Consider the following 72,089-nt stretch of genomic DNA (forward strand, 5'->3'; position numbering starts at 1 on the left):
ACTTTGCAGCGCTGCCCATCATTTATCAGCTGGGCTCAACCAAGCCAGTTCACCGCGCTGAAGCTCTGCATACCTAAGGGAGAAAAAAAGAGACATTTTAAACAAAGAAAGGCATGCAGGATAGCAACAAAACTAAAGAACAGCAATAAGACCTACCTGAACAATATCAAACGGGCCGGCTTCAGTGAAGTAACTTGACTGCACTCGCCCATGAAAGACAACGCGCCCCTGCAAAGAAGGCAGGACGGAAAGCTCACCTAATTCTACCACAAGGCAGAACCTTCCCCGCAGACCACATCAGGGCAAAGCTGAGAAGCATACCAGCGAGTAACCCGGCTGCGTGGCGTCCCTGTAGATACCAGGTGAGTGTAACAATATATGCCTCAATGTTTATATTTTGCAGTTTACATCTGAAAACTCACATCAAAGTCAGGGCTGATTTTGATGTTAGTTTTCAGGGGATGTAATAAATGTACATTTTTTATATGAACTGTACCAAGGGGCGTACCATTTTTACATTTCGCAGATTACTCAATGTACATCTTTTGAAACCTGGCAGGAATGTCAGGGCTTACTTTGATGTAAGTTTTCAGGAGCTATATATTACATAGACGTTTGAAATGGAGAAATCATATTGGCACCTACAAAATGAACACCTATGACAGGTGCATATATCACATCTGCACCTACAACACATGCACCTACAACATATGGACGTGCAACACATGCTGCTACGGCACATGCTCCAATCACACACACTCTTATGACACACTCTTACAGTACACACTCAGCACACACGTTGATGACACACACTCATATCACACACTCTCCAACAACATGCGCTCCTACGACCTCTGCAGCTACTACACATGCTCCTACTGTAGACACCTGCTCCTACAACACATGTTCCTATGATATGCACTCATACCACATATGCTCCTACAACACACACTTTTACAACACATACACCTACCACACTGGTGCCTACAACAAGTGCTTCTATGACTTACACTCTTATGACACACACTTTTATGAGACATGCCCTTATGACACGTGCACCTACGACACATGCTCCTAGGACACATATCTGTGACACATGCACCTATAACACATGTACCTACAGCACATGTGCCCACGACACATGCTATTACCACACACACTCTTACGACACAAACGTACGACACACTATAATCACACACATCCCTATGACAGGTGCTCCTACAACACATGCTATGACACACGCCCCAACAACACACACTCCTATGAAAATATAATAACGTTATAAATGTGTTGATAAGGTTTATTGTGTTTTTACTGTAATGCTATTATTATTTTAGATGTTTGTAGACTTTTTTTCGTTTTGTTGGTTTAACCTTAACTCTTTAAAAGTTTTAAAATAATGTACTTTATAATAGCTTTAGTAAACGGCTCTAATCCATACTAATATTTTCCCCAAATGATCCACAAAGAAGTGTCCAGCACGACAAATCTTTTGTGGATTGGTACAGAAGTTCAAAAGACAAATTGGGTTGTATGAGCGGAAACACATTGTGATATGTTTACTCCCATTAAGGGCGCTGCTCATTATTTCCCGTGATATCTGAAAAAAAAACAATTACAACCATTTTCACCGAATTACGGTGTTTTTTCTGTCAGTTGGAGTCAGTTTGTTTTTGCGAGAATCAGACAATATTAATGCTCCAGTAGAGTACAATGTACACGTGCTTTCGATACATTTATCATTATCGTGACTCAACATTATCATGTATTGGTCATTACTGATGGCTTTCAGTGCATGGTCAGGAGGGCATGGAGCAGGAAATCCCTATTTTCAAGGCGTTTGCCAAGCTTGTATACATTTACCTTTGGGTTCTGTCTGAATGTGTGCTGGTATCCCTCCAAAAGATTTTTTACTAGCAGAATATTACTATCCCAATTCTTAAATTAGTTCTGAATATTCTCCTGGTCCAGTCAGTGATGGAATTCTCTGTTACCAGCTTTGGGACCTGAAAAGAATACCCCTCCCAGGAGCTGAAACTGATAACCCTGAATAAATAGGACTGAGCTCTACACTAATATTTATTTGACTTCTACATTGGGCATAGAGCAAAAGGACACATCTTCTCGAAATTTCTTACACACCTTATGAAGATCAAGGCCGTTCACTAGGAGATTGGGTAACATGATGAAAAGAAGCAGCAGTTTCTGTCTGGAGCACGGCCAATTCCTGTTGCTTTCTAATTCTAGTCAGGAGGGCCCGCGATTTTTACTTGGATGGAACAACAGCTGTGGTTCACAGTTGGTGCAGTCACTTTAGTCAGTTCTCATACCAACAGGCAGAGCAGAGCGGGTGGGGGCTGATTGGGGAAACAGCAAACACACTGCGACATGCTAATATTGCTAATATTGTCTATGTCTGATGCGTGGAGATGGATGGTCTTAGAATTTGAAAGGAATTTCAGATAGGAAACAAGAAGGCACAGATATGTTTTCTGTCTTCTTATAATATGTTAGAGTTGTGCAAGCCCAGAGGGCCTTGAGCCAGCCCGGGTCACAACCTGGGCTCTGTCCTGACATTTTTCTCGGGTCAGTGCCACACAAAGCAGGGGCCGGACACGTGCCCCTTCGCCTGCACACAAGTGTGTTTGCCTGACTTCCTGCCCCTCCCGGCTGCCTGACATCCTGTCCTGCCCCAGCCATTCATTGATTGACTGGGACGGGACAACAGGAAGTCATGCGAACATGCTCTTGTTATGGGGTGGCACAGTGATGAATTCAAGGGTAAGGGATTTCTGGTGGCCCCCAGCACCCTCAAACCCCTTCTCTCAGCCCCTGCCCCCTTGCATTCCGTTTCTCAACTTCAACCCCCTCGTACCACTTTGCTTGGCCACAGACCCGTTGCACCTACTTTCCAGGCCCCCGTGCTCTTGCGCCTATTTTATGGGCCCCAGCCCCTCACAGCCTTTTCTTGGGCACTAGCCCCTTGCACCCCTTTTCTTGGCCCCCTTGATCCCCTTTTCTCAGTCCCCAGTCCTCTTGCACCTATTTTCTCGAACCACAGTCCCCTTGCACCCCTTTGCTGGGCCACAAGACCACTTTGACCACTCGTCTTGCCCCCAGAACTCTTGACCCCTCTTTTTGGCCCCAGCCCTCTTACACTGCTTTTCTCCACCCCCAACCCCCTCATACCACTTTTCTCAGCCCTCAGTCCCCTTACATACCTCTCTGTGCCCCTAATCCTCCTGCAACCCTTTTCTATGGCACTTGTCCCCTCACACCCCTTTTCTGTGCCCCTAGTCCCTTGCACCTCTTTTTTATGATCCCAGCCCCCTCGCACCTCTTTTCTTAGCCTGAAGCTCCCTGGCACTGGTTTTCTTGGCCTCCAGCTCCCTTGCACCACTTGTTTTGGCCCCAGGCCCTCTCGCAACCCTTTTCTGGGCCACCAGTCCCCCTGCAACCCTTTCCTTGACCCCAATCCACCTGCACTTTTTCTTAACCCCCGCCACCTCATACTACGTTTCTCAGCCCCCAATCTCCTCTCACCTCTTTTTTCAGGCTCCAGCACCTTGTACCCCTATTCTCAGCCCCCGGCCTCCTCGCACTTCTTTTCACAGGCCACAGCCTGCGTGCACCCCTCCCTTGTCTGGTTCCCTATCACCCTCACACCTGTTTTCTAGGCCCCAAGTAACTTGAACCTCTTTTTTTGTCCCCCCGCCCCTCGCAACTTTTTTCTCAGATCCCAACCCCCTCACACCTCTTTTCTCAGGCCTCAGCCTCCTCACACCTCTTTTCTCAGCCTGAAGCCCCCTCATCGCCCTTTTCTCACCCCACCCCCCTCCACACAGCCCTCCTCTTGGTCCCCAGGCCCCTTGCACTCATTTTCTCTGCCCCAAGCCCCACTCATACCACTTTTATCAACCCCCAGCCCCCTCACACCTCTTCTCTCAGGCCCCAGGCCCCATCACACACCTCTTCTTGGCCCACAGCCCTTTCACACCTCTTATCTTAGGCCCCAGCCCACTCAGTACCCTTTTTTTCAGGCCCCAGCCTCTTTGTACCCCTCTTGTCGGCCCCAGCCCCCTGGTGCCCCTTTTGTGGGCCCCCTTTCCCCCCTGGCACTCCTTTTCTCATTCCTTAGTCCCCTAGCACCCATTTTCTGCAACCTCAGCTTCTTTTCTACCCCACCCCAACCCCTCAACCCCTGACACAGAGCTATCCTGTTTTGTGCATTTTTCCCTGGCTCAGCACACATTTGGCCCTAGGAGCCAGGCCTTAGCCCCTGGCTCGGCCCTGGCCAAGAAATCGCTGGCTCTCCCAGCTCTACAGTATGTGTCATTTCATATTCCAGTGCTTTGTATGGCAATGCCCAGCCTGCCCTCCGATTATTGATTACAGCACCAGCTGATGTAAGATCTGGTGATGTACTCGGTCTGATAACCTGCGAGATGTCCTGTGATGGCACAGAACCACTCATTTTGTGGTTGCAAATGGGACCCCCATGTGTTGGCGTCTTCCGAATACTGTGATGAACAAACTCATGAGTGCATGATATTTCTCCTCCACTAGTCCAGAAGACTCATGCCATCTGCTCTTTAGTCATCTGGGTGTGGTGCACATTCGGCCTTGCCACTGTCTACATAAAAATACTCCATCAATACTTTGCATTCCTATCATCTTCACTCACTTTCAATATATCTGCCTACGGCATGCCTGGCAATTGCACAATAATATCAACACCTTGCAGCCATCTTACTATCTCTAGGCATCACAGTTCCACTCATCTGGCTTTACTGAGGCTACTGGTGAAGACAAACTCTTGCATAGTGGCCATCTTGTATATCACTTCCCAATATAGCTGTCCCATGAGGACACATGACAAAGTCTGTGCATGCTTTACGGCCATTTAAATTAATTAATTGAAGACCACACTTTAACTAGTATGTTCTTTGAATACAAATTAAATATTTAGTTCAACTCAGAACATGGTCATTGGCTGTACCACTGGGCTGAGAGCAACACAGTTTGTCACAACGCACTAGAGGCACTCATTCCATCTATCTGCCTGAGGCTGCTTGCAGAGGTCAGGGAACCTACACGAAGCCCCCAGGATAGACCTACAGACTGCTAACTTTACCTCTGACCCTGAAACTGTCATCTGTGAATCACCTTTCCACTACCGAAAATGCATTCAACTGAGCCGAGTACCGAAGAGCTCATCCCAAAAATGCCAGAGGCCATCTTTCCATCTGCCTGAGGCTGCCTGGAAAGGTCAGGAAACCTACAAGAAGTATCCAGAATTAATCTATGGACTGTTCACGTGACCTCTGACCCCACACTTCCATCCGTGAAAGGTCTTTCCACCTCCAAAAGGGATTTTAATTAGGCTGAGAGCAACACAGAGCTCATCCCAACAGCACCATAGGCACTATTTCCATCAGCCTTAAAATACCTGCAGAGGTCAGGAGAACTACAAGAAACGTCCAGAATTAATTTATGGACTGTTCACATGACCTCTGACTACCAAACCGCCATCTTTGAAAGGTTTTTCTACCTCCAAAAGGGACTTCAAGTGGGCTCAGAGCCACACATAGCTCATCCCAACAGCACCAGAGGCACTCAATCCATCTGCCTGAAACTGCCTGCAGATGTTGCTGCAGAGGCGGCCTGTGTCCCCTACCAGCTCCTGATGATAACCTGAGCATGGCATTCTCCATCCAGCCAGCTCTTTTCGGCCACCTACACAACCATCAAGCAAAGAACAGTGTGAGTAGTCCAGGGCCCCTTCTCCCTGCATGCCCTGCTCTGTAGACACAGGCTGATGGTCCCACCGCCACTCCCACCAATGAATTCGCCTCACCTCTTCCAGTACTTGACTACTTGCATTGGGACAACTCATCCTCAATGACCCAGTAAAGAGCAAACAGCTAAGAGCCAAACTGTCATGGCCATAGGGCAAGGACCACTAACTCCATCATCTAAAGGGTCAAGGTGGCCTTTGGCGCCAGGCGGTGTCTAGTCAAATGGTCGACAGACAAATGGTCGACCCAATTTGGTCGACAGGACAAATGATCGAATTTTTTTTTTTATTTATATATATAATTTATAGGTTTTCGTTTAGGAAAAAAAAGGGGGTTTTAGCAAAAAAAAGGGGGTTTGGAGGGGGACCCCCCCAAAAAAAAAAAATGTGAAAAAACAAAGAAAAAAAAATTTGATAATTTGACCTGTCAACCTTTTGGTGCCGACCATTTGTCCTGTCGACCATTTAGATTTGACCAAATGACCTACAACCGGGCCAGGCCCATGAGGGCACGTGTTATTTCCTCGCCAGCAGGTTGCCCACGTGCATCCGTGCCGGGCGTGGCCATAGGGAAACATTGGGGTGCAGGTGAAGCATTCTCTGGGAGTGGCAAGGTGGGGCCACAAGGCAGAGCCTAGGGGGCGTGGCTGGGACAAGGCTATTTAAGCCTGCTCTGCCCACATCCAAGTGCTTCGGGTTAGTCTGCTTCTTGCAGCGTAACGCTCACCGCCGCCTGAAGCGCTCTTACTTGATTCCAGCAATACCTTTGCTTGAAGCGCAGTTTACCAGATTCCAGCAATCCCATCGCCTGCAGCGCATCTTACCTGATTCCAACAGTCATCGCAGTCGAGGCTCATCCTTACCTGTTCCGGGCGTCTAGCTACACGCAAGCTCTCTCGCCCAGCATCCTTGCAGATCCATGCATCCAGTAACTGCTGGCAGGTCTTCGGATAGCTGCCTCTCGTCAGATGTCACCAGGCCATCCCTGCAGGACAAAAGGACAAACAAGGTTAGAAACTACATAAAGACTTTACGCTAGGTCGCGCGCTGCACCGTCTTTCTGCTTCACCTCGAAACCCAATTTACCTCATACTGGGGACCTCATGAACTCCTCTGGCACCTATTTGGACTCGCTCCCAACACCGCGATTCCACTGGGCCTTCCTCACACCTATTGGGGAGAAGGAAAGACATTACAAGGGTTACGGACAATAATCACGGAAAAAAGACATTGCAAAAGGATACGGGCAATAATCATTGTTAAGAAACACTCACCTTTGAAGTGGATCAGCCACAGCTTGTCTGGGCTGCCACGCACACAGACCAGTGAAGTAACTAGGTCCATTAAAGGTGCCCCTGCAGTTGAGAAGCAGGACGGTGAGCTCATCCTCATAAATAACCAGGTGAGACTATATCGGGAGACGCATGCTCACCTCATTCTGGGGAGAATGGTTTGAGGGAACTCACAGTCCAATCACAGCATTCTCACTGCCTCTTGTATTCTCTCAGGGGCAGTGTCAGCAACCAGCGCAGTCCACACTACAGAATCTGGGGAAGAAGTCTGATGAAGGGGAGCCAAGTCCAGGGAGGGCTACAACCGTGCCCCAACGCCCCCGCAGAGACCAGGTGAGCGTAACAGAACGCAAAGCCTCTCTGAATATCTGCCTGGGTGTTATGGACACCTCGGAAAACTGACCAGTTGTCCCAATTGCTGGGGGAACTGCGAGCCGAAGTACATGCCTCCAGATAAGAGGCCAATGCCTTAAGAAGAGACCTTATTGTAGCCCGAGAACGAACGGATGACCTGGCAAGGCAGATGCTTCAGACACACGCTGGGCAGGTTAGACTACCCGGAATTGCACAGACTCTTATGCCGCAGCCATTACCACCAGATCAAGTTGTGCTCCCAGGGGCAGTGCCACTGGCCCCGCCCGAACGTTTTACCGGTGATCCTAACAAGTATGCCATATTCATGAAGCAATGTCACCTTCACTTTTTGTGCCGTCTTGGGGCCTTCCCTAACGATAGCGTAAGTGTTTCTTTGTACCTTCATACTTGGGAGGCAGCACAGTGGATTGGTTGATACCATTAGTAAATCAGGATGATCCTCTACTCCGAAACTTTGGAGAATTCCAACGGGAATTGGAAAAATTGTTTGCTAGACACACCCAAGGACAAGCCCTGGATAACAAACTATTGTCCCTCAGACAGGGAAACCATGATCTGCTGACTTATATTGCCACCTTTAATCGTCTCGTAGCACAGACGAATTGGCCAGAAGAGAAGAGGACCACACTATTTTATCAGGGATTGCGTGGTGAACTAAAGGATGTTCTAGCCCAAGTGGTCAATCCTCCTGAATGTTGTGCGGAGTACATCAATCTGACGGTACAACTGGACCACAGGTTGCAGGACAGAAAAATGGATCGCACAAGAACTGAAGTGAGGTCAGTCTATATGCGACCCCGAGACAATCAAGTCAAAGCCCACGAGCCAACCAAGCCTATGCAGATCGGGGGATTACGGGTCCCTATCTCCAAGCCGGACAGAGAAAAGAGGAGACAGCAACACCTCTGTTTATACTGCGAAAGAGCAGGACATTTCCTCCGGGAATGCCCGATAAAACCCCCCCAAGAAAATAGTAGGTGCAACGGATAACAGCCACAAAGAGAAAGAACAACCCCCAGAAATCTCCAATGCCCGGCAAGCGTAGGGGTCCACTTTTCGAACGAAAAGAAGGAATCTGTATAGACCTCACATCTGGTCAGCCCAGTACTCTTGGTCAACCACCAACAACCATCAAAGGTACATGCCTTGGAAGCATATATTGATAGTGGAGCGGTGGGAAATTATATCGATCAAGATCTGGCTGCAAGAATAGGCCTTCCCTTCCAGCAAAAGCTACAATCAGAAAACATAACAGCAGTGGATGGTTCTCAGTTGTCATCCGGCCCAGTGACGCAAAATACCGACAGAGTCATGCTGATGTGTCAGGATGGTCATCAGAAAGAGATCTCTTTCAATCTTATTGGGGCTCCTCAGTTCCAGATGATCTTAGGAATGCCTTTGCTGGAAACCCATAATTACAGGATCGACTGGCGAACAGGAGTGCTGACCTTTCCTCAAGAATGCGCCAATAGTTGCTACCACAAAGACGTGAAGAGCCAGAAACTCAAGACAAAACCTTTCCTGGGGCTCTCTGGTTCCCTACCCCCTGAATATCTGGATTATCTGGATGTGTTCCAAAAGGAGCAAGCAAATACCCTACCTCAACATAGACCTTACGACTGCCAGATCAATCTGGTCTCTGGAGCACAAATCCCCTGCAGTCGAATTTACGCTCTAACTGAGCAAGAAAATCAGCATCTGAAGACTTACCTGTTTCAGTACCTAGCTAACGAATTCATCCGCCTGTCTAAGTCTCCTGTCTCCTCGGCTCCCTTTTTCATACCCAAGAAGGAGGGTGACCTAAGAACGTGTATAGATTATAGGGCACTGAACCAAATCACAGTAAATAACAGATATCCTCAGCCACTCATCCCGGAGCTGCTAGATCAGGTGAACAATACTCAAATCTACACAAAATTGGACCTACGAGGAGCCTATCACATTGTGAAAGTTAAAAAGGGAGATGAGTGGAAAATGGCATTCCGAACCAAATATGCACTTTTCGAGTATCAGGTCATGCCCTTTAGGTTATGTAATGCACCAGCGGTGTTTCAATTCTTCATGAATGATATGCTTCACGAATTGTTGGACGTTTGCATCCTCGTTTACATTGATGACATTCTTATCTACTCAATTTCCATGGAAGATCATGTTGGCCATGTAAGGGCAGTTTTGGAGAAGCTTCATCAGCACCGGCTGTTTGGCAAATTGGAGAAATGCTTCCTCCATGTCACAGAAGTAGAATTTTTGGGCTTCATGCTTACCCCACAAGGAGTTCACATGGACACACGCAAGGTGGATGCTATCCTTCAGTGGCCATCCCCAACAACTACAAAAGGAGTGCAACGCGTGCTCGGATTTGCCAATTTTTATTGACGGTTTATTGCAAGGTTTTCGCAAATAGTTCATCCAATCACCTCCCTACTGAGAAAAAATAAAAAATTCTTCTGGTCCCCCGAATCAGAAAACTCCTTCCAGGAATTGACACTGGCCTTCACCACAGCACCTGTTCTTCGGCATCCCCGACCCGACCTGCCTTATGTGGTCGAAACAGATGCCTCCAGCGTATCCATGGGAGCAGTATTGTCACAAAAGGACCCAGACACGGGGCAATTACATCCCATAGCATTTTGGTCTCGTAGGTTTTCCGCGCCAGAATTAAACTATGCAATCACTGACAAGGAACTACTAGCAATCAAAGGAGCCTTCAAAACCTGGAGACACTACCTTCTAGGGGCAAGACACACGGTCACCGTTATCACAGATCACCGTAATCTGCAATATTTGAAAACTGCCAAGGCCCAATATTCGCACCAGCTTAGCTGGGCGCTCTATTTTGCTGAATACGATTTTGTCATTACTTACAGACCAGGAGTACGTAATGGGAAAGCAGACGCCCTGTCACGCATGGGTGAGGACAAAGAAGCTTTCACACAATCTGAGCCAGTGGCCATTATTCCCAAAGAACGGATTTAAAACCAGATTGCCGCAACCGCTTGTTGGGAGAATGTGAAGACCGATCCCCAATCTCAGATGAACCAAACAGCTCAACAGGAGTGGTTGGTTAGGCGGGACCAATACTCCTTCAAAGATGGCTTACCCTATTTTCAAGGAAGATTATATATTCAGGACAAGGAAGTGCAAAACCAAATAATAGCAAACTACCACGAATCATTAGTGGAAGGCCATCCTGGGATTGCTAAAACTCTGCCCAAAATTCAGAAGAGCTATTGGTGGCCAACCTGGAGAAAAGACGTTGGCCAATTTATTGCAACTTGCAGTGTCTGCGTGCAACACAAATCCCAGAAGTTAAATCATGCAGGGTTGCTGCGTCCGTTAACTGCACCGCCAGCACATGGCATATGCTGTCTATGGACTTTATTACCGATCTTCCACCCTGCGATGCGTTTAACACAATCCTTGTTATAGTAGACTTATTCTCGAATATGGCGCATTTTATTCCATTTAAGGGCCTTCCCACTGCTTCCGCTCTTGCCACTGTATTTTGGGAGCAAATTGTCAAGTTACATGGTTTCGTATCTGTATTGATTTCAGATCGCGGATCTCAATTCGTCTCAGCTCTCTCGAGGAGGTGCTGTAAAATAGCCCAAATTGACCTTCGATTATCCACGAGTCACCATCCCCAAACCGATGGTCAAACTGAAAGGACCAATCAGACTCTGGAGCAATACCTGAGGTGTATGTTGCAACAAACTAAAGGGTCCTGGAAAAGCATCCTCTGGTTAACCGAATTTGCTTACAATAACTCTATCCACACTAGCGCCGGACAAACCCCATTCAACACAATGCACGGTCAGCATCCTCGAACGTCCCCCTTTGATCCACTTGACGAACTAGAAATGGCAGTAATTACCACATTACATAAAACCATTACTCAAACCCTTAAAGAAGCAACAGAAAACCTGATCAGAGCCAAGGAACAACAGAAAAAGTTTGCAGACCGACATAGAAGAGAGGCCCCGCATTACCAAGTCAGAGATAAGGTATGGTTGGCATCCAAGAATATTCCATTGAAAGGACCTCAAGCCTTCCATCACCTTATCCCATCAAAGCTATCATTAACCCTGCTGCCATGAAATTGGATTTACCAGCCAATATGCAGGTCCATCCGGTATTCCTTGGGCCTCATTACACGGATGGCGGAGAACCATGGCACTATTAGCGCCATGGTTCATGCCGGTACAATACCGAAACCGCCTTGGCGGAAAGGGGAATTACCGCCCCATTCCAAGGTTGGCGGGGCGGTAATTCCCCCTTCCATCATTGCCCTTCCCCATTCCCATTTTTTCCCCATAGGGCATAATGGGAATGGGGAAGGCGCTAATTATGGTACCGCAAATTGCGGTACCGTAATTAGCTCCCTGGGTCCCTTTGCGGGTTAGTTTTTAACGCCTGCAAAAAGCAGGCGTTAAATTCCCCAACCCGCAAAGGGACCTCGTAGTAAGGCGGCAAGGATTTACCGGTACCGGTATTTTACCGGTACCGGTAAATCCTTACCGCCATCCGTGTAATGAGGCCCCATGTTTCTCTCCTGAAACCAATGAAACCAGATACTCGGATTAAAGCACCACCCGAGCCTGATATCATAGAAGGAGAACCGGAATATGAAGTCAAAGCTATTCTGGATTCCAAGATAGTGCGATCTAAACTATACTACTTGATCGAGTGGAAGGGTTTTGGACCTCAAGAACGCACATGGGAACCTGTGGAATTCGTCCATTCCCCACGAATAATCAGACAATTCCATCGTAACAATCCTGCCAAAGCAGGACCGGGGAGAAGAGCGCATGTTAGACGGGCTTTGAGAGGGAGTGCTGTCATGGCCACAGGGCAAGGACCACTAGCTCCATTATCTAAAGGGTTCAGGTGGACCCAGTCCTGGTCCTTTGAAGCCAGGTCCATGAGAAAGTGTGCTCTGCATACTTTATTTCTGGGGCACGTGTTATTTCCTCCCCAGCAGGTTCCCCACGTGCATCCGGGGAACCTGGCCATAGGGAAACATTGGGGTGCAGGTGCAGCATTCTCTGGGAGTGGCAAGGTGGGGCCACAATGCGGAGCCAAGGGGGCATGGCTGGGACCAGGCTATTTAAGCCTACCCTGCCCACATCCGAGTGCTTCGCGTTAGTCTGGTTCTTGCAGCATAACGCTCACCGCCGCCTGAAGCGCTCTTACCTGATTCCAGCAATACCATTGCTTGAAGCACAGCTTACCTGACTCCAGCACATCATCTTCAGCGAGCACCTTACCTGATGCCAGCAATACCATAGCTTGAAGCGCAGCTTACCTGACTCCAGCAACACCATCGCCGGGAGCACATCTTACCTGATTCCAGCAATCCCATCGCCTGCAGTGCATCTTACCTGATTTCAACAATTATCGCAGTCGAGGCGTCTAGCTACACTGGAGCTCATCTCGCCCAGCATCCTCGCGGATCCATCCATCCAGTAACCGCTGGCAGGTCTTCGCATAGCTGCCTCTCGTCAGACATTGCCACGCCATCCCTGCTGGAGAAAAGGACAAACAAGGTTAGAAACTACATAAAGACTTTATGCTAGGTTGTGCGCTACACAATCTTTGCGCTTGAACTCAAAACCCAACTTACCTTATACTGGGGACCTCGTAAACTCTGCTGGCACCTATCTGGACTCGCTCCCAACACTGCGACTCCGCTAGGTCTTCATCACACCTATTGGGGAGAAGGAAAGACATTACAAGGGATATGGACAGTAATCACGGAAAAAAGACATTGCAAAAATATACAGACAATAATCACTGTTAAGAAACACTTACCTTTGAAGTGGATCAGCCACAGCTGGTCTGGGATTCCACACACACGGACCAGTGAAGTAACTCGGTCCATTAAAGGTGCCCCTACAGTTGAGAAGGGCGCTCATCCTCATAAATAGCCAGGTGACAATATATGGAGAGACGCATGCTCACCTCATTCTGGGAAGAAGGGTTTGAGGGAAATCACAGTCCAACCACAGCATTCTCACTGCCTCTCGTATTCTCTCAGGGGCAGTGTCAGCAACCAGCGCCCTCCACACTACAGAAGCTGGGGAAGAGGTCTGATCCAGGGGATCCAAGTCCAGGGAAGGCTACAACCGTGCCCCAACGCCCCCGCAGAGACCAGGGGAGCGTAACACAAACATCAACCTTTGTTCCAGCCTCTTTGCCTTTGAACCATTGCTTTAGGTGTCCTGCTACTTGCTTGTGAGTACCAATTATGTCTTCTCTCTGCCTCGCCCTCACTATGCACTGCTCTTAGTATCTCTTCTTTTCTCTTCTATTTCTTTCTTCATTCTCCTCTCCTCAAAACCATTTCAACACTCTTTCTATCCCTATCACCTCTTTATCTCAATGACAACCCTCTTTTGGCACACCTACTCTCTCTATTCACAAAATCTCCAACCCTAACCTTCATCACACTTCCTTTTCTCGCATCTACCTCCAGCACCTCTTAACTTCGTAGACTCAACATTGGTATGCATCTACATATCACTCTCTTTGTATTGCTCTTTGGAATGCACAATCACTCTCTGACAAGACTTCCTTTACCTGCAAATTTCATTTTTTCCCATCCTCCCTCTCTTGACCTTATTACTTTTACAGAAACCTGGATTTCACCCTCAGATTCTGCAACCCATACTGCCCTTCACAACCTTCCTAGACCTTCATCCACTCTACCCGCCCAATTGGTAGCAATGGTGGTGTTGGACTGCTTGAATCCACCAAAGATCCTGTCTCTCCTACTCCCCTATCTTAGGCAATTTTGAATACAGTATCTGCACAATCAATGCTCCCTGTGGCATTCATATTATATCTCTATGTCGGCCATCTTGTCTTGCTGGTCCATTTATTGACCACCTCCCCCAACTGATTGACTCCCTTCCTCCCCATCATCACCTCATTCTCACTGTAGACTTTAGCCTCCCTTCACTCTGCACTCCTTTGTCCACTGACTTTAGCTCTCTTATCCAAAACCGCTCACTCTCTTCTGTCCAAGCTCTGCCCACCCATTCAAAAGGTACATTTTCATTATTCTCATCTCCTCTCAACTCTCCACCTCCAATATATCCACCCCCCTTCTCCCTCTGATCATAGCAACACTCTTGCCTCAGGCTCCACTCCTACTTCCACCTCTCTCTCTTCTTCCATCACCTCTTTTATCAAGTGCAAGTTTCTCTCTTCCAAATTCCCTATCGACCTCTCTGACTTACACCACTCTCTCTCTCCTCCAATGCAAAATTCACTGTTCCATCCAGTGACAAAGCCTTCACAAACGTTAATGCTGCTCTTAACGCTCCCTTCTCCTCCTACTTCCCTCTAACTGCATTCACCCCTATACTCTCACCTCCATGGTTTTGGATTACACCTACCATCTGCACCCTGAAAACAACAATGAGGAAAAACCTTCACACTTGGCAAAGACCTAGGCACTCCTCTGATCTTCAGCTCTCTCTGACTGCTCTTCAAAACTACTCCACTGCTCTCAATACTGCAAAACATGACTTCTATCACTCTCTAATTTCATCCCAATCCTCCAAATCTAGGTGTCTCCAAAAATCTATCAACTCAATTCTCTCACCTCCTAAACCCTCCTCCATTTCCAAAAATCTTTCTGCTAACAATCAAGCTCTCTACGTCTATCCCCCACCTGCTCACTTTTCTTCGACACCCCTACCTTCCACTCCTGAGACAATGTATTCATTTGTCCCCACTAACCCTGATGGTATCCTTGACCTTCTTCTTGGGGCTAACCTTCGAAGTGCCCCCTTTGACCTTCTATCTCCACACATAGTGAAACTCATTGCTCACATTGTTGCCCATATCTTACTTACCTCTTGAACTCCTCTCTTGATAGTACCACTTTCCCATCATCCTACTGTCATCCCTATCCTTAAAACCCTGGCCTATATCCTAACTGGAACGGATATTTAACAAAGGGCACCTGGTAATGCCTTACTCTACCCAGGTAGGTAAACGTTTATCGGACACAATTGAGTAAGGTCATGTGGGGAGCCCAACCAGTGAAACACAACATTCAATCCTGATTTTCAAAAGATCAAACGGTTTGAGGTGAATGCTACCCTGTTTCTTATTTAACATATAGTGTTACATATGCATTTGTGGAGACATAGGATACTCAACAAAAAACATGAATACAAAACATGGCATGGTACATAAGTAATATGGCCCAAATGTACATTTTGGGTATGGATTTCCGACAATTACAAACACTGTATTCCCTATTAGGGGTGAAGAATCACAGTATTGAGAATGTAATTGGGGTACATAATTAACAAGTGTGTAGAGACTGCATAATGGTGGAGTGCTTTCTAGGTCAACACAACAGTGTTTCGGCCTAGAAGTTATCGTTGGGTAGCTGTAGGTGGAACGGCCTTCATCAGGACGAGAAACATGGTGCACATAGGAGAATCCTATGTATATCGTAATCTAGAATCCAGTGACAAAGCTACTGGTGGTCTTCGTCTTCAGTGAGGGAAAAGGGGACATGTGTCATCTCAAGAATGCCGGATCAGCCTGCAGTCTGGACAGACGTCTGGAAAGGCAAAATGTGTCCAGGGATGTCTGGACATGGGAGCTAGTTCCCTGATGCGTGGAATGTGCCACTTTCTCTCAAGGAGGACTGCATCCGGCTCAGGCCCCCGCACGGCAGAGTTCTGCCATCTCTAATGAGTGCTACAGAACTATTGGTAACTAACCATGCATCAGGGAACTAGCTCCCAGGTTATCTATGAGAGGTTTGAAACATTGTCCTGTGTATAGGCGCTACATAAGTAAACAATACAATACAATTCAAAGTATGAAGTCATTCTCATCATCATCAAAACTATACACAGTCTTGCCCCACCACACCTATTGGCCCATCTAACTCCCCACTCTCCCCCTTGATTCCTTTGATCATCATTGGTTCACCTCTTTGCCACCTTTCGTGCCCCTTGCACTACTTCTCTTTTCTGCTCTCTTCGTCTCCTTGCTCCCATACTCTGGAAGGCTCTTCTTCTCCTTCTCTACACTGCTCCCATTCTCACTCTATTTAAATCCAACCTCTTAGCTCTCTTCCTTTCTGAAGAGCCCTTTGCATAGCATTCTACGCCACCACAACTCCCTATGCTCCTCTCCCCCTACCTCTCTACGACAACCCCTTAGCACTTATCCCTCACTGTTCATCCTAAAACTTAGCAAATCCTACACTATCCTGTTCCCATAACTTTTTCTACTGTCCTTGTCCCTGGTTCCTGTTTCTACCTCCCCTGCTTCATCTTGTATCATATACACATACTCTCAGCCATTGTTAAGTTCACTCGTCCGCCAATCTGTAAATCATTTCAACATATTTTGTAAGCATTTTTGTGCCACAAATGCATCTTTTCCCCGGTAATTTGCATTAAATAAATAAATGAATAAACAAACTGTAACAAATGTGATCCATTTAACTGACGAGTTCCTGGTAATTTTTAACATGGCAATTCATATGTACTTTAGCACTCATTTACTTTATATTTTGATCACTACCTGCCTAATATTTAACCTTACTCAGTATTGGCATAGTATTTAATTTTGGTCACGATTAGTTGAGTATTTGATTCTTGGCCTATACCAGTTTACATTATAACATGTCAGAGATGGCATTACGAATAACAGATATCAAGAAACAGTTCAAGAGTTTTATTTTATGTAATGTAAATGATTTGAGAATTTTGATAGTTGCTGACTGATATTTGATAAACAAAAGACTGTCCTTTTCATCTCATCTCCGGTGGGCTCCCCACCTCTCTAGTCCAGGTTTCCCTGTAACACAGTTAGTCGACTAGAGAACTCTGCTGTCTAATGTTCTAACAATGGTGTTGGCCTAAAGGCCTCCGCCTTTTCTACTTTACTCCCCCAGGCTTCTTCTAGGTGATGACTGATCCTAATAAATCCCCTAGATATGATTTCAATGTGGCCTTGTGGTCTGGTGCCCTTTCAACTGCCCAGTAACTCTTACTCGGAACACTTGCTTCTGCGCGTTCCTCTCCCTGATGTTAAATCTCTGTATTCCCTTTCTCCCACTCCTCTTCTCCCTCTCTCTTCTGCTCCTGCCTTTCCCAACTTCCTCCTTCTAACTCTTCAATCATCACGCAATATTTCAACGCCTCCCCTTCTCTCTTCTCACCCCTTGTAACTCCACTGCTATCACCCATCCTCACTCCACTACTGTCACTCCTTCCTTTCTCTACTCTCATCCCTCTTCACTTCTCTACTATCACCACTCCGCAATCCACTACTCTCACCACATCACTCTGCTACTCTGACCCTTCTTCACTCCACTACTATCATTCATTTTCACTCCACTACTCCCATCCCTCCTAAATCTTCTACCCGCACACTTCCTGACTCAGCTAATCTCAACCCCTTCTCCTCGAGTCACTTTCACATACATCTCACACTCACAGCTTCTCTCTCACAAGAAGTACCACACTTCCCCAAAACCAATACTGCACCTGCACTCAGTAAGTTCCACCACCAACTCCTTAGCACCACTCTTTGCCATCCGTGCTCCACCTGGTCTCTGGGTCCACATCCATACCTCCTGATCTCACTCCTACCACCCACACTTTGCCTTCCTTCACTCCCCTCCCCCTTTATACTGTTCTCTTCCAAACCTTAATGTACCCCCTTGATTGGTTCCAGAACTCACCCGACTCTTTAAACCAATCTGATCCTTTCCCCAGGGCCTGAGTTCACAAATGCAAGTCTTTAGAAAGCCCTCTTAGTCCTGCTGCCTTTTTTCTGGTCTCTGCTTGCAGGGTAGCAGCCAAGTGCTCAGGCTGCTCGTTTCCATGTGGCTTTCATCAGGTGCAGGTGAGTTTTGTTGCTGATTCGGTTTGGGGAGGTGTGTTTTGTCTTTCCTGTTGCCCTGTAGTCTCTCCTCACTTGAAGTTAATTTTATGTTGCCCTGCTAGTTGCCTGGGGTCCATCTGGGACGGGCAGGCTGGGTGTTGGGTGTACCATTCATGTTTGGCAAGAAAATATCCAGGCCTTTCCCTTTCGTTCTTGATTCCATATGACTAGTTGCCGTTCTGAAACGGAAAAGAGAGAACACTGGCCAAAACACTACTGGAGGCAAATGTATCATAGAAGATGTCACCATCAGGGACATTCATGGCAAAAAAATGTTTTTTTTATTTTTTTATGTATTTATTTGTTTAATATACATATAGCGATTAGGCTTTGTATAAACAACATGAAACATTTTGAAAAGAAAGATGGTTTTAGGAACTGGTGACCCCCATTCTGCCCATCTGGGGTAGGACTGGCCCTAGTGTTCTCCCTCGTGGGCCTGCTGCCCCGGGTTGGTAGGCGTCCCTATTCCACACTAGTGGGTTAAGTCCCTGCCGCTGTCACACGTTTAATGGACGCTAGTGCCCATTGTGTGGCCTAGTCTTTAATTCTGGTTGCTATCAGCCTGATATTTAACTTTGCAACAGGAGAGGATAATGCACGTTTGAAATACCACGAGACCACTTGCAGATAGAATGAATGATTCGGATGCTTTGCCCCGTGTCCAGTGATTTTATCAAGAAAAACATCAGAGGTATTTGTTAACGACACAATTAACAACGAAAAAAATTACGAATTTTAAAGTAAATATATATGGAGGTGGAGTAAGGGGTTAAAACGGGAGGTGAGGGATTAAAAACATAGGGAAATGGGGGGCTTGGGAGGTTCCCCCCAATGAATAATAATTATAAATTGTAAATGTTTTGTTAATAAATACCTCTCTGTAATTTCTTTCGGTAAAATCACATATAACCGCTTTGCACTAATTGACGTTTATAAATAATCTCGTGTGGTTCATCCTCACCTGTCATGCTGTTCATTGCCCCATTGCCAAATATGCTATGTGGCAGCCCCGCCATGATTATTGTAGTATTTAACCTTATCACTACCGGCCCAAATTATTTCTCATTAGTAAATTGTATTGCTCTTGGTCACTACTGGCTGTTTGTTTACATGTTATGTTCACTGGCTGCCTACTACTTAATTTTGGCCACTACCAACTTAGTATTACATTTCGGTCAGTACCACCCGACTGTATTACGTATTGATAACTACCTGCCCATTGCATTACCTCTTGGTTATTAGTACCCTATTGTTTTCATGTTCTGGTTGCTACCAGCACAGTATAAAATCCTGTCCACTATAAGCTTAGTATTGTAATATTTTGTCACTTCTGGCCACTGTATCATTTATTGGTCACCCACCGGACCATTGTATTACTTGATGGTCGGTACCTGCAAATTGTTCAAACAGTTGTTTGCTACATGTCGATTGTTTCAAGTGTTGATCACTACCAACCCATTGTCTGTTGTGCATGATCGTATTTAATCTTTGACCAGTAAAAACCAATCATTGTTATTTTTAGAACTATATCCACTAAGCCATACCTACTATGAGACTTCAATTCGCTGCCCCCACACTATACTTGTCATGGGCATTCAGTCCTCTCCTTTACTTGGTCCTCCAACTGCTTCTGTCCACCACCACCTCCTCCCACACTTGCTTCCACTCTATTTGTAATAGGTGCCCTGCTCACTTAACCTGCAAACCGAACAAGGCTTATCTATCCCACTCAGTTCCTCTCAGGAGCTCCTGTTACCTCATATAGCCCAACCTCCTCCAACCATAACATCAGGCTGTGGAATTCCCAATCACTCGGAAAAGAAATCCTCTTTCCTCACTCATCTTTTTGATTGTTACCACCACCATTTCTCTGTTTTGTGGCTCACCTAGACATAGCTCACACGATACAACACTGCTACTGACCCAATTGCTGCTATTCACACTGAATGAGCAACTTTCTCTGCTGTCCCCCAATTACCAAGAAGGGAGGCAGGGTAAGACGTATGATCCCTCGGGCTTGCCCATTATCACTCCCTCTATGAATTCCTTCCATCTTCTTTCAAATACATTGACATTCAACTGTTTCCCCCAAGCATTCCCATGATTCTCCTCAACTATAGTCCCTTGGTGATGTTAAGTCTTTCTTTCGGGACCTCAAACTCAACCTTTGCTCCATCCCAACTGATGGGGGACTTCATCCATCCAAATGTCTCCAAAGCTCAGAATAATGAAGTTGAGTCCATCCTCTCTGATCTTTCATAGCATGTCATCCACAACCAGCCCACACATAATTTTAGCACATATCTTGACCTTGCCTCCCTCTCATCTATACTGAGCTCTGCCCGTCCATTTGCACCTCTCTCTCTGATCATTCCATCCTCCATTTCTTCATCTCCCTTCCCCATCTCCTCCCCACTCAACCATGAATCATACATTCAAACCTGACTTCAATGCTTCATATCTAGCTGAATTCACTTCTACCCTCCACGGGAAAATTCCATCGTATTTATGCTCCATTAAACAAGCCTTTTTGTAGTTCAACATGCCAGTTTCTTCTCCATGATAAAATCACTATCTGACTAGTCACTCTCTCATCTCCTCTTGACATTGACCCCATCATGTGTCCCCACTTTGAAATGCCAGCTGAAGACAATACTGGGACAGGTCATGCTTCCCTGCTCCCCTTGTTATTTGCTAGGAGATCCATCTCCGGTTCCGGAAGCACCTCAAAACCTTCCTCTTTGCTTCTGCTTTCTCTCTTCCTCTCCCCTGCTGATTCCCGGCTGTAACTGCCCCGGTTACACGGCCTCCCTCTCTGCTCACAGGCCCGGCCCAGCCAGTTGCTCACCTGCACTGCCTCCCTGGCTACCCTGTGAAAACAAGGAAATAATATGAGGCAGGGTAACCAAAAAGGAAACACACCAAACACAGGTTACAAAGGAACATACAAAGTACTTTATTTTATACTGAATCCAGTTACAAAAGAACAGAACAAAATTCAGATAGCTATCGACCCTCAGTACAACACAGCAAACTCTGGCGTGCTCAGGTAGTGCAAATATTCATTGAAACAGTCAGGCTTTTATACATTTCTCCAGCCTGTTGTCCAGCCTTTCTTCAGGTTAACCATTCCATAAATAAGTTACTGCTCTAAGGTCCCTTGCCAGGTCAAATCTAGTTCATCTTAGGTTTATTCATTAACAAGAAGAAATGGTAATAATGTATGCTCTAGGCCTAACATTACAATGCGGGACTTAATTTATACAATATAGTTAAGCAGGTGTTCTCATTCAATTATAGATCAGTTTCGGTGATACAGGTAATCCATTGCACACAGGTCAGCAGAAGGACAAGGTCTCAGCTCATGACCCTAACAAGTGGCCTGCAGGCAAGTTATACATTAGCTGTACAGAGGTCATGACAATCGAGTTCTGTTCTGAATAACATAGGCTACCATTTTAGCTCACATGGTGACTTTATAGAGCAAGAAAACCTAAAATGGCGACTTGACCCAAAATGACAGTTTGCATGGTTTCTAAGGTCAGGACCTTGCAATGCGAGTTTATTCACATGTAGTTTATAAGCAGCTTGTTAGCAGCTTGGCGTAGGCCAATATACATATATTCATAGCAATAGGAGGCACAATATAATTTCTAGTTTGACAACCCTGCACTTGGAGACTGTTTCTGTACCGCTACAGTCCCCCTACCCGCACTTACCTTGCACTTGCCACTTGCTGGCCATTAGTTATACTTACCCTTTATCCCATGTATTGCACTATCCCCTCCCCCTGCACCCTCGCACTTTTCCCTTTCCCCCTTCCCATGCACTTGCGCGATCTGAATGATACCTGGCCTAGTAGGATCGTTATCTTTCCTCCCCTGTTCCCCCTCCCTTGCCTCGTCGCGCCTTGAAACACTTGTGTATAGGCGCGTTATAAATGCCATATCATATCATATCTAGGATTTCCTTCTCGCTTCATGAACTCCCCTTTACTCAGATACATCTACTATTATACCAACATAACCTCCACTCTCTGATTCCACCCCTGCACTCTCTCCTCTACAAATTGTGCTGGCTCCCTCTCACCCCCACTCCATTCCCTCAAACCACTCAGACACTGATTATGCCTCTAACGTTTCATCAAAGGTATCTGCAGAGCGATTACATGGAACAATGGTGCCTGCATAAAATAAGGATTCTGGACATGTACACATAGAAGTCAGATGGACACGTATAACGGATCTGACACACATACAGCGACCTTCCGGAGGGGGTTGGGGGGGACGAGGGCTGTTATGGGACATGGTTGGTCCCTATGTTGTTGTTAAGAAATGCAATAAAAACATGTTTAAAAAAAAAAGACACCTTGCATCTTTCCCCAACTTCTCCCACAAATACTTTTTTCGTCCTCCTCCTCTCTTCTGTCATTCTCTCACACTGCCACCACCAAACTGGCAACAAAACTCCAGACTTACAACCCATCATGCACAACATCAATAAACTATCAACCCTGAGCTGCTCCTACTTCAACCTCTCTTCAACCTCTCTTGTTTATTGTGGAAATTCCCTGCCTATTTTAAAAAAACGTATTGTATGCCAAAATATTGTATAGACAACAAATTTAGTTTTTCGGTTGATAATTTGTTTTTTGTCAATTGTGAAACCATTCTTTTCATATTGTGTTTTGGTACTCGCCATAGCATAATCACACATGGAGCATTCCCCGCATTTGTAAAATCCCTTAATTTGAATACAAAGTATCCCACCTAAATATAAGGCAAGTTTTATTACGACCTGCAATGTCTTATTGTAATTAAGAAAAAATATGAATCCTTATTATATCGCAAATGGTATTCATTATACCATTTCAGCAATCACCATATCTGAACACACAAAAGGAAGATATTGAACCTTATTTTTGAGGTAAACAAGAAAATGTATCAGCACACTAGAAACTAAACATCTAATATAAAATAGGACGATAGGCAAAAAATATTTTTTGGAAGATAAATTAATCGCATGAAGGTGTAATTTAACCACACACAGTGATCAACTTAGATATACAATAATTCTGACCCTATGTTGGGTAAGATTCTAAGGTGCTCATTACAGAATTTGAGTTTAAATGAAGAAAGATAATGGAATTTTTAAAGACCAACCTAATGTTGCAATGCATGTACGCAAGGTGCAGGGAGTGGCAAATTGTAATTGTAATTGGTCATTTAAAACGGACTTGATACCCTGTGGTTTCTAAGAGCAGACTTGGGGATCGAACCTGTGTAGCTCCACAATATCTTGCATTCAAGACGAGCGTGTTGCCCCTGAGTTATTCTCCCGAGAGTGGTGCTGCACAAAAGAAAACAGTCCTTAGCGCAAATGCTAACGTCTAACTGGCTCTACCACTTATGAAAATGTAACAGAAAGGAGGAGTATGGAGCAATAGCCTCTGTCTATGGGTTGTGCCTGGCCTAATCACTTGAATCCCTTGTCCGTATGATTCACAAATTCGTCATTGTTGCAAAACAAAGTAAAACACTTCTCTGCAGATTCTGTAGGTCAAATCGCAATTCTTTACAATTCTCCTATGCTGACGACATTCAGAAGTTTGTGAGGCTTGATTTGTCTCTCCCACCCTCTTCCAGACGCTTTCGGTCCTGCCTTCTGGCTATCCATGTTTGGATGAGCAGTAACTGGCTCTGCCTTAATGACGGCAAGACCGAGGTGCTGGTGGTTGGTTCCTCCTCGGCCACCCCAGGGTGGTCCTCAGCCTTTTGGCCTGCTGAGCTTGGTCTGGTGCATGTGCCTTCGGCAGTTGTAAAAAAAGTGGGGGTAAAATGTCCTAGTTCCTTGTCTATGCAATGCCAGATCAGTGCAGTGTGTCAGTCAGTTCATTGAAGCTAGGGATCTTGCAGAAGGTTCTTCCCTTTCTTCCTGCTCATCTCCGTGCTTTAGTTGTATCCTCGCTGATATCGGGCTCTTTGGACTACTGCAATGCTCTGTATCTGGCTCAGCCAGCCTATCTGCTTCAAAAACTACAGAAGCTGCAAAATTCGCGCAGCCCGCCTGGCAGTAGGAGCTTCCAGATTCTGTTCAACCACTTCCGATTCCAGTGGCCAAGTGCATTAATTTTAAAGCCCTCTGTGTGGTTCATCTGGCTTTTTACAGGAGAGGTCCTGAATTTCTGCAGGCTAAATTTCGTCCCTATATTCCTGCACGGTGCCTATACCCGCCTCCTCTCTGAGGGGTTCTGGTTCCTCTTTTTAAGCAGGCTCATGTAGGGGGACGCTCTTTTTCAGTTGCAGCAGCTTTGCTGTGGAACGCCTCTCCATTGCCTTTACAGGCTTTGGAGGATCACCTCGCCTTCCGACGGGCCTTGCAAACCTATCTCTTTGCTTCCTAAATCTTAGCTCTGCCTTACGGCCTTCTTTCTCATTTTCAGCCCTGGAACCATTCGCGCCATGATGCCCACACTGATGTAGGTGAGTCCTACACATTCTTTTTTACATTACATTAAAACTCATTACTTTGCGATTAACAAATGTGGGATGGCTGCAGACGTAGCAGCAATGAGCTGTTATTATCTCTTGAGAGGTGCAGGTGGCCGGGAGGAGGTGGGGGGCGGCTAGAAATGGGAGGGGTGCATAAAGATGTATCCTGCCTGAGATAATGACTTATTTCAGGTGATTGTAACGCATGTTCTTTCACTGTGCTTTTCTCTGTCATGGTAGCAAATTTAAACCCGGATTCGATTTTTTGTTATAGATAAAATGACTTTCATGCTGGTAAATGTAGGCTTCCTTTCAGGATATGCAAATAAAGCTACTATCATAATCTTTTTTCTCTCAACATGTTGCTGAAACATTTCGTGCATGTTCAGGTTTATTCATTATGGGATATGTGTATGCTTCAAATATTTCTATAAAACCTGACGTTTCTATAAAACCTGACGTTCCCCCCCCCCGTTGTTTACTTCTTGGCCGACCTGATGTGAATTGGTGAAGAGTTCAATATGCCTGCCACGGAATTGAGTGAAATGGTCTATTTAAATAAAATTAAATAGACCAATTTAGAAAGACGGCTTTGAGACCACTCAGAGCAGTCTTTCTAAACCAACTATCTGTGCCCCTTCCACACACGAGTGAGTGCACACAGTGGCTGACAGGCGCTGTGGGGACGGCCTGAAGAAGACAGAGGTCAGATGTGAGGTGAGTGTTTGGGTGACCGTGTGTATGTTGTGTGTTTGACAGTGTGCGTGTATCTGCCTGTGAGAGGGGTGCGGGTGGGTAACCTTAATTATGGAGGGGGCGATGGATAAAAGGCGGGCTTGGGGGGAGAAACCACCCGATTTTAAACTGGAGATTGGTTCTCAGGGTGGTGGGTGGCAGAGTAGTGATGTATTTTGAATATTAAAGGGGGCACCAAATCAGCCGAAAAAATCAGTATTTTTTTTCTGCACCCTTTAATTCAAAATAATCACATAGAACCACCAGCAACACACGCAAAGGCTGATTTCAGAGGAAGGAAGGAAGGAAGGAAGGAAGGGAGGGAGGGAGGGAGGGAACCAAAAAATGCTCTGTCTGTCATAGCGGGTGTTACATTTGGTTCTGCACTCAACGGGCAGCCAATGCCACTGTGTCAGCATCAGTGTAATGTGCTGCAGCCGTCTTCACTTAAGGAGCATCCGGGCAGCTGCTTTCTGCACCCACTGAAGATGGCTGAGAGGTATTTTAGGAACCCTAGAAAGACGCTATTTGCCAAGTGCAGGTGGGACAAGACATGAGCCATCACACCTGGACTCCACCTGGAATGAAAAGATAGGGGAGCACTCATTTTAGTGTTTTTTTTTTAAATTAAAATAACATGATTGCCACTAATGCTGCTACATGTGACGTCATCATTAGATTGCCATCGACCAGTGATCCGAGATTATGTACCATCGGGACATTTAAGGGGTAGCCTCAAGTTCATTTGGCTCCACGTATAGTTGGCAAGACGCTGGTAGCCTTGTCTATCACCAGTATGTTAACAGCCAATACAGAGTGCAGCTGTGAGATGCACGTCTGTATGCATGCAGCTGTGCTACCAGTGTTGCCTGATTCATTGTGGGTACGCCACGGATGCCTTTAATCGTCGCTGCGTTTTTTTTGGCCAACAAAGGTGTTATCCGGTATGAGCTTTCTGGTCCAGTGCTTGCTGTTTGACACTTTTTCAATCAGGCCTGATAACATAGATTTAAAAAAAAGACTTCATCCACCCTTACCCACAGTGTCTTACACTTTCATTCAATTCCTTGCTATAAAATTCAATTTTCTTCCACTACCACCTGTAAGCTTCTTATGTTGCCTACACCGGACACATGACCTCCGAGGTTTCAGTAACACCCCTTGGGCCCTCTCTTTACATTGTGACCACTGTCTGACAAGACTGAACTTTTCGAAGATTGTACTGTGTAAGCAAAGGACACTGCTTGCTTGACTCACAACACATGTGTTTACCATCTAGACATAATTTAATTCTACTAGACGATTAAGGAAACCACACACACAATTTAAGGCACATCTTACAATGGGTCTTCAATCTTTCACCTGTAGATTTGTCAGCTGTCTTTCCTTCCTTTGGTTGGATGCAAAACAATCTTAACATTTCTGAATTTACAGCTCCTAAACTGGAACCAAACATTTCAAGCATGGGTGACCAGACTAGCAATTTGCAGGCTCTCTGAGCAACATGTTGTCAATTGGAAATATTCGGGCGACTGGGGTGTAACGTTTTATCCATGCCATGACTTAAATGATAGGGGTGTACTAAATAGTACATTTAGGCCCCTATTCACAGGGCGTTTTCCAATGGGGGTTTGCCATTATAAAACGCTTCTGTGAATCAGGCCCTTAGTCTTCGGACGATTACCAAATAGTCGAAGCCGCATGTGGACATGAATACTTGTTTCATTTAAAAAAAACATATGCACTCTTGAAAAATAAGCTTTCAAAAAAACAAAAACATGAAAAGCACTATTTTAAATGGTTTACGTGTATCACTAATTTCAACATTTCATCCTGAAACTGCACAAGACAGAAACGAACGGGTTAGAAAAATAGCAGGGTCCATGTGAACAGAAATATGCAAATCCAGTGCTACTCAAATTTCCACTCTTCTCAAATGCAAAGGGGCAGATTCCAGTGAGCAAAATGGATCCAGCAATGTTCTATTGCCATTGCAAATGGCGCACGTTGAGAGTTCCTGCGAGCTGCAAGGTAGCTTAGGTGGAAAGTGACTTTGAACATTTCTTGCAGCTCACATAAATATGTATACATGGTTTGTACATGTTAGGTGAGTGGACCCTACCTCCTACTATTTTTAAAGAGAGGACTACTTCACCCGAAACCAAATATGAGATGCGACCCCCAACCCCACAGATGCTGATAGGGTTAGAATTGGGGTAATCACATGAGGGAAAGTCTAACATGAGAATTAACCTGTCCATAATCTACGGGATGCATGAAGAGACTTTACTGTGGGGCAGTCCCTCAATTCCCACCCACTTACCCCACCTCCTAAGCACCACATTATGGGTTATTGACTTGTTACCAGCTCTATTGACCTAGAAGAGGCACGCCGACTGGTGGGAAGGTTTCTGATTTCCAAACGTCCTCATCTCCTTCCAGTTTCACCAACAGAACACGGATATTTGACTACATCCTACACACATCTCTCTTTGCTCCCTCTGGCAGACTGGCCCACAGAGGGACTGGAGTGATTTCTCACATGATGTTCCCCTGAGAGGCCCCCTGGGGGGTGAGGGGGATTGCACTCTGCCTGCCGCACAGCTGACTATATCAGCCTTATTCGACCCAACTACCTATTGTGAATTTAAGTTTCCCCATTAGCATTTCCCTTAGGACAAACCATGCTCTCTTCTCACTCATCACCCCTTCTCTTTACAACACACACATATGCCCTTTAGGATTATATATAATCTGGAAACTGTTCAGCCAATGCTTGATTCCATTCTCTTTTGCAATCTGCACTCCATATCTGCCTCTCTGAGGTGATATATTGAATTGCGTTGAGGAGACAAAGTATTTGGATGGATCCAAATAGAATGAAACTATTCGGCTATTGCTGAATAGCTTTTTATCAGACAGAATTCGTCTGAATACTTGCCCGAAGATGAAGTTCAGTACACCCCTAATCAGCAACGACTTGTTCACCTATCTAAAAAGGGTTCCTTGAGAGCATATAACATGAAGAGTTCACAAGTAATTTTAAAAATAAAAGATAGGTGATGCAGCAAAAATGTTTTTCAGCCACCATTGAGTTTAGGTATCTTTTAGCGTTAAGTTGCATTTCTGTATGAAAGCAGTTGCCCATCTTTAGACTCACTGATTGATAAACCAAAGCTGTGCCAGAACCTAGTGATCTTGCATAAATATTGTGTTCCTTACCCTGATGAAGCCACCTGGTGATAGAAACAGCTCCACTTGTTATTTCACCACAGAAAAAAGATTGAAATGTTCTTTCCAACCTGTCAAAATATCTTATATCATTGGTTTTATTGAAGAAATACATTTTACGATACGTCTTGTTGAACCGTGAACAATTTTCCATGGAGTAGCAGATACTGGCAGATCCATAGCCACCGGCCGTGCTCATACACAGCCTGAGAATAGATTGTGATGTTTGTTGTTAATCACTTTGTAATCAAAAGGAGCCCAAACAAACACACAGTTTAGCAGCAGTGTTTACCGCCAGACAGTGGGCCTCATTACAACTGTGCCGGTCCGGTAACAATGGTGCTGGTAAGCCTACCAGCACCGTAGTTACCGGACCAGCACAGTACGACTCTGCGGGCGGGTGCCGTCCCTCCCGCCAGGGTCAGACCTGGCGGGTGGAACCGCACCCTCCCGCAAAGTTTCATGGAAGCACCGGCACCGTTATTAATGGTGCCGGTGCTTTCATGGTCCCCATTCCCATTTGAGTCCTAGTGGACTCAAATGGGAATGGGGATTTGCAATTTACCAGCCCCTGACTTCCCGGAACCCCGGGGTTTTAATCCCCCGGTGTTACCGGCAAGCCAGGCACCGGTAAATATTGTAATTTCAGCGGCAAAACACGCCAGTAGCACCTGCAGGGTTACCACCGGACTTGTAATGAGACCCAGTGTCTGTTTAGTTAATAACCTAATAACACCCCAAATGCCGGGGTAACTATGGGACATGGCATTGGCACTGAGGTGATCTGATCCATTTTCATGAGACTTATCACACAACATAGAGATCAGAAGTCAATTGGTAGTGTGAGCATAGTTGAAATATTGACTAGAGCATATAGATGTGTAGGAATCTCAACGGTGAAGCACGAACCCTGGGGCCAGAGACACTGCATTTTGAAGTAAGGATCCTCATGAGTGAGAAGCTAAGGTCAGTTAATGAGGAACTTTGCTAATTGAGTTAGTATACATAGCAATACAAAGTCCTGAAAATCTATATCCATTTCTGTTTATAGACGAGAAAGCGTTCATGGCACACAAGGGGTAACACGAATTGGAGTCCGGAAGGTCTGGTTTTTAGTCCTGATAAAGGCTGCAGATAAAAGAAGAGCGAAGGGACCGTTGTCACATGGTGGTCACTGTCATTAAGGCCGAAATATATAGTGTTGACATTGTCGAACTTTACTTTTAGATGACATTGGAGGTCATCGAGATAAGGACCTCACAACGTAGTCACATGTGTGTTGATTGGTGGTATGTGGCACAGATCGATGGACTGTGCATAGAAATCAAGAACCAGCAACAGATCTATTAAAATGAGATGTGTAGGAGGGTCTTACTCATGAGTACATTGTTAGTGTAGGATGAAATATAACAGTTTTTTATTGCACTAATGCCTGAGCAGTTTATTATTACTGTAGCTTTGTTTTTTTAATTGTTATAACTGATTGCATACAATTATAATTCATTGATTAAATAAAAGCAATGTTATGTTTATGAAAATTAATTATGGAGTGTATTGTTGCTTGTTTAGGGAAATACTTTTTCTCAATGTAATATGTTGTAACTGACCACACAATTGGGATTATTTGCAACTATAGAAAAGAAGGATTGGGATTATTCCCAACAAGCAAAAAAAAAAAGTCTTACGAGTGACCCGACGTTCTTTACATTCTAACCCGTGAACAAGATATATTGTTAAGGAAAGTGTTGAAGTTCTTGCATTTGTGGCACAATCTTTTTCGTATCTGCATTTTATTTTGCTATTCATTTGCATTTACTTGGAGGAGGTACATATCAAGCAGAGACACTTGCAGTGCCTCAAACGCAGGGCTGGGCAAGCATGCAGCAAGGTGCCTCACAGAAGAAATTGCATGCATTGGATCTTTTTAAGGGCACTCTTCTGGTCCCGAGGGGTGGGGGGGGGGAGAGGGAGAACAAGGTGACTTTGGTGCACATCCTTATTATACAAGCTGCAGTATCTCCTTCATGTGCAGAAATCCAACATGCATTGTAATCCTTGATACACCACTCCACCTAGACATACAATCAAAAGGCCAATGCAACATAATAGCGATCTTCGGATGCATCCGGGGAACTTTCACATTCAAGTGCCACCTGTTGTACTATGACCTCTATTGCTTTTAACCTTATGAATTCAAGTGATCCATAGTTACCCTTCTCATGTATCTCACACTATTACTACAGCATTATAGACTGCGGAGGGCCATACATTTATTTATTTATTTGGATTTATAGAGCGCACATCTGCCCGGGGGCATCGTGGCGCTAAAGAAGTCTTACTTGTTACAGGCATACATGGTGAATATACAGATACACAGATTTGGGTAGAAGCATATTTTCATACATTTGCTGTTATTTCCATACATACAGTGGTGAGAATACAGGTGAGGCGGGGTTAGTTGAACAGCGTGGTTTTGAGTAGTCTACGGAAGGCATGGTATGATTTTCCGTTCCTTAAGGCGGTGGGGAGTGCGTTCCAGTTTTTGGGTGCTAGGTGTTGAAAGCTGGACATTGGGGCAGAGTCATTAACCAAAGTGAGAATGACCCCTCCCAGGGTCTATAAAGCTATCAGCACATGGTGGTAATTGAAAATCATGTTTTGGAGTTTTGGTGGTGAAGAAAAAAGCAGATTCATAATTTGAAAGTAAATTGACAAACTCAGTAAATAAAATGTGGTTTTATTTTGCAGTTTTTAAACAACAAGTTTGTTTTCTTAAGTTTAGCATTTCAATTGTAAGCAAGCTTGGTTATACTGGAAAGGGTGTAACATGAGCATATACTAGAGGTTGTGCTAGAGGTTGTGTAAAAGCAAATGCTCTATCAGAAAGTTAAAACATTTTCCCATGTTTTAGCTTTGTGTTTGGTATGTTAAATAGAAGGTTGCAGTGAAATAATAGGTTCTCCTAGAGATGAAGTGTCTTGTTGAACCACATATTGCCTGGGAATTGCATTATTCTTTCCCTGTCTGCTTTTGAATCCTTAATATTCAGAATGCAGTCAATATCAGTAGTTATTGACTGCACGCTGAATATTCTGATTGGCGGAGAGGACGTCAATAACTATTTCCATGTAATAATAACGATTGTGACTCTGGGCTGTAGCATGTGCTGTACTCATTGGGCAATGTGCAGGTTATTCCAGCAAGAATAGCCCGCAGAATGTCTACAGAGTCTAATGGCCCGGCGCGCCACTTCCTCAGACTGTCATTGCTGCGCTGCACACCACTTCACTGGCAAGCTAGTTTCTAATCATCTCTCACCACTGCATCTTCCATCCTCACCTCTCGACGCCTCTGCGGTCCTCCCTGGTTGCAGGCATGTCTTTCAGATGCTTCTCTCCTGTTACCCGCGTTCTTTTCACCTCTCAGGGCCGAGCTACAGAGAACTCCAGCCAAGCCACCATCACGAATTGCATGGCCTCTGCAACGGATTCCTCGAGGATAGCTTCAATACATTAAAAATAATAACGGTGCTGTAATGATAATAACTTAAAAGTAACAATAGCACACCTGGCTGGTGACACCTCTTCAAAATGACTCTGACAATTGCCCACTCTGTTGTTCTTTCGCTTTTTTCTTGAATACGTTTGCAAGGGTGAGAGATGTCATGATAGCTTTATAGCTCAGGACCACTGGCTCTACCTGTGTTTAAGGGTCCTTACAGATCGTTAAACACACTTTCTGTGGTCAGGCCTTTAACTCTGTCTTTATGGCCCATAAATCGCTTGCACTGGGTCTATAAAGCATTATTAGCACTCAGTCAGTGTGTCTCTACCAATCAGATAGCTTGGAACACAGGCAGTAACAGGCAGTAAAGCTACACAGTTGTGAGGTTCCTGAGAGGTGGCTTAATCACCTATTAATTCTTAAAAAAATGTGTATGGACTGTGGCTGTGGTACACTTCGTCGGATGGCTCCAACCCGCAACAGCTTTGCTCGTCGCATCTGACAAACCAAGTAGAATTCATATAGAAAGAGGACTCTTTAATTTTTTGAAAGAGTTCCCTTTCATTTTCAATGGTAGCCCTCTTTACAAAGGCTTCTTCTTTTGGGAAGGGTGTCCATGCTCCGAGCACATTGCGTTTCCATCACAAACATATTTTCCAAACTGAAAAGCAAGTGCTTACCCAGTTGATCCGGGGATTAATACCCTGTAATGCAACATCTACTGTCCAAAGTGGCATGCAACAGTCCTGAGCCCCTGCCTCACTACCTGTCTTTTTTACGTCCTGGAATACGACCCATAAGCTTATCTGAGTATATCCCTTGAATGTATTCCCCTCTCCTCAGTTCCATGTGTTAATATCCCCGCAAAAATATCGCCATACAAGAAGGGCACCGTTTTTTTCCAGTGATAGTAACCCATGGAACCTGCGGGGGACACCCCGCAACCCCCAGATTGAATTTAAAGGGAGCGGGGGACACCCCCGCAACCCCAGCTCCCATTTACCCCATAAATTATGCCCACAAATAATGTCACCTATGGCCTTTCCCCGGCGACCACATATATGGTGACATTATTTGTGGGGATAATATTACCTGATACCCTCTTGTCCTTTTTGCTCCTCTACCTCCTTTCCTTCCGTTATCAGGGCTTGGAATGTGGCCCATTGGGTCAACTGTGTTTTCTCTCTGAACTTCTCTGCCTCTCTTCCTTTCCACTTATCTGCATCCTACCCTCCTCTGGAAGTGCTGTTGTGTCTAGGAACCCAATTTCTACTCCTTTCGCCTTTAAGTGAGTTTAACTCTTAAATTGCTGGTCAATACATAACTCCAAATAAATGAAGGTACTGACAAGGCAAGTTTCATGTAACCGGATGATATCACCTTTCTGGAGGAACTTCTTCACTGCAGGGTAGGGCAATTGACTTTACCTCAATGCCTTAATATGCAATGAAATTATGTTGAGGCCTTGATGGTGCTAGCTGCTGTCTAGTTCCCGTCACTGTAACATTTTGCATCAGAGCTTGGGTCCATGTAGCGAATGTTCTGTTTCAGTAGTGGAACTCTGATTTACTGGGTTAAATGTTAGAATGTTTTTTCTTTCTTATTTTTGAGTGTTGGTACTTGAAGGACACTACATAGCTGTTTTAAAATAGAGTTGCTTTCCTCCTGATGTGTTTGTTTCATGTTTGTTTGTTTGTTTGTTTATTTATTTATAACGCGCACCATCCGGCCCAAGGGCATCCGGGCGCAACTTGTGCAGATATACATACAGTAAGATACACACAGGTGATCATGGTCAAAGACCTATCATATTCCCTTTGCATACTTGCTATTCTTTTATTTGAAGTCAGGTTTTGAATGACAGCCAGGGGCCAAGTGTGCTTCCTCCCTAGCGGCAACGTAATACTCTTTGTTAGGAGGATAGGCTCAAGGGGTGAATAGGGTACAATGTGTTTTAGGACTTCAAGGGTAATCATGTTAAAGAGACACATAGAGGCTCATTAGGAGTTGGCTGGTCTGGAAATAAGGTGCTGGTAACAACATATATCAGCACCTTTCCGGACCGGCCAACTCCAAGTCTGCCGGTAGGGGCTGTGATTTACCGGTGTCCTGCCATGCTGGTAGTAGTTCAGAGCCCTACTGGCAGACAATTGCTGCAATCACCAGCACCGGTACTATCGGTGCCAGTGATTGCGGCATCCCCATCCCATGGAGTCCAACAGGACTCCAAGGGCATGGGGATTTTCCGGCGTCTCTGCCACCTGTAATATCCTGATTATACCAGGGTATCAGGCTATGGAGATGGCACAGTGGTCTATCCCCCTGGGATCCCACCGGAATTACCCCCAATGTAATGAGCCCCATAGGCTATATTGGCCAGGTCACCATAGCAATATTTCTCATTATGCGTGCATTTCCATTTAATAGCCAGGTATGTGCCTCAGTGGTCTCCATCCACTACAGGGATCTTTGTTTGACCTCCTGGTCACACGTTCTAACCCCGGGAGGTACATTCAGCCATTCATCCTTCCTAGCTAGATAAAATGAGTACCATTGAGTTGGGTAACACTACACATCTTTTATCAGCACTGAGTCCCCTCCGGGACGCGCTTCATGAATGTATATGTTATTTGACGTGTTTACCTAATTAAACAGCCAGTAAAACCTTCTAAGCTTTTACTCTCGCTCAGGTGCAAGGAGACCAATGCCTCCGTCCCACCCTGTCCCACTCTCACTACTCGGGCTCTTAATCCACATTTGGGTATAAATGAAGTTTGAAGAGAACCAGCACTATATGCCTAATTTACAAACGTACATCAGGTTCTCATCATTGCAGGACTGACAGCTCAGCTTAGGGGTTATGGGTAACTAGGGGTTTCAAGGATTCCCCTTTGTAGTTTAGCAGGTGGGGCCTGGACTTTAATATTTCAAATAATTGGATAGCTTTGAGGGCAGGGAGAGAGCATTCTAGTGAAAGGGGACCAGTTAATAGAGAGAAGTGCAGGCATGATAATAAACACCTGTGTTTCAAGGGAAAAGTACAGATTTAAAGACAAGTATTGATATTGATATTTTATCTGTATCGCGCTCACACACAAGTGTTTCAGAGCGCGACGAGGCAGGAGGGAACAAGGGAGAACAAAAACAAAGATATTTCCAGGCCCAGTGACATTGAGAACGCGCAAGTGCAGGGGAGAGGGAAGGGGGAAAGTGCAGGAGGGGGGGAAGTGGAAAGTGCTAAGCAGGGCAAGTAATAACAACCTAGTGGTAGTGCAGCCAACAAGTGGCAAGTGCTAGGTTTAAGGTGCAGACAGGGGGTGTCTGATAAATGCAGAAAAGGGGGGCTGTAGGGTTACAGATGCAGACCCAAGTGCTGAGGGAGTTGGCAGTGGAGGAGCGAAGAGCTCGAGAGGGAAGGTGTTAACGGAGGAAAAGCTGAAGGTATTTTGGACCCAGGCCCCAGAAACCCTTGTGGACAATGCAACGTGGGGGAGGGGTGGGGGTTGCAGGAGGGCCAGTGTTCGCAGAAGGGGAAGGGAGAGGAGTGTGAGGGGAAGAGAGGGTGGACAGGATGTCCTGGGTTTTTGAGATGAAGTGAGAGGCAAGGGCCATGCAAAGGGCCTGGGAGTTGACGGGAGAGGTAGAGACTGCAGCAGGGTTGGCCAGCTCCTTGCAGATTTTGAAGGAGGAGAAACTTAAAGAGGGAGAGATTTTGCATAGATACCCAGATAGCGTTGTATCGATACACCATGGCGGGAGAGGAATGAGATAGATTACAGGTTGTGCACATGGGGACATTTGTTGAGAGGGGAGAGTGTAGGAGAAAGTCCAGGAGCAGAATGGAGCAGTAGCTGAGTCAGTTGAGCACCAGAGTAGAGATTTGAGTTTTGCCAGAGTATTGGCTGCGCTGCAGGTCTTTACGGATTTTCATAAGGTGAACCCTTGCTGCAGGGGCAGTTATGAAGTGATGTGCTTTACATTTATTGTCAAAAGGGACCCTAAGTTTGAGAGTCTCTAGTAATGACGTGTGGAGGTTTGATGAAATGGAGACGGGAATGAGACAGTGGGGTTGGTCTTTGGGGGCCGATAGAAAGATGACCTTATTGGGGGCGCTGTTGCGCACGGCTAAGATGGCCGCCTAGGTGAAGAGCTCCGGCTCGAACGTAATCCTTTTTATTAATAAATCCTTCCAGGTTAGCGTTGGCCGACGCGCTACTGCAGAATATTGCTGGGGAATGCCTTTGGAAGACATCCTGCAAAGGCTGTGTGAGTGGATCTCGAGACGGCGGAGCAATCATCGATTGTATCGGCAGCGCCTGCAGAGCGGCGGCCTGGCCACTGGTGGGCTCCGGGCGATTCGCACTCGAGCCCCGGGCTTGAAACGGCTGAGCGGCCTTGTGGGGGAGGAGCAACCTGCCTGAACACGGACGCTGCCTGAGGACGGCGACGCACCACTCATCCTCCTGCTGGACCGATCGGCGGTGGGAGAGCAGACCCCCTCGCTCCGGACTTCAGGCCACAGGATAGACCGGGCGAGGAAACGCTGCGACGACGACACCAGCCCCCTGATTCCGGTCCCGCCCGCGGCAAAGCCTAGCTAGGACGTAGCTGGTGAAGTAAGTGGGCGGACCGGGGAGGTGGACGGACAGGGGGCCAGCGCCCCCCCACAGGGAACATCCGTGCCACGGGAGCGGGGGCGAACGACACAGGCGCCAGGAATAAACATCCTATTCACGGGACCCCCCCGGGAGCATACACTCCCCGCCGTTGTGGTCTTGTGGGGGTACGTGCTACGGACGGCAGCAAAATCTGCCTGGACGCCAAACGCACAGATTACCCGTGCGAAGGGACAGCCCCGTGCTCCCATACACGCTGCGATACACCTTGAACAGTGAGGCCCGCCAGGCCGCTTAATTCCAACACTCATCCGCCCCTACACGGGGACTGCGGTGTGGACGGTGGGGGCACTACATTACATCCCGGTTGAGCTGCAGGCCAGAAGTTCACCTGGATCCCCTCGATGTAAAGACAAGGCAACGGCTGAACGCCAACCTCTTGCACTCCCGACATACTCAAGGCCGAGGCTTTGCTTTATACGGGGACCGCGGAGGCCCACCACAGCACCCCGGGGACGAGATTGTATATCCCGGTGCCCACCCCCCAACCTACATCGCAACAGAACCGCTGCTGGTGGTCATTGGTGGCCGGCAGCATACAGACGTGGGAGAGCACAATTCACCCTAGAAGTTGCAACGCCACCCAATGGGCCGCACTGAGAAAAAAACTACGGGGGTGAGAAAGACCGGCCCAATGGATTCCTACACAAACTCCCAACAACAGGAGACGCCAGGAGGGGCAACACAAGCGTCTGATGCTCAAAACTCGGACCCCTTGGACCGCTTGGCTACAATTGTACAGAACGGGTTCCTGGCGGTCAATGTGAAATTAGACGACATTGTGGCGACGATCGGCTCCTTAAAAGCGCGAATGGAGAAGGAAAGCGCACGCATCTCGGAGGCAGAAAACAGGATAGGTGTAAATGAAGACGTGCTCACACAACATGGTCGTGACATAGCCTTACTCCAGACAGAACTCCGCAAGACGCAGAATAAGTGCGAGGATCTCGAATCTAGATCCCGCAGAAACAACATCCGTATTGTTGGAGTGGCAGAGTCGTTTGGCAAGGGCTCCATGGAGAGAAGGGTGGAGGAGCTATTGAAATCTGTACTAGGGGAGGATTCCCTGTCCGGCCACTTCCTTGTTGAAAGGGCCCACCGCACCCTGGCACCAACCCCCAAGCCGGGCGCCCCACCCCGAACCATCATTGCGCGTCTACTCAACTACAGGGACAGAGATGCGATCCTTCGATCAGCAAGGGAAAAGGGGACACTACACTATGAAGACAACAGAATACATATATATCCGGACTTTTCTGCAAATGTACAGGCACAACGCAGGTCCTACGAGATGGTCAAAAAGCAACTACGACTCCGCAACACACCCTATGCCTTAATATTCCCTGCAAAAATGAGAATTCAACATGGCGGTAGAGCCCACTTTTTTGAAAACCCCGTAGAGGCACTGGCATACGTCGAGGCCTCCATCCCACTGCCCCCAAGAGACCGCGCAAGAGACCCGAATGCAAGACCCTGCCCGGGTGAGGGTAGAGGCGATCCGGTGGATGGATGAGACTCCCCCCTACCAGTTGCAGTTTGTTTCTCTTTTCACTACAATGTCAGCACAGCTAAACTGAACCGAAATCCGACGTAATCGGGCCGTAGAGCCTCCCGCATGGGCGGCCAGACGGCTGAGCATTGCTTTGCGACGATGCACCCTCAGGATTGTTCCAATCAGTTACTTGGGCTCATCGTCAAGTTGGGGCAGATGATGTGGGTGGTGGGAGGGATAGGGCCAAAGGGTAAGTTCTTTTGTTGTGATCACCGCCCAGACGAGTTTCAGTTTGGGAGGGAAATGTGGGCAGTTGAAGGTTGTGGTTTGGTTGGAAAACGGTCTCACAAGTGCTGGCATCGCTCCAGTCCTGAATACATGTGCATTAACGGTTGTCGAAACTTAACACAAACCACACGCACAGATAATGGGTGATGGGTTAAAGGTTAAACTAATGACATGGAATGTCCGAGGCCTAAACAATCCAATGAAAACCAGAAAAGTAGGCAATTATGTCAGTAGGCACGGGCCCCAAATTTTAATGCTACAGGAAACGCATGCGCAGAGCACGGTTAATGATCAAATACTGGCGAAATGGGGTAAGCAGCGGTTCTCCACGAACTACTCCTCACAATCCAGGGGGGTAAGCATTCTGATTCACAAATCACTGGGGTTCATTGAAAAAGGCCACCTGTTGGACTCGATGGGTAGATATGTACTGGTCTGGGGGGAAATTGCTGGCGAACAGATAACCCTGGTAAATACCTATGGCCCTAATCTTGAGGACCCAGACTTTTACTTGCATATATTTGAAATCCTTGCTAAGCATGAGGCAACAAACATAATATGGGGAGGTGACTTCAACGCTGTGCTGGACCAGGCCCTGGACAGGTCAGCCAAGACACCTAGACCACCATCTAGGACGTCGCTAGCTCTGAAACAGATAATGCAGCAGCTGTCCCTGCTGGACGCCTGGAGGGTGCTGTATCCAACAAGCAAGCGTTACACGTTCTATTCCTCTGTGCATGACAGTGAGTCACGCATCGACTATTGGTTTATCCCCTCAGGCACTTCACACGCCTTACAGAGCTGCGAAATCCTTCCCCGTACACTGTCTGACCATTCCCCAGTGACCATGGAAATTATTATCAGGGGTGCCCCTAAGCCGGCCAGGAGGTGGAGAATGCCTACCGGTATATTAAAAGATCCAAACGTAGTAGAAAGCCTGCACACAGACATTGCCGACTTCTTCACAGACAACATTGGGTCTGTGGACCATATCTCCTCAGTCTGGGAAACATTCAAGGTGTGGGCAAGAGGGGTCCTAATATCCAAAACAACGGGCCTACTGAAAGAGGTACGCCGAGACCTGGAAAGGGTGGAAAGGGAACTAACCGTATTGGAGGAGACATATAGCCGAACACATGGTGGAGATACCCTCTCTGAAATACATAAATCTCTTAGGGAATTCGATAAATTGGCAATGAGGGAGGTTCACTATATAGCAGCCCCTTCCAGAGCCCGGAGATACGGGGAGGGGAACAAGGCTGGGAAAATGCTGGCCAATCTGGTCAAGCAGGAAAACAAAGTGGCCCCGATTGCGTCTATACTCACGGCGCAAGACGTGATGGTAACAAGTGAACAGGGAATAAATGATGAATTTGTACAGTTCTATAAAGCACTGTACGCGAACCAAGATAGGAAATCCCCTGATGAGATCAAAGCCTATTTGGCCGCCTTGGATCTCCCTAAACTCACAGAAGAAAACAGGCTCATACTGGAGCAACCAGTCACGGCAGAGGAGCTCACTGAAGCGATCAAGGGGCTCACGTCTGGTAAGGCACCGGGCTCGGATGGCCTGGGAGTGGAATTTTACAAAGAATTCCGGGAAGAACTGGTCCCAGTTCTTCTGGAGGTGTGGGGGGAGGCTCTGGGTAAACAATCCTTACCACAAACAATGCGTGAGGCCATAATAACGGTGTTGCCCAAGCCCCGCCGCCCGCCTCAAGACATGTCATCCTACAGGCCCCTGTCCCTAATAAACGTGGACGCCAAAATCTTCGCGAAAGTGCTGGCAAACCGTATGCTACCCATCACGCCAGCACTAGTACATGCCGATCAAAGCGGGTTCATTCCCCAACGGTCCACCGCCCTCAATTTGCGTAGGCTATTTGGCATAATGTCACAGATCAACCCGAACAAACAAGCGGTGGCGATATCCCTGGACGCTGAGAAAGCGTTTGACTCGGTTTCCTGGGAATATCTGTTCTCGGTGTTGGAGGCATTTGGGATTGGCCCATTTTTCATTCGGTGTGTTAAACTGCTTTACACAGCTCCATGTGCGAAAGTACACACAAACAGAACTATGTCCCAATTGTTTGAACTAGGCAGGGGTACCAGACAAGGGTGCCCCTTCTCCCCTATACTTTTTGCCTTAACAATCGAGCCCATGGCGTCGGCGATACGATTGAGACACGATAATAGAGGCATAACACTGAAGGGAGCCACCCAAATAATATCATTATATGCGGACGATACGCTACTCTATGTTCGCGAACCCGACAAAAACATTGTTCCCATCATGACAGATATTAACGAATTTACAGAATATTCTGGATACAAGGTCAACAACTCCAAGTCAGAGGTGTTCCCGCTCACCCCCTCCACAAGATGCCCGGCTCATATTTGTGGCCTTAAATGGTCTGCACACCACATCAGATACCTCGGGGTACTGGTCTCCTGTAACAAACAAACACTATACATCGACAATCACGATCAGGCGCTACACACACTTAATGTTAAATTACAGATATGGAGGCGTCTCCCAATTTCACTACACGGTAGAATTGCCATTCTTAAAATGATCGTACTGCCGAAATTGTTATACCTATTTGTAAACATCCCCATATGGCCAGGGAGAGAGTTCTTCTCTAGACTTCGTTCTATGGTGGTGTCCTTTCTGTGGGACGGGAAGACAGCCAGAATCAGCTGGGAAAAGATGACAGAACCCTACGAGAAGGGGGGAATGGCCGCACCAGACTTTGAGCTCTATTATACTGTGTCACAAGCACAATTTGCAAAGTACTGGTACGATGATTGTGACAACTCCCCTCACGCGCAAATAGAGGAATACACTACCGAGCCCACTAACATTGGATCAGTGATCTTCAACACAAGACATAAAGACTCTTGCGAGTTCGACCCTGTGAGTTGCACAGTAAAAGCCTGGGGAGCGATATATAAAAGGCTGAAAATAGAGACTCCATATAACCCTGAGGTGCCCCTGTGGAAATACCCTGGCCTCCCCCCCACGTTCGATACCGATATACAGGAAACCTGGGACCCCGGCAGGGAGATGAAAATAGGCGATATGTACCTAGAGGGGAAATTCGTGACCCTGGAGGTGTTCACCAGGGGCGTGGGAGGTGGGCAGCTCAAGACATTGCAGTACTATCGAATGAGATCAGCATATCACAGTCGCTGGCCGTCATTCCCAGACGAACCCCCTTCCCACCCGTGTGTGCAGTTGGTTACAGTGCGGGGTGGGCTGGGAATCTCCAGACTTTACAAGGCAATGCAGACTCACTCTGCAGTGGTAAGCCAGGTGAGGGAGAAATGGGAAGTGGACATGAAAATGCCAATACCAGAAGAAAAGTGGGCGAGATACTGTGCACTAACAAAGCGAGTCTCCCTCAATGCCGGGCTTCGACAAATACAATTTAAAATCCTCAACAGACTGCATTACACACCCGCCAGGATAGCTACATTCACACCAGATGACCCAGGCAAATGTCCCAAATGTGGGTCCCCGGCAGCGGGGTCTTATCATATGTACTGGGAGTGTCCAGTTGTGATGCGTTTCTGGGAGAAGGTAGCGGAAATGCTAAATGAAGTCACACAGATTCCCCCGCACCTGACCCCACAAAAATACTTATTTGGTGATATAGGTAAATGCTCCGAGAAGCGTAGAAGATTGTTCAATGTGTCGTGTGTTATAGCTAAAAGATGCATATTGAAGTTGTGGAAGAGCCCGGCTGCCCCCACCATGGACGTGTTCTTACGTGAACTAACCTACATCAATGAATGCGAGGAACAATTCGTGCTGTCCCAACCGAGCATGAGCAGGCCAAAAGACATTTGGGGCCCATTCAGGACATACCTCTGTGACATGCTTTCTGATATCGAAACAACTGTTTAAATTACTACTGTTATTTATGTATTTAACAACAATATTGTTATGCATACTACTATATATTGTGTTTGCTGGGCGCTGCTGCAATTGTCGAGACCTCAATAAAAACATGTTATAAAAAAAAAAAAAGAAAGATGACCTTATTGTGTGTGTGTTTAGCATTTGTAGAATCACACCAACCAATGATGGATGGCAGAGAGGCAGTTCCTGATGTGTTCTGCAATATCAGATGTGATTGCAGCAAAGGAGAAGATCTGACATTCGACCACAGAAAGGTAAGAATAGAAGCAAAAGGATGACATTAGTTCACCCAGGAATTGTGTGTAGAGGATGAAAAAGATTGGGCCAAGTAGTGAACCTTGAGTGATGCACACTGGAAATGGGTTGGGAAAGGAGATGTTGGATGTTTATGAGATGGAGAAGGAGCCCATCCATTCAAGTTCACGGTCCTTGAAGGATAGGCCAGAAAGAATTTGGGAAAAGGAGGGATGATCCACTGTGTGAAAAGAGATCTGTCATATGTGGATAGAGCAGAGATGAGAGTAGCAATTAATCAACATTATCAGAACTAGAATCACCTTAGTTAACCTATTATAACTTTGTTGACAGTATAAGAAATTTAAAATAATTATACTCCTGACGAGGAACAAAATCACATAAAATTTAAGTTGCCAAATTTAGTGTAGAGTGTCTCTTTAGCCAATCTCTGTCGAGATACTTGGTGGAAGAGTAGACTATGAGTTCATTATCAGTTGTATAACAACACATCATACCTTGGGCGGGCCTTCTGATTTCAAGCTACAGAAATCAAATAAAGTTGTCTTAGTTTTGCATAGCCTGGGCAAATTAACAACAAGGCATGTGTCAGTAGCATTATGACCCCATTTCTTTAAACGGGCAGCCACTGGTAATATGCCAATCCTAAATTTCTTCTATAGCGTTCGAAGTAATCTTGGCTTCAGTACATCTAGATAACAGTCATAGCCAAAAGGCAATTTACGGGTCCAATATAAGGTGAGCGCATCTGAGTTAGCAAGCTCACGTTCAATGCCAGTGTCTTCCATTCGGTTATATTTGCTTTTAATCATCAAGTGTTGCTTATAATTTCTGGACTAGACCTCTGCTCTCCTCATCCTATCATAAAGAGCATTTTGATAATGAATGTGCACCAGGATACTGTTGCTCCCCCTTCCTGGGAAAGCAGATCCTTCAGCAAACCTCTTTACTTTGCTAAGGCTGGTGAGCTCAAGACTCTTAACCAGTGCATCAAAGTTTTTAATCTTGCTAAACACTCAATGCCCTGAATGTTAACTTCTAATTGGAGCGACAACCTCGGTGTGATGGCAGGCAAACTTAGTATATTGTCCAAGAACCCATTTGCAGTGGGTGAGAGAGCATTACAATGTATGCCTCCTCATAATTCTGACCCCTACCCGGCGGCCTGCTGGGCTTTCAACTTGTACGTTTGTATTGGTATCCTGGCAGCACCAGTCCCATGCTCCTTAGCAAAGCTAGCAATTGCACCACTATATCTAGTTAGTACTACACCAGTTTTCTCTACCTGCCTGGCCCAATTTCCCTTATCTGTCTTTCTCATTCCAAGGTAATCGTAAGCTCTAACTTGTTCTATTTTTCCTTCACACAGGTTTAAACAAAGTGTTCGGCACTTTCTTCTCTTCCCCTTGAACACCATGGTTTGAGTTTTTCGAACAAATTATTTTTAAGCCATTACTTTAGAGAAAACTCATCAAATACCTTGAGCTGCTAGCCCAGTCGCATGGGGGTCAGAGAGATCAGTGCTGCATAGTCTGCAAACATTAAAATGGGATATTTTTTCACCTTGCATTTCAGGCGCATCAGTGGGAGGTGACATAATTGCCTTGATTTCATCCCTTAATAAAAATACAACATAATTGACCCTCCAATCCACAACCTAGATGCACACCACACCTTTTTCAATCGGGAATGATCGTGAGACCTCGCCATTCAGAATCCGCCCCACAGTAGCCTCATTGTTTGAGTATAACAGCAGCAATTCTGGCAATGATGCAGAGGGTGGGCCTAAAGATATTAACGTGTTCCAGAGAATGGTTTGCAGGACACTGTCAAATGCAGTCGCTAGATCCACAAATATAATGTGAGGCTTCATTTGTTTAGGTGCACATATGTGTCCATCAGGAGCTGGAATAGAAAGCTCTGATCCACGGTGGACCTGAAAACCAGCCGTGACTTATCAGCCCACTCTCTTGCAACCAGTTGTTCAAGTGGGCCAACACAGCCCTTGCAAAGACTTTGCCTCCAGAGTTCAGCAAGAAGATAATTAGAGGGATCTTCCTTCTCACCCTTCTTATAGACCGGAATGATTTCCGCTTTTGTCCGATATTTTGAAACTACTTTGCTTGCTGTGATTGCAATAAACAGCCTTAGTAAATAAGGTACCCAAACACTGGCTTCAGACTTGAATAAGACACGCAGAATTCTATTGGGACCAGGGGCCTTATTGTTAGGCTGTGCATCAATTGCCAGAGCAATCTCCTTGCTAGTAAATACAAGGGGCAAAGACATGCCCCAGGACACTGAGCTAGGGGCAGCTGCTCACCAAATGCCCCATTTCCTGCATATAATGCTCCAATTGATTCTGCGATATTACCTCTGATGGTAAAAACATCCACATTTGGACCTTTACGTAATATCCTCCAGAACTGAGTGCTTTCTCCTTTATTGCCGAGCTCAGCGTTTCCCAGAGATTGTGATCAAAATCTTTCTGCTTATTCTTTAGTAATTCTTTGGATTGGGATCTAGCCACTTGTATGTCACTCACATTCTTATTATAGTAGTCAGTCGAGTTGTTGATCAATTTAATTGTATAATGTGTTTTTATTTATTGTTGATCATGAAGCATCTTTCCATTGATAGTAGGAAATGTTAGGTTTTGATTATCTTAGAAATAATGTAATGTTTCTTTTCTTTTTGTAAAGGTTCATTGTAACCATATACAAATAAAAAATCAATATATATATATATATATATATATATATATATATATATATATATATATATATATTAACCAGTTCTATATGTGCAGATTGGCCGCTCAGCATTGTTTATCAAACCACTGAGTCTTTTTGAGTGTACTGATCTTAACAGTTCTACCTGGCTTCATCAATACTGGCCCCATTCTCTTTACGGCCTCGTTATATAGTTGAATAATTAGCACATTGTCAGAATATGAATCACCAACAAAGACTTCCAAAGATTGAATTAATCCTGCATATGAACTGGGCAGTGTGCCACCTTATCTATCGCCTCCCACTTTACAGCACGCCTACAATGCTATATGACCCTCTCTTCCTCCACGCTGTTCATTGGAATTTGTATTCAATCCTAGGATGCATTTTAGTGGACGATAGTCACTTTCATATCTCTCCACCAACTCAAAATCAATAACAAAAGCCCAGAAAACCCTTCTAGGTTGTGCCACACCACTGTCTTGTATCTTCTGCCTGCAAAATTCAAACAGAAAATGCAGTGGAATGCCACCTCGTTGTTACATCTATTTAAGACTTTATGGTGAGTTTGCCAGGCCTTATTGCATGGTGATGGCCCCTTAGCCTTATCAACGTGCAGGAGCAGGCTGAGGGTCTTTACTGAGGGCAGCTGGCTGCCAAAGGAGATAACTGTGGAACATGACAGGGTTGATGGAGATGCACAGTGATGCGCAAACTATGCTGGAGACAAGGGGACAGAAGCAAGAGGCCGAACAGCCAACTAAGGTGCTCAGAATGCGGGCATCTATCCTTAGGTGAAGCCCACAAATCAGGCAACCTGATTGGCTGCCAAGCATCTGCAGGTGCTAGTTCCACCTACCTCCACTGCTTCTTTGGTAGGTCTCAGTGTAGACATGTTCCAGTTCAGCATGCACGTCATCAGCTTAACTGTTGATGGACTGGCCTGCTGTGGACATTATTACCTTTTCTCTAGTTGTCACTATGTATATGCTACCTGCCACCGGAGTCTGTAAGATTGCTGTAAAGTTAGAGCACTGTCTGCAGCCAGAACCCATAATATCTCTCCAGCAGCAGCTTTAGCCTGATGTCTCAGCTGTCTCATTTCAGAGGTAGCTCTACTGACCATGTAATAAGACAGTGAGATATGTGTAGATTAATTTCTCCACCCTGACGCTTCCGAGTACATTGTACCTCTTATTGCATGTCTGATAATGTACTCAGAAAGGACAAGATGGAAACATGTATAGACGTGGGGTAGAAGTGAAAGGAACTCATTCAATATGTTGTATTCATACTTCTGTTTAATTTCATAGGATAATACCGAACAGATGCACACTCAATTTATGACTTGCGCCGATAACAGCTGGTTTACTGCATGATCTGCCAAGATTTAAGATCTATTGCTAAAAGCAATTATTTAACAATTAATTATGCCAAACTGAAACTTATGTTCTTAGGAAGTACAGGAAAACATGTATATTGCGGCAACCGCTCACAACATGGTGGAGGAATTTAAATATTGGGGAGTGACTTAATTGTGAATAATTCAGAAAGTGGAAAAGAACAGATCACTTATGGCGGTCTTGACAGACTTTAATGCAACACGTTGGAGGGTACTCCCAAATTCCATTTTTGTTTTGTGTTTTTCAAAGCGAGATATTTTCCCAAATACTCTGTGGCATAGAAATCTGCTTTACATTTGGAAATAAGTGCTTGAAAAACTTGAGAACGGACTATGGTGTAAACGTCAGGGTTGTTACACCTAAGCATCTGGTTATGTCCTTAGCTGTCAACTGCTACCCTGCCATGTGTGACACCTTAAGCTAGTCCTGATATTTCATTTTGCATGCTGGAAATAGAAGACCAATATTTGAAAATAAGCAACAACTACAAGTCCCAGAATGCAAAGAAAACAACTTAAGACTGGCTCAAGGTGTGACGTTGGCCCACTTCGCAAGTATCAATGTCATCATTGTGGACCATGCTTGTCCCATTGTGAGAAAAAGCGGTTGGTAGGGAGAAATAATTTGTTGATCATTATCCATCAGTGAATATATACCTCTCCTCCACACACAATGAAAGCATATCAGTGGTACAGCACATCTTTGAGAACGTACAACTCACACTTAAACTAGAAAATGAGAGTTTTGTAACAATTGTGACATTTAAAAGTGATGATTCATTGGTTGACAGAAAATGATTTATTAGTTTACAAACGAAATGTTCATGGCTCGAATATGCGACAGACTCTTTGAGAAATTTAATTATCGACTACCATTAAATGTAGGGGTGCCACCACCCCCACCCCCCAGCAGTGCAGGGCACCCTCCACCAGGCCCCCACTCATGTCCAACTCATGTCTCCCATCACCCCAACCCCCCAGCAGTGCAGGGCACCCTCCACCAGGCCCCCACTCATGTCTCCCATCACCCCCACCCCCCAGAATCTAGGGGCACCCTCCACCAGGCCCCCACTCATGTCTCCTATCACCCCCACCCCCAGCAGTGCAGGGCACCCTCCACCAGGCCCCCACTCATGTCTCCCATCACCCCCACCCCCCAGCAGTGCAGGGCACCCTCCACCAGGCCCCCACTCATGTCCAACTCATGTCTCCCATCACCCCAACCCCCCAGCAGTGCAGGGCACCCTCCACCAGGCCCCCACTCATGTCTCCCATCACCCCCACCCCCCAGAATCTAGGGGCACCCTCCACCAGGCCCCCACTCATGTCTCCTATCACCCCCACCCCCAGCAGTGCAGGGAACCCTCCACCAGGCCCCCACTCATGTCTCCCATCACCCCCACCCCCCAGCAGTGCAGGGCACCCTCCACCAGGCCCCCACTCATGTCTCCCATCACCCCCACCCCCCAGAATCTAGGGGCACCCTCCACCAGGCCCCCACTCATGTCTCCTATCACCCCCACCCCCAGCAGTGCAGGGCACCCTCCACCAGGCCCCCACTCATGTCCCCCTGCACCCCCACTCATCAGAATCCAGGGGCACCCTCCACCAGGCCACCACTGATGTCTCGCATCACCCCCACCCCCCAGCAGTGCAGGGCACCCTCCACCAGGCCCCGACTCATGTCCAACTCATGTCTCCCATCACCCCCACCCCCCAGCAGTGGAGTGCACCCTCCACCAGGCCCCCACTCATGTCTCCCATCACCCCACCCCCCAGCATCTAGGGGCACCCTCCACCAGGCCCCCACTCATGTCTCCCATCACCCCCACCCCCCAGCAGTGCAGGGCACCCTCCAACAGGCCCCCACTCATGTCCCCCTGCACCCCCACCCACCAGCATCCAGGGGCACCCTCCACCAGGCCCCCACTCATGTCTCCCATCACCCCCACCCCCCAGAAGTGCAGGGCACCCTCCACCAGGCCCCCACTCATGTCTCCCATCACCCCCACCCCACAGCAGTGCAGGGCACCCTCCACCAGGCCCCCACTCATGTCTCCCATCACCCCCACCCCCAGCATCTAGGGGCACCGTCCACCAGGCCCCCACTCATGTACACCTGTACCCCCACCCAGCATCTAGGGGCACCCTCCACCAGGCCCCCACACATGTCTCCCTGCACCCCCACCCCCCACCAGTCAGGGGCACCCTCCACCAGGCCCCCACTCATGTCTCTCTGCACCCCCACCCCCCACCAGTCAGGGGCACCCTCCACCAGGCCCCCACTCATGTCCACCTGCACCCGCACCCCCCAGCATCCAGGGGCACCCTCCACCAGGCCCCCACTCATGTCTCCCATCACCCCCACCCCTCATCAGTGCAGGGCACCCTCCACCAGGCCCCCACTCATGTCCCCCTGCACCCCCACCCACCAGCATCAAGGGGCACCCTCCACCAGGCCCCCACTCATGTCTCCCATCACCCCCACCCCCAGCAGTGCAGGGCACCCTCCACCAGGCCCCCACTCATGTCCCCCTGCACCCCCACCCCCCAGCATCCAGGGGCACCCTCCACCAGGCCCCCACTCATGTCCCCCTGCACCCCCACCCCCCAGCATCCAGGGGCACCCTCCACCAGGCCCCCACTCGTGTCTCCCATCACCCCCAACCCCCAGCAGTGCAGGGCACCCTCCACCAGGCCCCCACTCATGTCCCCCTGCACCCCCACCCCCCAGCATCCAGGGGCACCCTCCACCAGGCAACCACTCATGTCCCCCTGCACCCCCACCCCCCAGCATCCAGTGGCACCCTCCACCAGGCACCCACTGATGTCTCCCTGCACCCCCATCCCCCACCAGTCAGGGGCACCCTCCACCAGGCCCCCACTCATGTCTCCCATCACCCCCACCCCCCAGCAGTGCTGGGCACCCTCCACCAGGCCCCCACTCATGTCCCCCTGCACCCCCTCCCACCAGCATCCAGGGGCACCCTCCACCAGGCCCCCACTCATGTCTCCCATCACCCCCACCCCCCAGCATCCAGGGGCACCCTCCACCAGGCCCCCACTCATGTCCAACTCATTTCTCCCATCACCCCCACCCCCCAGCAGTGCAGGGCACCCTCCACCAGGCCCCCACTCATGTCCAACTCATGTCTCCCATCACCCCCACCCCCCAGCATCCAGGGGCACCCTCCACCAGGCCCCCACTCATGTCTCCCATCACCCCCACCCCCAGCAGTGCAGGGCACCCTCCACCAGGCCCCACTCATGTCCCCCTGCACCCCCACCCACCAGCGTCCAGGGGCACCCTCCACCAGGCCCCCACTCATGTCTCCCATCACCCCCACCCCCCAGCAGTGCAGGGCACCCTCCACCAGGCCCCCACTCATGTCCCCCTGCACCCCCACCCCCCAGCATCCAGGGGCACCCTCCACCAGGCCCCCACTCAGGTCCCCCTGCACCCCCACCCCCCAGCATCCAGGGGCACCCTCCACCAGGCCCCCACTCATGTCTCCCTGTACCCCCACCCCCCACCAGTCAGGGGCACCCTCCACCAGGCCCCCACTCATGTCCAACTCATGTCTCCCATCAACCCCACCCCCCAGCATCTAGGGGCACCCTCCACCAGGCCCCCACTCCTGTCTCCCAGCACCCCCACCCCCCAGCCGTGCAATTTGCCTGGGTACGTGTATTCCTGGGGTCCGCGGGTAGTCTCACATGCGATACCATCAGGGTATGTGTATTATGGGTCCGCGTGAACTTCCACATGTGATACCAGCAGGCTACGCATATTACGGGGTTCGCGGGAAGTTCCACACGCGATTGCCCTGGGTACGTGTATTTCGGGGTGCGTGTGAAGTTTCACACGCGATTTTGCAGGGTACGTGTATTTCGGTGTGCGCGTGAAGTTCCACACGCGACTGGGCCTGTGAGAGTGGGGTACGTGTATTCCAGGGGTGGGCGGGAATATTTACTCGCGACTGGGCCTGGGAGAGCGTGTTACGTGTATTCCTGGGGTGGGCAGGAAGATTCACACGGTTGCCTACAACACGCCGCAAAATAAATGGTCCAATCCTGAAACACGTATGCCAGCATGAATCAGGCATACGTCAACCCGCCCAGCACAAAAGTGCGCGCAAGCAACAAACAAGCTCAGATGCCAGGATGAATATACCGTTCCTAGCAGCAGTGGCCGTGGGTTACCAAAGGAGGACGAGGAGGATAGTGAGGGCCGAATTTTCACTCCCAGAACCAGCCTTTTTGGGATGCCTGATGACCAGGTGTATGGGAGGTACAGGTTTCCACCACACATAATACTGGACCTGGTCAGTGAGTGGGAGGATGACCTCACATCACCCACCCTGTGCTCCCAAGCACTCAGCCCCCTGGAGAAGGTCCTTAATGTACTGCACTTCTTGGCCACTGGATCATTTCAGCGGACAAGTGCCATAGTGGGTAGGGTGTCACAGGCCACGCAGTCACGCTGCCTACACCAGGTCTTGAACATCATCACTGCACGCCCATCAGTCCGCAGGCATATATACCTGCCCAGGACACCTGCAGAAAGGCAGGCTGCCACCCTGGATTTCTACGGTGTGGCACAATTCCCCAAAGTACTAGGTGCCATTGACTGCACCCATGTGGCACTACGTCCCCCCAGGGCATCTGAGCACATCTATAGGAACCGCAAGCACTGGCATTCCATCAACGTGCAGGTAGTATGTAATGCCAAGGGAATCATCACCTCAGTATATGCCAACTATCCAGGGTCCACCCACGACAGCTTCATTTACCGAATGTCTACCCTAAGCCGGGACCTAAAAGCTGGGCGGCATGGCGATACATGGCTGCTTGGTGAGTATGAATGCCACTGCACATGCATGCATGTCAGATGCAGAGTTATGTCACTACCCCACTAATGATACCCATCACCTCCTCACCAGGGGACAGTGCCTACCCTCTGAGCACCCACATGATGACGCCAATTCGGAACCCCATCACGCCTCCCGAGGTAAGATACAACACAGCCCATATTGCAACCCGGGGCATAGTGGAGCGCACATTCGGAGTGCTCAAGTCACGCTTTCGCTCCCTTGACCGTTCTGGCAGGCAGCTGTTATATGCGCCCCCAGTAGTGTGCAGGATCATAGTGGCAGCATGTGTCCTGCACAATGTTGCAACACGCCGGGGCCTGGCTGTGGACATGGTGCTGCCCCCGCATCCCCAACCACATGCACGCCCGCTGCGCATGGGAGGAGAAAGGGCACGGGGTGAGGCAGCCCGTACGCAGCTGGTGGCTAATTACTTCACATAGAAATCACACCCCAGTGGAGTGCACACAGCCCTGGCACATACCATCTGATAAGCAATGATGACTCAACCTGAAAATTATGACGAACAAAGGGACAGTCAACTGTCAGAACCTTAGCAGCCTGAGATTGTTCATGTGGAAGTGTCAGAATGTGTGCATCCCTACCTACACAAACACCACCAATGCAGTGTCATCAAAAGACACACTTCCATGCTGCAGAAATGAATACCCACTTGCAAAATACTACATGAGAACAGTGCCATGTCACCCAACCCCTCCCCGGCACGGCCACACAACACACCATGGCATGTCATGCAATGTGAGAGCAAACAAATGAATCCCCACAACATGCCCCAAGTGTCACCAACTACAGTGTCCCTAATGGAAACTGGCCACACATGAAATGCTCACAGTAATGCAGGACCTACAACACACATTACCAAATACTTACCAAGAATACCAATCACCTACACAACCTCCAACCTACCTTAAACATGACATTACAGACTTTAAAATTTGGTAGCCTCACTACCTGATAAGGCCAGCACTTGGAACACTTCCAAGTATACAGTGTTAGCGCCACGCAAGAGTGTAGGTGAATTGCTTACTACATGGACTCCAGTTCCAAGGTAGACCGCCTTGTGAAGACATGAGAAATGGACCTGCAAATTAGGAGGATGAGATGGATGCAGAGGCACATATCAATACACCATGCAGTGTACAATACAACAACAATATGCACTATGAATGTATATACAGTATTGACTACAGACTGCCCACACATCAAATGGGAGTCCAACGTCACCACATACGTCAATGTCACTTGGGCACACCCTTTGCAAGCCCATGGAAACGGGAAGCAGGAGGGGTGTGTGTCACACAAATTCAAGCATCTGAACCAAATTCATGACAAGCCTGCATGTGCCCAGCCACAATACAGTGTATGCCCACGGGAGCTACACAAGGCAACACACTGCCCAAAAAAAATAATAATAAATAAATAAATAAAATTAAAAATGGGCATTAATGGGCCCGGGGGGGGGGATGGGGGAGGCCACCCAGGAGGTCGGAGGACAGGGTGCACACCAAAACCCACCTGTGTGGATCTTGCGGAAACAAACACCTCCATGGGCTCATGGCCTGCACGGCTACCCTATTGTGAGAGAATCACTGTTGTCGCTCTCCTCACCCTCTGCAGCTGCATCAGGAGGTGGTGGCACTATGGGAGGCAGCCCACGCAAAGCCCTAGTCCGGTCCTCCATGGCAGCAAGCATGCGGGTGTGGAAGGTCTCGTTCTGGAGGATAATTGTGTGTAGGTCCCCATGCAACAACTCACGTGATGCCCGGACCTCCGCCCTAGTTGCCTGCATCTCAGCTGAGAGCGTACGTGTGAGACGCTCCAGCTGCTGTTCTGTCCTTCTGTTTGTTGAAGCCTCAAGCTCAACAAGAGTCGTCCTGAGGTGAAGGAGTTCCACCCTGAGGGCTTCCCTGTGGCCCCGGGACTCTATGGAAATGGCTTCCCGCAGAGTCGCCAGTGCCGCCCGCCTGTCCCTGTCGGACGCCAACATGTCCTCCCTGTGTGACTGGCAGATGGAGTCTGTTGCCTGCTGTAGTCGCTCCATCAGCCTTTCGGGGGGGACAATGGAAGTGGCCACCCTATCCATGGCCTGAGCCATCATCTCTGATGATGCTGCCTGTTGGGTTGCCATACCATATATGGATTTCTCCCATGCGGTATTGCCAGGTGGCGTACGGCCACCACATCGGCGGGCACCACACCTGTCTGGGGCAAGGCGAACTGCGCCTTGCTGTGCCGGCACTGCCTGAGGCTGCAGGACTGCATTCCCCCTCTGATCTGCTGGCCCAGCAACAGGATCAGATGTTGCGGAGTGTGACCCTGCATCCGTAACCACCAAAGGCGTACCTGCCAACACTGACATCCCCATTGAGGGTTCTAACCCTGGTGCAGGTGGTTCGGACAGAACAGAATCCCTCCCAGGAACACTCACCTGCGACGGCACATAGGTCTCATCATCCGAATCGACACCTGAATACAGCTCGGGGGAGGTGCAGCCAGAGACACCCCTTGAGAGCACGACCTGCAGCAGTTGTGGGTTCTCACCCACCACCACACCACGTCCCTCACTGGTGGTCGGTCGGGCCTGAGACCCCTCCTGGGTCTGCACCATCTCCACAACCCCAGCAGTATCAAGTGCGTCATCCCCTGCAAAGACATAAAAGAAAACAAATGGAAATAGGCATTAGCACTATGGCACACAATTAGGGCTGAGAAGCTACAGAAACAGTACTTGATTGACACATGTCCCACATGACTAAAACCCTCCCATGCATGCACCGTCGCTGCGTGTGAAGGGGAGGCAGATGGCACACATTGATGACACCAAGATGGAAGATGAACACATTTGCTGCATGCTGCCTAGCAGTGGCATCACACATTGGCCTGGGATTGGCAGGTCAAATACACATGCCATCACACAGATGGCATGTACCCTAGTCATAAAGTGAAGAGGGAGAGGAGGGCACCAATTGTTCATTCAGTCTAGTTTGCTCATGAAATTGATTTTTTCATTGAAATGGTTCAAATGTTTGACCTGGAGCTGCCAGTCCAAAATGGTCCTATAGCACAGGGACATGTCTAAACAAATCATATCCAGGAAACAAAGCCAGTCCACTGTACCATAGCCATGTCAGACATGTGACAATAGGACTGAGAAATGCCTAGTAAAAGTGGTGGTATGCAAACAATCTGCCTGAATAAGCAACAATGTTGTGGCAAGATGACACTTCAAGGGCAACTGGCGTGGTGTTGGGCTAGATGTCTAATGTTGGCAGAAGGGATACTGCTATACCCAAATGCTGGTGCGCAGAATGTATTGGATGAGGCACATGGGTGACCCAAACCACTCAGGCACACACACCCTCACCTGGCACCCAAACAGAAGCCCTCACACACACACCATGCACATGGATGACACACACATGCATGTGCACTCACCGGAGAATGCCTCGTAATCTGCCAGTTCTCCCACGCCTTGGATCTGTTCCTCCGTGACGTAGGTCCCAGCAACATGCTCATGTGGAGTGAGTTCTATGTCCTCTGCTGGAGACCCACCTCCAGTCACTAGAGTAGAGGCATGACTTGAGGCCAGCTTATTCTTTGCCCTGTGCTTCAGGTCATTCCAGCGCTTGTAGCATTCATTACCTGTGCGCCTCACGATTCCAAGGGCACTTATGATGTCCGCGATGGTCTGCCAGTGTGCCAGACGTTGTGCAGGTGTGGTCTTGGACCCTGCAACAATCACCATTTCGCGGTCATGTGCGGACACATACTCTACAAGTGCATTCAGTTCGGCCTCATTGAAGCTGGGCTTCCTTGACGGGCCGAACTGTGTAGCCGTGTCTGGGGCAACAGCCTCTACTGGACGAGCACTCTTCCTCTTCCGCTTGGAAGGTGGTGGGGATCCTGAGTGTCCTACGCCGCTCTGGACACTAGGGGCAGGAGCCCCGGTGGACTCTGTACTAGGAGTGTGGGATTGCACACTCAGCATGGGAGTTGGTGCAGGCATTAGCTCAAGTGTGATGGTGTCAGGGGGAATGTCAGCAGGATGGACTTGGACCGACACTATCCTGGCTGGGTGTGTGAGAGGTGGGGTGGATGGAGCCGCAGCTGCCCCTGCAGCCTCCCCAGCCTGCCTACGCGGGGCAGCAGATGACCTAGCTGCCCCTGATCCATGTGGCCTGATGACACCAACGTGCACCGGCACACGTGGCCTAGACCTGCTGACCTGGAAGTCAGCCATGGAATCACCCTGTGCCAGGTCTGGTTCCACAGTGGGCTGGTCCAACAAGGGCTGAGCATGGATGGTGTCAGCCACGTTACCCTCAACCAGGGGGGGGGGGCATGGGTGTCCCTGACTGCTCCACCACACATGGGGGGCTAGGGGCATCCTGCAAGTCACGGCCACGTCCCCTACCGGATCCACCATGGCCACCACTTGGGGCTTGGCCACCTTTGCCACCCTTACGGCTTGTTCGCCTCCCAGCCATGGCACTGATGTTATTGTGCGTATGGGAGTCGCTGTGAACTATTGTCCTGGGGAATTATGGGGTCAAAGGGGTTGGGTACCAGATGGTAATCGTACCCTAGTGCTCTAGCAAGGCTGTATGTCACCTCTGGGGAAAGATGACGGGTCACGCAACGCACAGGCACTCCGAAAAAGGGAAGTAAGGTGCACGCAACCCCTCCTAGACCACGTGTGTGGAAAAATAAACCTGCACTACACTGTGGCACCCAGAAACACAAGAATGAATGTATGCGTGTCACACGCAGCCTAGAATGACCTCTGAAGGGGTATGCGACACACGGGGCAAGCACAGATGTTAAATACGTGCGCGACTCACCGTCTGCCAGGAACAAAAGCGTGAAAAATATGCGTGTGTGCGCGTTGGCAACACCCCCGCCAAAAGAAGAATTGTACGCTGTCTGAGGAGACAGGACAACAGTAGAAGGGAATGCTGTTTGAGGAAACAGGCCCAGGAAAAATCGGAAAAGAGAAAAAGCTGTCAGAGGTACAGGGAGTATGAACTTGATACGCCGTGAAGTAAATCGCGTGTGAACCGACAAGAAGTACAGATTTCACCCACTCGCTCTCCACGAAAAGCACGTACAAGGAAATGGCGTTCTACACGTACCTTTTATACACACGTCACAGACGCACATACGCGATGAGGCCATTTCCACCAATTACACGCTTTGACACTCGGACGTGTATCTTTTTTTTTACACGCGCCATTCTCTACGGCCATGCGCGTGACGTCATAGCTGCGCATGGGGGCCTTTGGGCCAATGAAATCGTGTATGCGTGCAGACGCGCTTACGCACTAAGGGCCTTTCCTCGAATTACACGCAGACGTGCAGGATTTTCACGTGCCAAATTACTCCGTATCAAGCTGGCCACGCGTAAGCACACGGAAGACCACGCTCCTGCCCAGAAAGCCGATTTACTGCCCCACAGAGCCCCGAGCACGCTCCCACCTGCCATCTGCTGCTGCCTGACTGCCTGCTGCCCACGTGCCCTGCCATTTGCTGCCTGCACATCAGCCAGGGGTGCTGTTGCTGTGACCACCCCTGCTGGAACCGAAGACTCCCGACTGGGATTCCATCGCTCCACAGCCCAGCCCCAGGACCCAGTTGCCCACCCACTCCTGCCTCTGGGGTTGTCATGTCGGGCACTGCAACATCTGGCACCACTGACAACCCCCGGCCAGAGAGGCAGAGGGGCACCAGCTTCAGTGCCAGGGAAGTTGGTGTCCTGGTGGAGCAAGTCCTGGGGCAGTATGATGCCCTCTTCGGAAGTGTGCGCGCCGATAAGGAAGGACGGACTCGGATCTGGACAGACATCGTGACTGCCATCAACGTGGAGGGGGTGGCAGTCCGCGACTTCCAACATGTCAAGAAGCGCTGGGAGGACTTCAGGTCCAGGACCCTCAACAAGACCCGGCGCCTCTTGAAGGCAGCGGACGCTAAGGGGTGCCAGGGCCACTTGTCGGAAGATCAGATGAGGGTCCTGGAAGGCATATCCCCAGCGCTCCACGTCCAGGTCCTTGAGAGCCAGACCCGTCTGGAGTCGAGCGGTAAGTGTACATGCATCATGATTGTAAGCTGTGCATGTGGTGATGTGCCAGTAGTGTGCAGGTTGCACATCTGTTTGTATGGGGCCGAGTATGGGTGGGGGTGTACAGGGCCGTGAGGCTAACACATGCGAGGGCTGTCATGTGTGAGACATGGATGGTGCTTGTGTGTGTAGGCTTGCATGCCAAATGCAGTTGTGTGGGCACACATGTTTGGATGAATGTGTATGTAAGTAGGCATGTTCGTGATGTCACGCATGTATGTTGTTTTCAGCTGCATGTATCAGCACTGTGTACATGTGCATGTGTGTGCATTTGACAAGGGTGCAACAATGATGAAACATGGATGCATGTGACAGCGGGATGTGGAATCCTGATTGGCAGATGTGACATGGATGCCCATCTGAACACTGCGACAGTTGGCTGAGGTGTACACATTCATGCAAGTGTGGTGGTGTGCGTGCATGTGTAGTGCACTCCCTGTGTTGCATGTGATGTCTGGCTCACCTTTGCCTGCTCATGCTGTTGTATGTGTATGGATGGTGCTGGCAGTTGCGATATGGCTGTGGTATGGCTCATGTGTGCAAGTTGAAATGACATGTGTGTTGGGGATTGTGGTGCCATGTCTGAGGTTTGCCAATGCCACTCATGTGCAACTGTCATGTGTGTATGTGTCCATTGTACAGTGCCATGATGCCTGTGTTTTATTTCTCCCTGTCTGCAGCGTCAACTGATGAAGAGGACGGAGAAGGTGCTGTGGAGCACAGCGGCGGGGATCGCACCGCCAGCCGGAGACGCAAGGCCCGGCTCCCCTCCCAGGTTGTGATCTCGTCGGGGAGTGAGGAGTCCGGTGCCACGTCCCAGGCCGCAGCTGCCGGGGGGAGGTCCAAGAGGCGGAGGTCGGAGTTGGACTCCTCGGCAGCAGAAGGGGCAGCTGGGACCCCACAGGGCCCAACGGGGGAAGATGGCACGGAGTCATCCAGGTTGGTGGGGGGTTTGGTGGAGGAGGAGGCCATGCAAGCAACAGAGACGGGGTCTGGAGGTGGGGATTCCACTGGTGCTAGTGGTGCAGTGCAGGACCAGGGACAGGAGGCAGCACAGGTCGCCGCGGAGGTGCCTGTGTGCAATCCTGTCCCTGATCCTGTTACTGCATCATCTTGCACCAGCAGGGATGCCTACGTCCAGACCTGTTTTCAGGCAGGGGATGATCTCACGACAGCCTGTCCTGACTGGTGTGGCGTTGCGTCAACGGGCCATGCGAGGTGACCTGCAGTCTTTTCATGAGGAGACTGCACGACATCTCGAATGGCTCGCTGACCGCGTCGGCCTACTGGGACAGGTCACCCAGGCCGGATTCCTCCGTTTGATGGGGCTTGCTCAGACCCCCTCCTCAACTGAACCCCCTATGCGCCAGTTGTCCTCCGTGCCATCTTCCCACCCATTAGTCACCTGGGTGCCCTGTGGAGCTGCCTCTGACGGTGCAGCCAGGCTGGTGGAGGAGGCATCCCTGCCACAGTCGGGAGTCGGACGTCCAGCAGGGGTGGCCACATCAACGACTGCACCCCAGCCAGCGGAGGATGTGCAGGCAGCAGGAGGCAGTGCACGGGCAGAGGCACAGCAGCAGCAGCAACGTGGGGGGAGCCATGATGGCTCGGGGCCTTTGACATCGGAGGGGCAGGCATTGGCCGGAGGGCAGCAGGACCCAGGACGGGAAGTGTCTTCCGTGTGGCAGCGGTTGGGCCACGCCATAGATGCGGAGCGGCAGCAGGCGGAAGAGGCACGGCTCACGATGGTCAGGGCGGAGAACTCCATGCAGAGGGCCCTGAGGCGGGCCGAGTGCCTTGAGGCAATCCACAGGGAGTTGGGGGTGAACATGTCGACGGCCCTGCGGACCCTCGGGGCATGGAGGAGGACCGCATCCGGGACATTGAGCAGGAGTTTGATGATGCCCTGGCCCGGAACATCCCGAAGTGAGCCGTCGGACTAGCCCGCTGCCCTTGTAAATAGTTCTGTAGTTAGTGTTAGGTTTCCTTCGGTTTTGCATTTTTTTTGGACCTGTTGGACAATGGGCCACATTTTTGTATATAGCTTTTTTTTTAGGTAGTGTTATTAGATAGGTTTTATTTCTTCTGTTGGGATCATGGACCCTGGATTGTTTATCTGTATATAGTTGACTTTTGGATTTTCATTTTTTTTAATGATTTACCCATGGAGCAATGGTTTTCGATTTTAATTTTCCATTGGATTTACTTTTGTGGACTGTGACTTTGGACACCTTTCCTTTGGATTATGATTTGCGGTTTTGCATTATTTCACGGACATGCTGGTTTATTTTTTTTAAATTTCCATTATTGTTTGTTTATTTTTGATTCAATTTATGTTGCTTTTAATACATATTTTTCTTCAAACTTCAATGTGTAGTATCATCTCATTGGTTTCATGCATATCATGATATGGGTTTTGACATTCACTGACACCCATTGGGTTTATGTGAGGGACATGTGTTCATTTCCAAACTTGCAATTGGGGTTTATCATGTTCTTGCCATTTCTAAGTGGGTGGATGCAATACTCGGGTGGGTGTTTGGCATTTGGAGGCTGACCATAAGGGCCAGGGATCTAGATTGTGATGACATGTTGGCTGGGGGACATGAGTGGGGGCCTGGTGGAGGGTGCCCCTGGATGCTGGGGGGTGGGGGTGATGGGAGACATGAGTGGGGGCCTGGTGGAGGGTGCCCCTGCACTGCTGGGGGGTGGGGGTGGTGGGAGACATGAGTGGGGGCCTGGTGGAGGGTGCCCCTGGATGCTGGGGGGTGGGGGTGATGGGAGACATGAGTGAGGGCCTGGTGGAGGGTGCCCCTGCATTGCTGGGGGGTGGGGGTGGTGGGAGACATGAGTGGGGGCCTGGTGGATGGTGGCCCTGGATGCTGGGGAGTGGGGGTGATGGGAGACATGAGTGGGGGCCTGGTGGAGGGTGCCCTGCACTGCTGGGGGGTGGGGGTGTTGGGAGTGATGGGAGACATGAGTGGGGGCCTGGTGGAGGGTGCCCTGCACTGCTGGGGGGTGGGGGTGGTGGGAGACATGAGTGGGGGCCGGGTGGAGGGTGCCGCTGGATGCTGGGGCGTGGGGGTGGTGGGAGACATGAGTGGAGGCCTGGTGGAGGGTGCCCCTGGATGCTGGGGGGTGGGGGTGATGCAAGACATGAGTTGGACATGAGTGGGGGCCTGGTGGAGGGTGCCCTGCACTGCTGGGGGTGGGGGTGATGTGATGGGAGACATGAGTGGGGGCCTGGTGGAGGGTGCCCCTGGATGTTGGGGGGTGAGGGTGCAGGGAGACATGAGTGGGGGCCTGGTGGAGGGTGCCCCTGGATGCTGGGGGGTGGGGGTGCAGGGAGACATGAGTGGGGGCCTGGTGGAGGGTGCCCTGCACTGCCGGGGGGTGGGGGTGATGGGAGACATGAGTGGAGGCCTGGTGGAGGGTGCCCCTGACTGCTGGGGGGTGGGGGTGATGGGAGACATGAGTGGGGGCCTGGTGGAGGGTGCCCTGCACTGCTAGGGGGTGGGGTGATGGGAGACATGAGTGGGGGCCTGGTGGAGGGTGCCCCTGCACTGCTGGGGGGTGGTGGTGGTGGGAGACATGAGTGGGGGCCTGGTGGAGGGTGCCCTGCACTGCTGGGGGTGGGGGTGGTGGGAGACATGAGTGGGGGCCTGGTGGAGAGTGCCCCTGGATGCTGGGGGGTGGGGGTGATGGGAGACATGAGTTGGACATGAGTGGGGGCCTGGTGGAGGATGCCCTGCACTGCAGGGGGGTGGGGGTGATGGGAGACATGAGTGGGGGCATGGTGGAGGGTGCCCCTGGATGCTGGGGGTGGGTGTGGTGGGAGACATGAGTTGGACATGAGTGGGGGCCTGGTGGAGTGTGCCCTGCACTGCTGGGGGGTGGGGGGTGGTGGGAGACATGAGTGGGGGCCTGGTGGAGGGTGCCCCTGGATGCTGGGGGGTGGGGGTGATGTGAGACATGAGTGGGGGCCTGATGGAGGGTGCCCCTGCACTGCTGGGGGTGGGGGTGGTGGGAGACATGAGTGGGGGCCTGGTGGAGGGTGCCCCTGGATGCTGGGGGTGGGGGTGCAGGGAGACATGAGTGGGGGCCTGGTGGAGGGTGCCCTGCACTGCTGGGGGTGGGGGTGGTGGGAGACATGAGTGGGGGCCTGGTGGAGGGTGCCTCTGGATGCTGGGGGGTGGGGGTGGTGGGAGACATAAGTGGAGGCCTGGTGGAGGGTGCCCCTGGATGCTGGGGGGTGGGGGTGATGGGAGACATGAGTTGGACATGAGTGGGGGCCTGGTGGAGGGTGCCCTGCACTGCTGGGGGGTGGGGGTGATGGGAGACATGAGTGGGGGCCTGGTGGAGGGTGCCCCTGGATGTTGGGGGGTGAGGGTGCAGGGAGACATGAGTGGGGGCCTGGTGGAGGGTGCCCCTGGATGCTGGGGGGTGGGGGTGATGGCAGACATGAGTTGGACATGAGTGGGGGCCTGGTGGAGGATGCCCTGCACTGCAGGGGGGTGGGGGTGATGGGAGACATGAGTGGGGGCCTGGTGGAGGGTGCCCCTGGATGCTGGGGGGTGGGTGTGGTGGGAGACATTAGTTGGGCATGAGTGGGGGCCTGGTGGAGTGTGCCTGCACTGCCGGGGGGTGGGGGGTGCTGGGGGACATGAGTGGGGGCCTGGTGGAGGGTGCCCCTGGATGCTGGGGGGTGGGGGTGCAGGGAGACATGAGTGGGGGCCTGGTGGAGGGTGCCCTGCACTGCTGGGGGTGGGGGTGGTGGGAGACATGAGTGGGGGCCTGGTGGAGGGTGCCTCTGGATGCTGGGGGGTGGTGGTGGGAGACATAAGTGGAGGCCTAGTGGAGGGTGCCCCTGGATGCTGGGGGGTGGGGGTGATGGGAGACATGAGTTGGACATGAGTGGGGGCCTGGTGGAGGGTGCCCTGCACTGCTGGGGGGTGGGGGTGATGGGAGACATGAGTGGGGGCCTGGTGGAGGGTGCCCCTGGTTGTTAGGGGGTGAGGGTGCAGGGAGACATGAGTGGGGGCCTAGTGGAGGGTGCCCCTGGATGCTGGGGGGTGGGGGTGATGGGAGACATGAGTTGGACATGAGTGGGGGCCTGGTGGAGGATGCCCTGCACTGCAGGGGGGTGGGGGTGATGGGAGACATGCGTGGGGGCCTGGTGGAGGGTGCCCCTGGATGCTGGGTGTGGTGGGAGACATTAGTTGGACATGAGTGGGGGCCTGGTGGAGTGTGCCCTGCACTGCCGGGGCTGGGGGGTGGTGGGAGACTTGAGTGGGGGCCTGGTGGAGGGTGCCCCTGGATGCTGGGGGGTGGGGGTGGTGGGAGACATGAGCGGGGGCCTGATGGAGGGTGCCCCTGCACTGCTGGGGTGGGGGTGGTGGGAGACATGAGTGGGGGCCTGGTGGAGGGTGCCCCTGGATGCTGGGGGGTGGGGGTGCAGGGAGACATGAGTGGGGGCCTGGTGGAGGGTGCCCTGCACTGCTGGGGGTGGGGGTGGTGGGAGACATGAGTGGGGGCCTGGTGGAGGGTGCCTCTGGATGCTGGGGGGTGGGGGTGGTGGGAGACATGAGTGGAGGCCTGGTGGAGAGTGCCCCTGGAGGCTGGGGGGTGGGGGTGATGGGAGACATTAGTTGGGCATGAGTGGGGGCCTGGTGGAGTGTGCCCTGCACTGCCGGGGGGTGGGGGGTGCTGGGTGACATGAGTGGGGGCCTGGTGGAGGGTGCCTCTGGATGCTGGGGGGTGGAGGTGGTGGGAGACATAAGTGGAGGCCTGGTGGAGGGTGCCCCTGGATGCTGGGGGGTGGGGGTGATGGGAGACATGAGTTGGACATGAGTGGGGGCCTGGTGGAGGGTGCCCTGCACTGCTGGGGGGTGGGGGTGATGGGAGACATGAGTGGGGGCCTGGTGGAGGGTGCCCCTGGTTGTTGGGGGGTGAGGGTGCAGGGAGACATGAGTGGGGGCCTGGTGGAGGGTGCCCCTGGATGCTGGGGGGTGGGGGTGATGGGAGACATGAGTTGGACATGAGTGGGGGCCTGGTGGAGGGTGCCCCTGGATGCTGGGGGGTGGGTGTAGTGGGAGACATTAGTTGGACATGAGTGGGGGCCTGGTGGAGTGTGCCCTGCACTGCCGGGGGTGGGGGGTGGTGGGAGACTTGAGTGGGGGCCTGGTGGAGGGTGCCCCTGGATGCTGGGGGGTGGGGGTGGTGGGAGACATGAGTGGGGGCCTGATGGAGGGTGCCCCTGCACTGCTGGGGGTGGGGGTGGTGGGAGACATGAGTGGGGGCCTGGTGGAGGGTGCCCCTGCATGCTGGGGGGTGGGGGTGCAGGGAGACATGAGTGGGGGCCTGGTGGAGGGTGCCCTGCACTGCTGGGGGTGGGGGTGGTGGGAGACATGAGTGGGGGCCTGGTGGAGGGTGCCTCTGGATGCTGGGGGGTGGGGGTGGTGGGAGACATGAGTGGAGGCCTGGTGGAGGGTGCCCCTGGATGCTGGGGGGTGGGGGTGATGGGAGACATGAGTTGGACATGAGTGGGGGCCTGGTGGAGGGTGCCCTGCACTGCTGGGGGGTGGGGGTCATGGGAGACATGAGTGGGGGCCTGGTGGAGGGTGCCCCTGGATGTTGGGGGGTGAGGGTGCAGGGAGACATGAGTGGGGGCCTGGTGGAGGGTGCCCCTGGATGCTGGGGGTGGGGGTGCAGGGAGACATGAGTGGGGGCCTGGTGGAGGGTGCCCTGCACTGCTGGGGGGTGGGGGTGATGGGAGACAAGAGTGGAGGCCTGGTGGAGGGTGCCCCTGACTGCTGGGGGTGGGGATGATGGGAGACATAAGTGGGGGCCTGGTGGAGGGTGCCCTGCACTGCTAGGGGGTGGGGTGATGGGAGACATGAGTGGGGGCCTGGTGGAGGGTGCCCCTGCACTGCTGGGGGGTGGGGGTGGTGGGAGACATGAGCGGGGGCGTGGTGGAGGGTGCCCTGCACTGCTGGGGGTGGGGGTGGTGGGAGACATGAGTGGGGGCCTGGTGGAGGGTGCCTCTGGATGCTGGGGGGTGGGGGTGGTGGGAGACATGAGTGGGGGCCTGGTGGAGGGTGCCCCTGGATGCTGTGGGGTGGGGGTGATGGGAGACATGAGTTGGACATGAGTGGGGGCCTGGTGGAGGATGCCCTGCACTGCAGGGGGGTGGGGGTGATGGGAGACACAAGCGGGGTCCTGGTGGAGGGTGCCCTGCACTGCTGGGGGTGGGGGTGGTGGGAGACATGAGTGGGGGCCTGGTGGAGGGTGCCTCTGGATGCTGGGGGGTGGGGGTGGTGGGAGACATGAGTGGGGGCCTGGTGGAGGGTGCCCCTGGATGCTGTGGGGTGGGGGTGATGGGAGACATGAGTTGGACATGAGTGGGGGCCTGGTGGAGGATGCCCTGCACTGAAGGGGGTTGGGGGTGATGGGAGACACAAGCGGGGTCCTGGTGGAGGGTGCCCTGCACTGCTGGGGGGTGGGTGTGGTGGGAGACATGAGTTGGACATGAGTGGGGGCCTGGTGGAGTGTGCCCTGCACTGCTGGGGGGTGGGGGGTGGTGGGAGACATGAGTGGGGGCCTGGTGGAGGGTGCCCTGCACTGCTGGGGGTGGGGGTGGTGGGAGACATGAGTGGGGGCCTGGTGGAGGGTGCCTCTGGATGCTGGGGGGTGGGGGTGGTGGGAGACATGAGTGGAGGCCTGGTGGAGGGTGCCCCTGGATGCTCGGGGGTGGGGGTGATGGGAGACATGAGTTGGACATGAGTGGGGGCCTGGTGGAGGGTGCCCTGCACTGCTGGGGGGTGGGGGTCATGGGAGACATGAGTGGGGGCCTGGTGGAGGGTGCCCCTGGATGTTGGGGGGTGAGGGTGCTGGGGGACATGAGTGGGGGCCTGGTGGAGGGTGCCTCTGGATGCTGGGGGGTGGGGGTGCAGGGAGACATGAGTGGGGGCCTGGTGGAGGGTGCCCTGCACTGCTGGGGGTGGGGGTGGTGGGAGACATGAGTGGGGGCCTGGTGGAGGGTGCCTCTGGATGCTGGGGGGTGGTGGTGGGAGACATAAGTGGAGGCCTGGTGGAGGGTGCCCCTGGATGCTGGGGGGTGGGGGTGATGGGAGACATGAGTTGGACATGAGTGGGGGCCTGGTGGAGGGTGCCCTGCACTGCTGGGGGGTGGGGGTGATGGGAGACATGAGTGGGGGCCTGGTGGAGGGTGCCCCTGGTTGTTAGGGGCTGAGGGTGCAGGGAGACATGAGTGGGGGCCTGGTGGAGGGTGCCCCTGGATGCTGGGGGGTGGGGGTGATGGGAGACATGAGTTGGACATGAGTGGGGGCCTGGTGGAGGATGCCCTGCACTGCAGGGGGGTGGGGGTGATGGGAGACATGAGTGGGGGCCTGGTGGAGGGTGCCCCTGGATGCTGGGGGGTGGGTGTGGTGGGAGACATTAGTTGGACATGAGTGGGGGCCTGGTGGAGTGTGCCCTGCACTGCCGGGGCTGGGGGGTGGTGGGAGACTTGAGTGGGGGCCTGGTGGAGGGTGCCCCTGGATGCTGGGGGGTGGGGGTGGTGGGAGACATGAGCGGGGGCCTGATGGAGGGTGCCCCTGCACTGCTGGGGTGGGGGTGGTGGGAGACATGAGTGGGGGCCTGGTGGAGGGTGCCCCTGGATGCTGGGGGGTGGGGGTGCAGGGAGACATGAGTGGGGGCCTGGTGGAGGGTGCCCTGCACTGCTGGGGGTGGGGGTGGTGGGAGACATGAGTGGGGGCCTGGTGGAGGGTGCCTCTGGATGCTGGGGGGTGGGGGTGGTGGGAGACATGAGTGGAGGCCTGGTGGAGAGTGCCCCTGGAGGCTGGGGGGTGGGGGTGATGGGAGACATTAGTTGGGCATGAGTGGGGGCCTGGTGGAGTGTGCCCTGCACTGCCGGGGGGTGGGGGGTGCTGGGTGACATGAGTGGGGGCCTGGTGGAGGGTGCCTCTGGATGCTGGGGGGTGGAGGTGGTGGGAGACATAAATGGAGGCCTGGTGGAGGGTGCCCCTGGATGCTGGGGGGTGGGGGTGATGGGAGACATGAGTTGGACATGATTGGGGGCCTGGTGGAGGGTGCCCTGCACTGCTGGGGGGTGGGGTGATGGGAGACATGAGTGGGGGCCTGGTGGAGGGTGCCCCTGGTTGTTGGGGGGTGAGGGTGCAGGGAGACATGAGTGGGGGCCTGGTGGAGGGTGCCCCTGGATGCTGGGGGGTGGGGGTGATGGGAGACATGAGTTGGACATGAGTGGGGGCCTGGTGGAGGGTGCCCCTGGATGCTGGGGGGTGGGTGTAGTGGGAGACATTAGTTGGACATGAGTGGGGGCCTGGTGGAGTGTGCCCTGCACTGCCGGGGGTGGGGGGTGGTGGGAGACTTGAGTGGGGGCCTGGTGGAGGGTGCCCCTGGATGGTGGGGGTGGTGGGAGACATGAGTGGGGGCCTGATGGAGGGTGCCCCTGCACTGCTGGGGGTGGGGGTGGTGGGAGACATGAGTGGGGGCCTGGTGGAGGGTGCCCCTGGATGCTGGGGGGTGGGGGTGCAGGGAGACATGAGTGGGGGCCTGGTGGAGGGTGCCCTGCACTGCTGGGGGTGGGGGTGGTGGGAGACATGAGTGGGGGCCTGGTGGAGGGTGCCTCTGGATGCTGGGGGGTGGGGGTGGTGGGAGACATGAGTGGAGGCCTAGTGGAGGGTGCCCCTGGATGCTGGGGGGTGGGGGTGATGGGAGACATGAGTTGGACATGAGTGGGGGCCTGGTGGAGGGTGCCCTGCACTGCTGGGGGGTGGGGGTCATGGGAGACATGAGTGGGGGCCTGGTGGAGGGTGCCCCTGGATGTTGGGGGTTGAGGGGTGCAGGGAGACATGAGTGGGGGCCTGGTGGAGGGTGCCCCTGGATGCTGGGGGTGGGGGTGCAGGGAGACATGAGTGGGGGCCTGGTGGAGGGTGCCCTGCACTGCTGGGGGGTGGGGGTGATGGGAGACAAGAGTGGAGGCCTGGTGGAGGGTGCCCCTGACTGCTGGGGGTGGGGGTGATGGGAGACATGAGTGGGGGGCCTGGTGGAGGGTGCCCTGCACTGCTAGGGGGTGGGGTGATGGGAGACATGAGTGGGGGCCTGGTGGAGGGTGCCCCTGCACTGCTGGGGGGTGGGGGTGGTGGGAGACATGAGCGGGGGCCTGGTGGAGGGTGCCCTGCACTGCTGGGGGTGGGGGTGGTGGGAGACATGAGTGGGGGCCTGGTGGAGGGTGCCTCTGGATGCTGGGGGGTGGGGGTGGTGGGAGACATGAGTGGGGGCCTGGTGGAGGGTGCCCCTGGATGCTGTGGGGTGGGGGTGATGGGAGACATGAGTTGGACATGAGTGGGGGCCTGGTGGAGGATGCCCTGCACTGCAGGGGGGTGGGGGTGATGGGAGACACAAGCGGGGTCCTGGTGGAGGGTGCCCTGCACTGCTGGGGGGTGGGTGTGGTGGGAGACATGAGTTGGACATGAGTGGGGGCCTGGTGGAGTGTGCCCTGCACTGCAGGGGGGTGGGGGGTGGTGGGAGACATGAGTGGGGGCCTGGTGGAGGGTGCCCCTGGATGCTGGGGGGTGGGGGTGGTGGGAGACATGAGTGGGGGCCTGATGGAGGGTGCCCCTGCACTGCTGGGGGTGGGGGTGGTGGGAGACATGAGTGGGGGCCTGGTGGAGGGTGCCCCTGGATGCTGGGGGGTAGGGGTGCAGGTAGACATGAGTGGGGCCTGGTGGAGGGTGCCCTGCACTGCTGGGGGGTGGGTGTGGTGGGAGACATGAGTTGGACATGAGTGGGGGCCTGGTGGAGTGTGCCCTGCACTGCTGGGGGGTGGGGGTGGTGGGAGACATGAGTGGGGGCCTGGTGGAGGGTTCCCCCTGGATGCTGGGGGGTGGGGTGGTGGGAGACATGAGTGGGGGCCTGATGGAGGGTGCCCCTGCAATGCTTGGGGTGGGGGTGGTGGGAGACATGAGTGGGGGCCTGGTGGAGGGTGCCCTGCACTGCTGGGGGGTGGGGGTGGTGGGAGACATGAGTGGGGGCCTGGTGGAGGGTGCCCCTGGATGCTGGGGGGTGGGGGTGCAGGGAGACATGGGTGGGGGCCTGGTGGAGGGTGCCCTGCACTGCTGGGGGGGTGATGGGAGACATGAGTGGGGGCCTGGTGGAGGGTGCCCCTGGATGCTGGGGGGTGGGGGTGCAGGGAGACATGAGTGGGGGCCTGGTGGAGGGTGCCCTGCACTGCTGGGGGTGGGGGTGGTGGGAGACATGAGTGGGGGCCTGGTGGAGGGTGCCCTGCACTGCTGGGGGGTGGGGGTGGTGGGAGTGATGGGAGACATGAGTGGGGGCCTGGTGGAGGGTGCCCCTGCACTGCTGGGGGGTGGGGGTGGTGGGAGTGATGGGAGACATGAGTGGGGGCCTGGTGGAGTGTGCCCCTGCACTGCTGGGGCGTGGGGGTTGTGGGAGACATGAGTGGGGGCCTGGTGGAGGGTGCCCCTGGATGCTGGGTGGTGGAGTTGATGGGAGACATGAGTGGGGGCCTGGTGGAGGGTGCCCCTGCACTGCTGGGTGGTGGGAGACATGAGTGGGGGCCTGGTGGAGGGTGCCCCTGGATGCTGGAGGGTGGGGGTGATGGGAGACATGAGTGGGGGCCTGGTGGAGGGTGCCCCTGCACTGCTGGGTGGTGGCGGTGGTGGGAGACATGAGTGGGGGCCTGGTGGAGGGTGCCCTGCACTGCTGGGGGGCGGGGGTATTGGGTGATATGAGTGGGGGCCTGGTGGAGGTGCCCCTTCACTGCTGGGGGGTGGGGTGGTGGGAGACATGAGTGGGGGCCTGGTGGAGGGTGCCTCTGGATGTTGGGGTGTGGGGGTGGTGTGATACATGAGTGGGGGCCTGGTGGAGGGTGCCCCTGCACTGCTGGGGGGTGGGGGTGGTGGGAGACATGAGTGGGGGCCTGGTGGAGGGTGCCCTGCACTGCTGGGGGGTGGGGGTGATGGGAGACATGAGTGGGGGCCTGGTGGAGGGTGCCCCTGACTGCTGGGGGTGGGGGTGATGGGAGACATGAGTGGGGGCCTGGTGGAGGGTGCCCCTGACTGCTGGGGGGTGGGGGTGATGGGAGACATGAGTGGGGGCCTTGTGGAGGGTGCCCTGCACTGCTGGGGGGTGGGGTGATGGGAGACATGAGTGGGGGCCTGGTGGAGGGTGCCCCTGCACTGCTGGGGGGTTGGGGTGGTGGGAGACATGCGTTGGCCTGGTGGGAGGGTGCCCTGCACTGCTGGGGGGTGGGGGTGGTGGGAGACATGAGTGGGGGCCTGGTGGAGGGTGCCCCCGGATGCTGGGGGGTGGGGTGGTGGGAGACATGAGTGGGGGGCTGGTGGAGGGTGCCCCTGGATGCTGGGGGGTGGGGGTGATGGGAGACATGAGTTGGACATGAGTGGGGGCCTGGTGGAGGGTGCCCTGCACTACTGGGGGGTGGGGGTGATGGGAGACATGAGGGGGGCCTGGTGGAGGGTGCCCTGCACTGCTGGGGGGTGGGTGTGGTGGGAGACATGAGTTGGACATGAGTGGGGGCCTGGTGGAGGGTGCCCTGCACTGCTGGGGGGTGGGGGTGGTGGGAGACATGAGTGAGGGCCTGGGCGAGGGTGCCCCTGGATGCTGGGGGTGGGGGTGGTGGGTGACATGAGTGGGGGCCTGGTGGAGGGTGCCCCTGCACTGCTGGGGGTGGGGGTGGTGGGAGACATGAGTGGGGGGCCTGGTGGAGGGTGCCCTGCACTGCTGGGGGGTGGGGGTGGTGGGAGACATGAGTGGGGGCCTGGTGGAGGGCGCCCCTGGATGCTGGGGGGTGGGGGCGGTGGGAGACATGAGTGGGGGCCTGGTGGAGGGTGCCCTGCACTACTGGGGGGGTGGGGGTGCAGGGAGACATGATTGGGGGCCTGGTGGAGGGTGCCTTGCACTGCTGGGGGGTGGGGGTGGTGGGAGACATGAGTGGGGGCCTGGTGGAGGGTGCCCCTGGATGCTGGGGGGTGGGGGTATTGGGAGACATGAGTGGGGGCCTGGTGGAGGGTGCCTTGCACTGCTGGGGGTGGGGGTGGTGGGTGACATGAGTGGGGGCCTGGTGGAGGGTGCCCCTTCACTGCTGGGGTGTGGGGTGGTGGGAGACATGAGTGGGGGCCTGGTGGAGGGTGCCCCTGGATGCTGGGGGTGGGGGTGATGGGAGACATGAGTTGGACATGAGTTGGGGCCTGGTGGAGGGTGCCCCTGGATGTTGGGGTGTGGGGGCGGTGGGATACATGAGTGGGGGCCTGGTGGAGGGTGCCCCTGCACTGCTGGGGGGTGGGGGTGGTGGGAGACATGAGTGGGGGCCTGGTGGAGGGTACCCTGCACTGCTGGGGGGTGGGGGTGATGGGAGACATGAGTGGGGGCCTGGTGGAGGGTGCCCCTGACTGCTGGGGGTGGGGGTGATGGGAGACATGAGTGGGGGCCTGGTGGAGGGTGCCCCTGACTGCTGGGAGGTGGGGATGATGGGAGACATGAGTGGGGGCCTTGTGGAGGGTGCCCTGCACTGCTGGGGGGTGGGGTGATGGGAGACATGAGTTGGGGCCTGGTGGAGGGTGCCCCTGCACTGCTGGGGGGTTGGGGTGGTGGGAGACATGAGTGGGGGCCTGGTGGAGGGTGCCCCTGGATGCTGGGGGGTGGGGGTGATGGGAGACATGAGTGGGGGCCTGGTGGAGGGTGCCCCTGCACTGCTGGGGTGGTGGCGGTGGTGGGAGACATGAGTGGGGGCCTGGTGGAGGGTGCCCTGCACTGCTGGGGGGTGGGGGTGGTGGGTGAAATGAGTGGGGGCCTGGTGGAGGGTGCCCCTTTACTGCTGGGGGGTGGGGTGGTGGGAGAAATGAGTGGGGGCCTGGTGGAGGGTGCCCCTGGAT

Source organism: Ambystoma mexicanum, chromosome 6q, assembly GCF_040938575.1.
Source record: "Ambystoma mexicanum isolate Mex_15411 chromosome 6q, UKY_AmexF1_1, whole genome shotgun sequence".
Classification (NCBI taxonomy): Eukaryota; Metazoa; Chordata; class Amphibia; order Caudata; family Ambystomatidae; genus Ambystoma; species Ambystoma mexicanum.